Source organism: Phaseolus vulgaris, chromosome 3 (genome assembly GCF_000499845.2).
Source record: "Phaseolus vulgaris cultivar G19833 chromosome 3, P. vulgaris v2.0, whole genome shotgun sequence".
Taxonomy (NCBI): domain Eukaryota; kingdom Viridiplantae; phylum Streptophyta; class Magnoliopsida; order Fabales; family Fabaceae; genus Phaseolus; species Phaseolus vulgaris.
Genome location: NC_023757.2, coordinates 7,125,255 through 7,197,343, shown reverse-complemented (window position 1 = coordinate 7,197,343; position 72,089 = coordinate 7,125,255). Strand labels below are relative to the sequence as shown.

The 72,089-nt window shown below is 32.1% G+C and overlaps 4 protein-coding genes across 4 annotated transcripts; 2 read left to right on the top strand and 2 right to left on the bottom strand.

Annotated features, from left to right (window-relative positions):
• The first annotated feature begins 16,014 nt into the window (after positions 1 to 16,014).
• On the top strand, positions 16,015 to 20,607 carry LOC137806495 (cyclin-D1-1-like). The gene is made up of 6 exons (XM_068606647.1): positions 16,015 to 16,516; positions 16,746 to 16,832; positions 18,562 to 18,660; positions 18,813 to 19,014; positions 19,144 to 19,274; positions 19,383 to 20,607. The coding sequence occupies exons 1-6, from the start codon at positions 16,220 to 16,222 to the stop codon at positions 19,611 to 19,613; spliced, it is 1,047 nt and encodes a 348-aa protein (XP_068462748.1). The 5' UTR covers positions 16,015 to 16,219; the 3' UTR covers positions 19,614 to 20,607.
• A 20,614-nt stretch (positions 20,608 to 41,221) lies between these two features.
• On the top strand, positions 41,222 to 44,758 carry LOC137806493 (protein PLASTID REDOX INSENSITIVE 2, chloroplastic-like). The gene is made up of 3 exons (XM_068606645.1): positions 41,222 to 41,540; positions 41,627 to 41,725; positions 44,457 to 44,758. The coding sequence occupies exons 1-3, from the start codon at positions 41,313 to 41,315 to the stop codon at positions 44,646 to 44,648; spliced, it is 519 nt and encodes a 172-aa protein (XP_068462746.1). The 5' UTR covers positions 41,222 to 41,312; the 3' UTR covers positions 44,649 to 44,758.
• On the bottom strand, positions 44,743 to 46,535 carry LOC137806494 (uncharacterized). The gene is made up of 3 exons (XM_068606646.1): positions 46,077 to 46,535; positions 45,728 to 45,876; positions 44,743 to 45,091 (listed from the first exon to the last, which is right to left on the bottom strand). Exons 1-3 carry the CDS (start codon positions 46,336 to 46,338, stop codon positions 44,987 to 44,989), a joined length of 516 nt encoding a protein of 171 aa, XP_068462747.1. The 5' UTR covers positions 46,339 to 46,535; the 3' UTR covers positions 44,743 to 44,986.
• A 16,496-nt stretch (positions 46,536 to 63,031) lies between these two features.
• On the bottom strand, positions 63,032 to 65,206 carry LOC137806492 (uncharacterized). The gene is made up of 2 exons (XM_068606642.1): positions 64,648 to 65,206; positions 63,032 to 63,916 (listed from the first exon to the last, which is right to left on the bottom strand). Exons 1-2 carry the CDS (start codon positions 64,982 to 64,984, stop codon positions 63,381 to 63,383), a joined length of 873 nt encoding a protein of 290 aa, XP_068462743.1. The 5' UTR covers positions 64,985 to 65,206; the 3' UTR covers positions 63,032 to 63,380.
• Positions 65,207 to 72,089: the final 6,883 nt, after the last annotated feature.

The window sequence follows — 72,089 nt, the reverse complement described above, 5'->3', positions numbered from 1 at the left end:
TACTGGTGAGTTTCAGTTGAATCAGATCGGCGCATGTTCAATCTGGTTTAGCTTTGTTGGAGGATTGAGAAAGGATTAATCTTTAGACAACCTGTGAAGAATTCAATGGTGGAAGAACTTGGGATCAATCGCTTTTTATTTGTTATTTTAATCTCTTTTATATTTTCTGCACAACTATCTCAAACCATTTTTTTTATCTTTATTGTTATTGCTAACTTTTATTGCTTGCAGATAGATTTTAAACCCTGATCAACTGATTTTACTATTGGATTCGTTGGGAGACGATTTGGGGACATTTGTTCACAATTATACTATCATCTCTCTAGTGTTAGACAAGTCTACGCTAGAATCATATAAATTTGACAGCAAAACGACAGCTATCAGGGTTCTGTCACTCACGCATTAAATTCACATGTTGTGGGTTCTCTCACTGACACACTAAATTTACATGCAAGGGTCACAACTTCACAGGTTTCCAGGTCTCGTTTTTTATAGAGCAAAATGGGTTCTTTACACACTAAATTCACATTATGTGGGTTCTGTCACTGACACACTAAATTTACATGCAAGGGTCACAACTTCACAGGTTGTCAGGTCTCATTTTTTATAGAGCATAATGGGTTCTCTCACTCATGCACTAAATTGACATGCAAGGGTCACAAGTTCACATGTTTGTAGGTTTTCTTTATGTTCATTCAATAGTCAAAGAAGGAAAACTTTCAATTCGAAAGTTCCAAAGTGCACTGTAGCTTTAACGCACATTTAAGAAGCGTGCTTCAAAACAGTAAGATAGATTCCTTGTTCAGCAATTTTGACTCATTAAATGAAGGAAAAAAATTGAAGCATATTTTATGCAGAGACTCACATACAATTAAATAGCAACCTACACTCCCTAGCCAACCCACCTTATTGCCAAACCATGCTGGAAAAAAGAGAAATCTTATTCCCAGCTACACCTCTAGCCTACTTGTGGGCACAGTGTTGAAGGAATTCATCTTTCAGTTCTTCATTGTTGTTGAGTGTTGCTAACTCACACTGATTCATAGTCTCCATAGTACATTTTGTAAGTTCTCATCAACCACAAAATTGTATCTGTGGTATGATTTAATTTATAAAAATTGTTATAGATTTTTTATACTTATTACAATAATTATTTTCTATATAGAATTAGTAATACTTGATTAAGATAAGTTGTGAAAGTTTATACCCATATGATTTGGAAATTCACTCTTCCCCAACTACACAATGGTAGAAAATATTTTCATGGTTTTTAAAAATGCTGCAACTGCAGTGGCTGCATTTGTTTGGTTTTGAAGCTACAATGGTTGCATTTGTTTGCAGGCACTTACAGTATCAAACATTGAGAAAAAATAATTAAGTGTTGATACAGACAATGTCATCGCTTAACATGCTAGAGCACATACTTTTTCATTAATTGGGAGTTTGTTGATGCTAGACACATCAACAAGCAAAGTACATATAATGTATATGTTATTATTAGCTGACTTGACCCATGTCAGCACTTATAGTTGGGGTTCAGCTGTCTTGGCATGTCTTTATCGTGCATTAGATCATGGAATTGACTATGACCAAGACAAGATAGGAGGTTGTATGCTACTATTGTAGTGTTGGGTCTGGGAATGGATTAAAACCCTTTTCCCAATAATTGAGCCATTAACCCCTGAGGACATTGTCGCCGGACATGGTTTCCCGCTAGCAAAAAGGTATATATTGATGAAATTTCACCAACGAGTTTCAGGTCAATGACTCTTTATTGTTGAAATACTATCATTGAGTCACCAACATGCTAGCAAAGTTAGTTAAAAACTGCATCGAGCATATCCAATGAGAAGAGAACATCTAAGGCGACTTGTTATCCAAATTGAAAATCACATAAAATAAGGGAAAACACTGAATTGTCATAAAAATGTTGGAATTTCCACTATAAACATGGAAGAATTCCATGACATGAAGAGTGGACATAGTTGAATAACAATAATCCAAAAAGTATTTAGCATAAGAAAATATGTTGGATAATGCCCACAAGGTTTCAAAAGAGAGCATCACACTTCATTATTATGGGTGTGAAATGTTAAAATGAGGATAATCGAATCTCTCATAAAATGTTTAAATAAAACACAAACAACTTATATAATGGATGAGCTCCACAAAAGGATATGTGGAATACAATTTGACAGACAGACCATGGTTGTCACAGTACTTCACATAATCTATTATTAATCGTGGTTGAGTATGTAATAAGTGTATTACTTGATAAAAATATGGAAATCTCTTACACACCAACCTATAGTGACTCCACCACATCACTTCACCTTAACCATTTTGTATATGGGGAATTGACATACTAGAACCCTTCCCAACTGGCAAGGGACAATGCAATTTCCTTCTTGTGTATGTGGACTACTTTACAAAATGAATTGAAGTCAAATCCTAAGCGAAAATAATAACTCAATAAGTAAAAATTTTTGTGTGGAAGAACATTGTGTGTTACTACAACATCCACAACAAGATAATCACCAACAATAGAATACAATTAAATGAAAAAGGGTTAGCCAAATTCTACTTGGGACTCATTATTCGTCATGTAATCAACTTAATAGAACATCCACAAACAAATGAACAAGTCGAAATTGCTAACAAAGTAATCCTTTTGGAGTTCAATAAGAGATTTTGAGTCACCAAGGAAAAATAGGTTGAGGATTTGTTAGAAGTACCATGGACATATAGGTTCACACCCCAATCTACAAAAACAAGAGACACCATACAACCTCACATATAACAGCGAGGTTATGATCTTGATTGAGATAAAAGACCCCCCCCCCCCATTTCACTGTTAACTCTTTAAACTAGACCTCAATGAACAATGCATAAAAATAGAATTGGACCTTATCAACCAAATGAGAGACAAAACTAAGATCAAAGAAAAAGCATGTAAAAAAAGTAGTATGTTGATAGTGATATAAAACTCAAATCGATATCTTTTAAAAAAGAAGACTTGGTCTTGAGATAAGAAGTGATGTTGTCACATGATCTCAAATGGAAGAGTCCAAATTGATGGTTTAATGATAAAAGTGGTGGTCAATGTGTGTTTCATAGATTCAAACACTTATATGCAAAGACAATCAAAGTGTAGCTTCGTGTTCTTCTACAAGAAGTTAGACAATGGAAAAACCATTTTACCGTTATCTTTGATAAATATTTTGTAGAAACTTGCATGATCAAGAAAAGTTTGAACCTTTTGCACACAAGAGGGTTAAGGTAATTTGTTCAATGACATCTAATTTAGGGGGATTTACTTATATGTCGTTTTTAGTGATAATATGCATAAAACTATTTGTGCTCTTTTCAACCACAAAGTGACATTACTTATAATCATGAACAAACTTAGTTTCAATGCATCTATGCAACACTCTTTTTAGTCTATCCACACATGCATTAAATGAGGAACCACATATAGTAAATTCATTCATAAAGACCTATACGTAATGGTATAACAAATCTACAAAAATGTTCATCAGACACCTATGGAAAGTACAAAGTGCATTGCACAAACCAAATGATATTTCCTTATATACATAAGTACCAAATGGACATGTAAAATTGGTTTTCTCTATAAAATAACTAGAGAAGCCACCTGAAAAATAATATAATGAGATTTACTGGTCAAGTGATCCAACATTTGATCAATGAAGGGTAAAGGGAAATGGTCTTTCTTGGTTGTTTAGTTGAGCCTCTTGTAATCAATACAAATTATCCTACTATTTTGAACTATCATAAGAATAGGTTCATTCTTCTCACTTTTTACCACTATAATCTAAAACTTCGTCAGAACAACTTCCACATGACTGACTCAATGATTGTTAGCAATAAGATATATCACTCTACATTAACTGATGCAAACCTTAAAAGATTGAGAGGATCTTGTTGGAGAAGAGAAACTCCATGGGTTTTCATAGATGATTGGTGAAAGCATACACTTTCATGGAAAAACCCATTTGTTTTGTATTAGTTTCAATATAAAAACAAGAATTAGTAAAGAAATAAAAAAAATGGATTGAGAGAAAAGAATGGAGAATACGCACCACCTTTAATGAAAAATCAAAGGATAATTTCATGATGATTCATCACTTGAGAAAACTTCTCAAGATAAGAACCAAAGCAAGAAGAAAGAACTCTTGAGACTCTCAAATATGAACTCACAAAATATGTTTGTTCAATATTCAAGGGTGAGTTTACAAATGGAGGAGACTCCTTTTTATAGATGAGGAGCTCGACATAGGAGTGTAATGGACAAGAAAATGGAGTTAAATTTTTTTAATCAAGAGTTAACTTTACTAAGCATGGTTAACACATGATAATCCCTTGAAATTAGTGGTAGTTCCTTGAGTTTAGGAAGATGTAATGATTACATTTGAAAAAATAATGATAACTTGGAAATAAGTCACATTGGTGGTGCCTAATAAAGCTCCAATGGACATGAGAAGACTCTTGAAACCTTGAAAGGTCAAGTGGAAGAGTCAAATTACCACATGTGCACATGAAAGTGACATGTGGTAGTTTAGAAGCTCCAAAAGACACTTTTAACTTTCTAGAATTTTTCCAAGGTTCCCTAAGGTTCCAAACATCAATTTCTAACTTCTCTCAAGTTCCTATAAAGTTTAAGAAAATATTCATGTACAAGTCTTCTAATCACATCCTCCAAAGCTTTGAGTCTTCCTCTAGTTAACCTTCATGCTTCTTGTATTTACATTTTAGCTCCTCTTCTCTTTCTTCAATAAGCTTTTCTTCATCCTTATTTAAATCATTAACCACATTCAAAATTAGAGGATTCAACCTCCTTTGTGGTTGTCTCTTACTCTAATAGGATCTTATGCATGCACATAGAGGGACTTATCTTATGTCACCCCATTCAGTGTACAAAATACTTTTTAAGTTTTTAAGAATTAGAGAAATTCTTAAAGGGCAATTCGTCTATGATGCTTACCTTTGAGAAGAATAGCTTTTCAAGTCTCACGTAATTTCTTTCATCTCCTAGGTCTCCTATCCATTTTCTCTTTTTATTTGATGTCTTGTTCTTAAATTGTTCTTATTCATATTTTGTCTTATATTTGTGATTCCTTTATATCTTTTAATTCTACCAATTATTGTCTTTATGTTGTTATGATGTTAATCATCATCTACTCTATTAAATTTCTTGTTCTTAGTTTTTTCATTCCATAATTGTTTTTTTTTCTTCTTGTGAACTTCTTGTTGAAATCATTGGCTCAAGTTTCTCATGAACTTTCATGATTTAAAACAAATGATGAGATTCAACTTTACTTCAAAGTCTATGTTTCATATGTTAATTGTTTCATTTGCTTATATGATTGTTATCAACAGAAGACTAATGATAGTTAAAAAAAATACTCCTTCACATTAGGACATGTCCACTCACGGCCTCTTTTTAGGGGCAAGTAATCGTTGGTTCATTCCTCAACTTTGTCATGACCAAGTTTTGTGAGATCACATCCCCATTATCTCTGTATAAACATTGGCACCAGATTCCTCATGGATAGAGAAAAAAAATATCAATTCTTCCACTATTACCATCCGAGCTATACTTACTGATTAACTCGGTGTCATATGGATACATATGTTCATTCATAAAAGTCCCTGACCTCGAAAATCCCCAATTGTTTTATCGTTTCAATCTAAAGGTCACAAGGACACAACCTTTCATCTCCCGAACACCACAATCATCATTAAATGTGCACAGTTTCCAAGAACCTCTAAGAAAGGTTCTAAACTCTGTCACTTACATCCACTTGAGTTGGAGGCTAGTGTACGGTATACATGTAACATGATATCAGACAAAGAAATAAATTTTTCTTTTAAAGACTTTTTATCATATATACCCTCATCCAATTTTTTTTGGGAAGAGTGTAAAAATATTAACTTAGAGACGTCTCAAACCAACACATGTATATGATCATCTCGTACTCACAATGAACAATGATCCGTGCACATCTCAAACTACCATAGTTATACACAAATAAAAACTTAAAATTGTCCGGACATACTAAAATCAACCTAAAACAAGCCTAATAATTAACATCCCAATTACCCTTAACAAACATTTAAATCAATATCCATAGTAAATGACTAAGTTGAGATTAAGGGAGACATAAGTTAATCCTAAAGGTATGCATGTAAAAGTCCACTAAGAATAATATAAAATATGTGACAATTCAAATGTATGCATGATTTATTATTGCACATTTACTATCTCATTTATTTTTCTAACTTAGAGTGTGAAAGTGACTTTACAATGGGTCCAAAGGAGTAGGTAGTACCTAATTCCTACTCGCCTCCTTGTCTAAAAATGTCCTCCATGTTACCCAATCCTTTTAAAAGTAAATTCAATTTTATATTGGTATATTTAAAGATATAAATTTTTTAATGTTTATAACATAATGAATATTTTTCATTTTATCTTCTTTACGTGAAGTTTTAAGAACATTATTTTACTATATGACATTGAAGCAAAATATGGTCAAATTACACACGAAGTATTCTCTTAAAGCATTGTATATGGTCCATGCCCACAAGACCACGATATACTCTTGCATTGACAAAGAGAAATATTTGCAAACATTTTTGTTATACTTATTTATTTAGAAAAAAAAAAGAGATTAAGTATGCATTGAAAAATATATTTATTGTATTTTATTACTCTACTGGAAAATGTATACGACTAATACAAGGAAAATAATACACACTATATAAATGTTTCAATAATACAATATACATGTTAGATAATAATTTTCATCCATTTATTCCATATTTTTGGGCTTATTATTATGTGTATGATGTTTTTTCTAATAATAAAAGTGTGAAAACTTAAACAGCAAGATGTCTTATATCTTATATGAAAAAAATTACAAACAAAACATGATTTTGTTTCATAAAGAAAATAAATATAATTTTATTGATAAAATAAGAAAAATGGATATCTACTTTAAACTAGAAGAGTGTCATTTAGTAGTCTCAAAAATAAATAAATGTAAATTTGGTAATCATTTAAAAAGGTTATAAATACTTTTAGTTTTGGTTTGTTTTTACTGGATTTTGTTCCTGACTGACTTTGTGTTTACCATTTTTAAATTACATTCACATTTATTTTTTTTGCAATTTTGAACTAGAAGCAGGCATGTTGGTGGATTCTCTTTCTTTTCTGATGCAACAAACAAATGCAAATTAGATTGAATTTTACGCAATTTCTTCCTCCACCTCCTTAAATCTTTCAATTCCAAAATCCACAAAAAGTGTAAGATTTGTTTTTTTATTTTCAAATTGCATAATCGAAGTGTAAGATTTGATTTTTTTTATTTTTTATTTTTAAATTGTATAATCTCTAGATCTTTACAACTTTAAAAATTATATTATAAATTTTTAAATTTGGAATGTATTTTAAAATCGAGAAAATATCTTTCGAACTCTAGAATTTTGGAATAAGATTTTGTTTTCCAAATTTAACGGTTCAAAAGATATTTTTTGATTAAAAATAATTTCAAATTCTAAAATTTAGAATACAAAATTATATTCTGAATTGTAGAGTTCAAAATGTATTTTCAAACTCAAAAAATACATTTTGAACTCTTATAGAGTACGAAATACATTTTCGAACTTAGAAAATAATTTCTGAACTCTAGAATTTGAAATGCAATCCAGAAATATGGAAATAGAGTGTCAAAGAAAGAGATAAAGAAAAGGGTCAAATTATCATTTCATATCTTCTATGGAGGTGCAAGAAGAAATTTCCTGAGTGGTCTGAATGAACCCATTAGCATTCTAAATGTGGACTGGATCGCATGTTGCACTCCCTTTTATGGGCTGTTTCTTCCTGCACCTCCATATATTCTTCTCTCACATCCATAAATTTTTATATTTTCAAAAATACCCCTTTGTAATATTCTGGATTATATAATTTGGAAGTCTTTTTTCAAATTCATAATTAGCTTATGGATTACATAATCCAGAAGTTTTTTTTTCAGATGCATGATTAGTTTTCGGATTATGTAATCTGGAAGTAATTTTTAACTTACATAATCCAAAAGCCTTTTTTCAAATGCGTATTCGAATTACATAATCCGTAAGTTATTCTATGGGGTGGCACAAGAAGGATAAAAAAGTATTTTCATGTATAGGGTGTCATAAGAACCTATGGAGGAGGTGCAGGAAGAAACAAACCCTTCTATGTGCATCAATATGGGCTTGTGATATATAGTAGAAGAAACAGTAGAAGAAGCAGCTTCAACCTGAACCTCAAACTTTTGTAGCTGGAATGGAACAACTACAAGCCACCAACAATTGTTTCACTGATGCCAGCACAATCATTCCACACTCCCACTAATCAACCTAGAAATCATGTGCACATTGATTTCAACAATTGTCTCAGTGCTGCCAATAGCCACCATCTATAGAGCCCTAGCTTCTCACATGTCCCAGTCACAACATTAAAACCTGCCCCTTGCACATGCCATTCTCCAGTACATTTTCATTGCTTCTATAATACCATTTCAGGATCACACTTTAGGCAAAATACTAGGATACCCAAATATTTTCCCCTCCAAATCATGCTTTTCTGCTATTCAAATCCAATTCACACATACCCTCTTTTCTTAATCAAAACATCTCTCAAAATAACACAGATATGTTTGAAGAACAATGCAAATTATGTCAAAAACTCTATTATTTTCCTCTTGTTTTATTAGTTTTCACAAGTGCATTAATTGGCACATGCCTACATTTTTACCACCAGCTTAACCCCCATAACTTCTTTTTCATCACTAAACTCTGTCATGCTCCTCTGTCGGCTGGTGTAACACACAACTACACACTCAATTTTCGCTCCCTACTGAAGTTCCATGCCTTCCTTGTACTTTTTCATGATCTGATATATCAAACACTATATTTGTCCACACACTTTAGTTCTCTCAGACTTTTCTTTTCTAAATGGATTTATAGTATTATTGCAGCTGTCCTCTCAGCAGGAATCCTAACACAAAGTATGTGAAAATTATTGAGTGTTGGGTGGTTAACCATTTTCCACTAACACAAACCATGCTGGTTTATGCATGGTTTGTGGGGACATTGCTGTTCATGTGTAGAGAAGATATGTATTGAAGTTAGGTAGAGTTTTCCATCAAAAAAGTATAAACTATTTGATTTATTTTCTCTAGCTTGAACTTGATTGTTCCTAAGTAGATACAAGTCAAAGGGAGAAGTTAAGAAGTTGATGAATTAGTGAGCCCACTTTGGCTCTCACATTTTCCTCCAAAAGACCAACCTTGCTTAAATTTAAGGGTTGCTACCTATGAATTTCTTATCTGTGTTTATCAAGGTTGTTAGATTATATATTTAAAGTTTTGAAGGGTGGAAGAAGAAAACATAGTCATATTTAATTACTTGGGGAATGCATTATTGTGAAGTGCTTGAATTTAATTTAATGGGCATAATGAGAAATTAAGGAAAGTGTTGTGACCATGGACAAACCGATTTGTCCGTTTTTGTGGATTTTTCTAAGTTAATTTTGTCATGTATCTTTCCTTTTCCTTTCTTCTTTATACATTGAAATTTGGAGAGCATGGGGTCAGTTCATTGATTTATGCACATTATGTCATTAACTATGTGTCCACTGTGTCATTACCACAAAACAAACAAACAAAGAAAAGTTTGAAGGAGACATTCACAGCATCAAAACTTAATTGCATACATATAATATTTATGTCATTGGCTCGTTTTTAATATGATTTTTTTACATAGACACCTACAAGCCATGGATTTCTGCTTTCTTGCTTTCCTTTTCATCTCAAAAACTTTGGATTAACACTTTCAAGCTTTCTGAAAGCTACTTATCAAAAATTAAATTCTTTTTTTTTCATATACCAGAATGTAAAATAAGTTTAATAAGTGATTGTTTGGATTTTGTAGCAGATAAAGCTACAAGCTACCAGAGATTTTTGTTTGAAGTGATAATTAGAATAAGTTTTACCTGAAAATAGTATATGTACTCTTATTATTAACATCAATTATTTACCTGCATTTATTGCTATTTGTGAGAGATATTTTATTAAATTTATGTATAAACATATTTACTCAAGTCTTAAACCATTTATCTATCAGTTCACAAGTTAGTATAGTTGATGATCTAGAACACCACCTTTCACACACCCAACAAATGAAAACTGAGGCTTTTAAAGGATATAATTTAAAACAAAAACCAAGATAACATCTTAAACATAAAATAAATTTAGTAATATAAACAAATGTAAGATGTTGAAACAGATAAATGGTGCTGCTTTTACTTTTAGCAAGTTATTAATCTTATCTGGCATGAAACAGAAAGAAAAAAAAAAGTTATTATATAATAAATATTATAGGTGGAAGCTATGACTCTATAGCCACTATGAAAGATTTCTATGCACAGATATAACAATGCCAAAGTTAGAGGATTTTTGTTATAATTCAACCATTTGAGGCTGCTGGAACATCAATCATGTAAGAGACAAATCATGATGTGAGTTTGACATTCACTACCCTATAAGTCTTCTTTAAAATTATATATTTATAAGGCTCCATTGATTTATATTTCAAACATGGTTAACCTTCATAACACTATTTTGAAATCCCTCTTGTTCAAATTCACTGAGAATAGGGTATATTTAAAGAAGGGTGTCTCAATCTAGGACCACCGACCTAAGTTTAAAAGCATGATAATGGGTCCTATATACACATAATTTCTTATGAGAGAGCCTCTAACTTGGATAGAAACTAATACCAGATTCTGATGACACTTAAGTACTGTCACTCACAAGTTTCTTCTACTTGTATTTATCTAACATGAAAAACACTGTGTAAAGTAACAAATATTTCATAGGGTTGCCATAAACATGGCTTAAAAGAAAACAGTATTCAAGAAAATGATGCACCCTCTTTGCTTTTTTAGGTTATCAATTATATATCATGGTCGTGGCATGGGTTCAACCTGTTCAAGATTTCTACACTGTATTTATAATGGCCAAGTCAAATTATTCTAGAATCATTTTAAAGAAATATTCTGCATTTTGTGAATTTCAATTTTTTTGGATAACAATGCAAAATATTATATTAAAAATTAAGAAAATAAAACTCATTTTATATGTATAGAGAAAAAGAAAAAATATCAAATAATTATTGTACTATTTTATAATTTTAATTAAAAAAAATATTCTTGATACTCATCTTACAAGAAAATTATTAAATAAAAACTAATTTTAGAAAAAAATATTAATCATTATATTAGTCAAAAGTAGATATTATTTTAAAGACTAAAATAAATTATAGATATTTAAAATAAATTTTATTTTTTAATAAAATTTATAAACTAGTTTTTAAGTTGGTATATTTAATTAACAATTATTTTAAATTGTTAGTAAGAGTTGACCAAAAGTGGTTTGTTATTCCTTTATTTTGAGGTTTGGTTTGAAGGTATATAGTGCTTCAATGGTTAGGTATTAAACAGGTTGGCTTTGGTTATTTTGTATGTAAGAGTTAAGACACTCCTGAAATGTCTGTATAAGAGTTGAGACACTGCCTCTATTTATTTTATTTATTTTTTGCTGATAAAAAAATTACTATAAATTTTAGAGTTGATAGTAAAAATCTTGATAGCTACTTATATACTAATTTAAAAATCAATAGTAAAAATTATTTTAAATATTAATAATTTATATTACTTTTTAAAATTATATATAATTTAATTAATATTAGTAAAAAACTTTTAATTGTTCATTTAAATGTATGAATAAAATAATTTATATAAGAAGATAAATGGTACAAATTACAGAGCATCCATGTGCTGCTTGAAAATAGGAAGATATCTCCACCCCAGGAGTGGGCTGCAATATTAAGTCAAATTGTACTTTTTAAGTGTTTTTCAACATCTCATGAATATTGACATTGGTTTTTCTTACCAATCAAAAGTGGCTAACAAAAATGAAAATCATGATGTCATCTTGATGTGAGGTAGTGTAGTTTTTTTATTTGATCTTGTTCCACAAGTATACATTTTTTATTTTGATTAAGATGGAAGCACATAAGTTGTCATTTTTCTAGCTTTATTGATGAAACAAATTCCTTATCATAATTTAAGTATTATAATACTTACTATATTAATCATGAATAATTGGATATTTGTTCCATACTTCCTTTTCTCAAATTTCTAAACTATTTCCCCCCTTTTTTATGTTTAAGAAATCCTATTACGTGTGAGAAGAGAGAAATACCTGTGTGTTATTTTTTGTTATTCCCTTAAGAACTTCCTCATATGTATTTATCTTAGGATGATATCTACTGTGACATTTGCCTTGGGGAAAAATTTAGAATTGTGAGCATCTGCTTAGTGAAAAATCATCATTTTAAAAGGAAAAGATAAATTGTTATTTGTTTTCTTAGAAAAGTATTTTAGATAAATTTGTAAAGTATATATTTAACTATTTTAATTCTCATTTTCAATTATATTTTGTACATTTCAATAAAATTAAGAGAAATATCACATTAATATTTCTTGTCAAGTAAATAAAAAAAAATCAATTTAGTGATTGATTTTAACGACCAAAATAATTGGTTATAACGTGTTTGAAATAGCAATTGATTTGGTTTTGATCATGAAATTAGTGTAAATTAGCGATTGAATTGATTTTTATTGCTAATTTGCATTGATTTAGCGATTGAAATCAAATTGGTCGATAAATAATAATATATCACTATAAATTAGTGTTTGATTTGATTTCAATCGCTAAATTCCTGCAATCAAATTTAATTCTTATCGTTAATTTTTACCGGTTTAGAGACAAAAATTAAATGAATCGTTAAATACAAAGATATGTTTACAAATTAACAATCAATTTGATTTTGGTCGCTAAATCCTACGAATCAACGACCAAATTTGGTTTTTGCCACTAAAGTTACACAAATTTAGTAATTGAATTTCAATTGGTCGCTAAATATAAATACATGACTACAAATTAATGACCAAATTTGATTTTTGTCGCTAATTTAACTTGATTTAACCATCAAAATCAAATTGGTTGCTAAATACAAATATATCACTATAAATTAACGATCAATTTAGTCACCCAATTATAATTATTTGGTTTAATTACCTTTTTAGTCTCAACATTTAGGGTCAATATGCAATTTACTATACTGTTTCTTAAAAAAAATTATTTGGTCTTAAGATTTTTTAAAAAGTATGCAATTTGGTAATTTCTGTTAAATTTCCATCAACAACGTTAACCACTAATAACGTGGCAAGTATGAGTGGCATTGTTATGCATACATGTCTCCACATCATAGTATTGTCATCATCCTAAACCCTAAACCCTGTTCTCTCCCAACCCTAACCATCTTCCTCCGACGACCACTTCGTAACAATGGCTTATTCTTCATCATTTATCACAACCAAAAACATTTTTGATATTCATTTTTTAACCCTTCAAATTCACCTTTCATTTTTGTCTTTCTTCAATCCTCTTTCTTTGTTTCTGGTCGCAATTCTCACAAACCCTCACTCTGCGGTGGCAAAATCGTCATCGAGAGGTTGCTAAAGGAGCTTACAGGAACATTGGAGGTGTTGCAGAACATGAGGAATTTGATTTTGGGGGTATTGTGAGTATCCAAAGACTAAGCGAAAGTGAAGATTCTGATGATGCCGAGAATGAGGTCGCGACAGCGGCGCATCCCGTAACAAAGACTCTGAATAGAGGATGCACGTGTGATGGAGGAGGCGAATGCCGAGGTCCACATATAAAAATAGCAAAAGCATAATTATTGGAGAGGAGTCTGACTTATATCATAAAATTTGGAATGTAAAAGTTTTACCATTAGCATAACACTTTCTTGGGAGGATTTTACAAAATAAAGTTACCACAAAGGATAACTTGAACAACAATTGGTAGAAACAGGATGTATTATATGTGATTTGTGTATACCAACAAATGAATCTATGAACCACTTGTTTTTTAGTCGTAAAATTTTGGGGCATGTGTGGAGTTTATGTGATAATTAGGTAGGCATTTTCAATGTACACCACAATAATGCAAAGCAATACTTCCAACTCTTCAAACTTTCAGAGTTGAACAACAAACATAATATAGTTTGGAGTTGCATGTGGATGGTTGTGCCATGAGTAATATGAAATCATATGAATAAAATCATATTTAGGAATGAAAAGATGGATGCTTTAAAGGTGTTTACATTAGTCCAAGTGAGAGCATGAAATTCGATCACTAACAAACATTAAAAACTGTAAATTTCGTACTTTTACTAGTGTTTATGTCCCATATCTTGTCTTAAATCTATAAGATAATAACAAAGGTGATTGGAGCTAAAAATCTATGACGTCGTGTATGCCTAAGCTATTATTGAATGTTACACTTTAAGGCTCTAATTCATTTTTCCTTCAGGGACTGAATATTTGTAAGAGTGCTTTAAATAATTGTTATTTTTCATAAAATAAACATTTAGTAGCACATGAGAATCAACTAGAAATAACCTTTGCAACCTAGGAATGTAAGTTAAGCTAAAACATAAGGACAAAAGGGTACAAATCCTGTATTATAAAAAGTATATTAGTTGAGCTAGGATAATTAATGGTAGATATAGATTATGGTTGTGATCTTATGAAGAAACAAAATGTAGGAGAAGTATTAGAAGTATTTTTAAGGACAATTATGTTAATTGGATCATAATATTGGCGGCACTACTTGGTAATGGAGTAGTAGGTTTATAAAGAATAGTATGCTTTATTTAACCTTCAAAAAAATGAAGGTTATATAGAAAGGGACCTTCAGGAGTTATAGACAGTATGCTAAATAAAAGATTAACAATATCATGGTTGTGTTCTTAAAAGACATATCAGAGTGTTAAGAATTAAAAGTGTATTTAAATTATTCTTAATCTCAACTCTTAAATAATATTAAACTATTAAACTGCAACATCAAGTATTAAATTAAATTAAAATATTCCTTATATTTAATATATTTCGTTATGTATACCTCAAATAATTTTCACCGTCAATAAAGCATCAATAAAAACACAACTCATATATCAATAAAATAAAATATAAACAAAAAAGAAAACAAATAATAATAATAATAATAATAATAATAATAATAATAATAATAATAATATTATTATTATTATTTAAGAGGAATCTCTAATTCAAATCCCTTTCCCCGAAAACCCAATAACAAAATCTTACTTGATAAAAGAAAGTTGCATCACAAAATTAGAAAACACACTGACTAAGAAAAAGTGAAATCAAGTCTTAATAATAAAATTAAATTTTCCATTAAAAAATAAAAGAATTAAACTTAACTTTTATAGAAATGTTAGTTTATAATTTTTTATATAGTTAATAAATTAAACAAATATTTTATTAGTTATATCTGTAAACTATTTAAAATATTTTAATTCGATATCTACAACTTTTTTAATTGAGTCTTTTAAGTTATCTTAAACTATTTCCCAAACTAAATTACCAAAATTTTGCAAGATCAACCATAACTACAAATTTTTAATCTAAAGACTTAACAAAAAGTTCTAAAACTTTTGAGCAACTTACTTGAGTATGAAATCCTTTTAAAGTAAGGATCATAAAATCCAATAACCTAATTATAGATAATAATTTGACAAAGTAAATATACTTATAATATCAATAAAATTTTAAAAATTAAATTAACCGTGTTCTCAAATTTTGTAATCTTAATTTTACAAATTTCATGATAGAAAACTTATTTGTTTTGGTTAAAAAAGTGAATACATGTATTTGAAGCATCTAGTTAAATTTTTTATAATAATAATAATAATAATAATAATTTTATTGAGTAGATTAAGCTTTTAATGCAAGAAAATTAAACTTATAAAATTCCCGGCGTAGATATTTAAGGAAAAAAAAGTTGAAGGAATTTTAATATTTATTAGTGTTAGAGAAAAACAGACAGAAGCACCGCATATTTATAGTGAAACAAACAGACCCGAGCCTTGAAACCAATACAACACTATCTCTCTCTCATTCATCAACCACACTCCCTCTCGCTTTCCGTAAAATCACTTTTCCGGCGACATCTCCGGTCAGGTTCCGTTAACCTTTCCGCCAATTCCAGATGGCAACATAATGAGCGCGGAATCACCGGCAGCGCTCCTCATGTCGGTTTCCTGCATCTCCGACTACGACCTCCACTGCGACGAGGAAACCTCCGGCATCCTCTCCGGAGAGTCGCCGGAATGCTCGTCCGACATAGATTCCTCTCCCCCGCCGCCGTCTCCACCACCGTTCACGGAGGACTATTCAATCGCTAGTTTCATCGAACACGAGCGCAACTTCGTCCCCGGATTCGACTACCTCTCTAGGTTCCAATCTCGCTCCCTCGACGCCGACGCCAGAGAGGAATCCGTTGCATGGATTCTCAAGGTAAAATAAATAAACAAAACAAAATAAAACAATCGGACACGCCATTGCGCTCATATTACGCTATTGCCACTCGCCGAACTGCTCCACGCTAAAATGCACCGCTGTGTAACCGTCTTTCTGTAGTATCTTGTAGATCTGCGTAGTACGGAGTTCATGGCGGATAGACGGCGTTACTTTTCTTTTGTCTTCTTTCGAATTGACCGGTCTCTGATTGGTGCGTTTTTCGCAGGTACACGCGTTTTATGGCTTTCAACCTTTGACGGCGTACCTTGCCGTCAATTATATGGATCGGTTTATGGATTCTCGCCAGTTACCCGTGAGCTCTCATTTCTCACCAGCTTTAAAATGTCAGCTTTATAATTATTATTATTATTATTATTATTATTATTATTATTATTATTATTATTATTATTATTATTATTATTATTATTATTATTATTATTATTATTATTATTATTATTATTATTACTGAAGAGGTCTACAGTCTAATTACGTAATTAAAATAATAATTATCTATCTATTTCTATGCCAAAGGCAGTTATAAAATAGTATATTTTATATATTTTTTTATATAGTGGAAATAAGCAAATACTTATTTTTTAATATTAAAAAAAGAGTCAACACATTTAGAAAAACATATTATTCCTATTAATTTGTATCCAGTTTCTTAAAAAGGACACTCCAGTCTAACTTTTTCCAAATAAATTATCACAATGTTAAGCATAAAATAGAAAAAAGTATACACAATATAATTATAAAATTATATTTTTATTAATTATTATATATTGTTTTTATTAATTCTTATAGATTATAGATTACACATAATAATATAGATTATTATTATTAGTATTATTGTGGTGGAGGTGGGGATACTATTTTTTATTTTTACATTTTGTGGATTGTTTTCTCTTATTACGTTAAGACTAATGTATTTTAACTGTAACTCAAATGTTTCTTTATCCCGGGTTTATTGTAAATGGGTACCAAGAAAGTTTAATCAGTACATAGTAATTATGTTTGACTTTTCAGAGGTAAAAAGTACTATATGCTTTCAGCAATAATGAGATACTTTACTTTTACAATTTTTATTGAAGGTAAATTTATACTTATTGAGGAAAATGATGGTTCATGAAGTAAGTTATTGAATATACTTTGATTGTTACTATTTTTCATGATGGTTCATGTAAAGAGATAGTAATATAAGATACTGTTAACATAATTATATAAATGAATGAAAGTAATTAATTTAGTTGAATATTTTAAAATGTATTATTAATGTATCAATTTAATTTTTCTTATAAATATTTTTTAAAATCCTATTATTATAAAATATAAATATTCATAATATTTAATTAAGTATTAATTTGTATAGAAGTTATAAAAAATCTTATAAAAAAATCAATAATATTTTTTCTAACGTGAGTCTTATAATAAAAGAAAGGACTCTAAAATACCACATTAGATTAGAGTATATTAATGTATAAAATATCTACGCTATCATGCTACTTTTTCTGTCGTCATCCTGGTTACGTGCAAATGTTATATTTCTAATTAGTATGTGAATAATTTTTGAGAGATTCGGATAGCTTTATGCTCAATCTAAAAGAGTTACTATTCCAAAAGCCAATCAATTATTGATTAAACAGCGCATTTTCTTATGTACGACAAAACCTTATGCCATGCTTTTATATAAATATCTAATTTTATGCAAAAGTTTATACAGGTATCATATGAACTATTTATACGACATGTATCTATATAAAAAGAAAGAGTATGTAAATATAAACAATGTGCCCATATTCGGCAATATACACTGTTGTAGTACAGTATACAGTGGATAGTGACAGCTTGCACAGAAGATTGTAGTACTTTTATCCGCTGGTGCATGCCACGTGAGGGATACATGCTGGCATTTGAGCTAGAAAGTTTGAAAAGTATTACCACTATTAATCGAGATATTAAAAAAAACAATTATTGCGGTGATGATTGTAATGATCTTTTCGATTCACTGTTTGATACATGATCCTGTGCATACATGTCTACAGCAAACAAATGGGTGGCCTCTGCAACTTCTATCTGTTGCATGTTTGTCTTTGGCAGCAAAGATGGAGGAACCTCTTGTTCCATCTCTCTTGGACCTTCAGGTATCTATACATAATAAAATATCTTTATATATGGCCCTCGCTTTTGAAGTAGAATCAATATAATGATCAACGTACGCTAGTTCAATCTCCCGGGTTGAATCGGCATGTCAGTTCGTGTAACACTACGTAATTTCATGATGTATAAAATGCAGATAGAAGGTGCCAAGTACATGTTTGAGCCGAGAACAATTCGTAAGATGGAGCTACTTGTTCTCGGTGTATTGGATTGGAGGCTAAGATCAGTAACCCCACTTTGTTTCCTCGCTTTCTTTGCGTGCAAAGTAGATTCAACAGGAACTTTTACCACGTTTCTCATTTCCCAGGCCACGGAAATCATCGTGTCTAATATTCAAGGTATCTATTTGTATACTAGGTGATTTTTTGAATAGAGTTAAAAGTTGAAGAAATATTGGATAGTAATAAGTAAGGTTTGTATGAGTAACAAAGATTAATCAGTTTCCTATTTGATTACTTTGTCCGCAGAGGCTAGCTTTCTTGCTTACAGGCCGTCATGCATTGCTGCCGCAGCCATAGTATCTGCGGCTAAGGAAATTCCTAATTGGGCTGCCCTTAAGCCTGAGCATGCTGAGTCATGGTGCGAGGGACTAAGAAAAGTAAGCATGTAAATAGTATATTAAATTATGACGTATATTTTAAATATGTTTGAAAATGAGCAAACAAATCGAAGGGATTGCCAAAGCACGTATATCTGATTATTGCAGGAAAAAATTATAGGATGCTACCAGTTGATGCAAGAACTTGTGGTTAATAATAACCGTAGAAAACTCCCTATAGTGTTGCCGCAGCTGCGAGTAACAACTCGGACTCGAATGAGGTCAAGTGTCACATCATTCTCATCGTCATCCTCTTCTTCATCTTCCTTCTGCTTGTCTTGTAAGAGGAGGAAATTAAATAACTGTTTGTGGGTAGACGACAAAGGGAACTCCGAGTGAAGAAAAAGTTCACGAATAATAAAGAAAAGAAGAAAAAGAGATGAAATAAGGTGGGCCAGGTTGTCTAGAAACCTCAACATTTTTTAGAGGGTTTTTGCGATTAAAAAATGACTTGAGCGAGGGTGTAGATTATCATAGTATGTATCTACCGTATGTACAAGAGTTTGATGGGTTTGGAGAATTTATAATTGTTAATTTTTATTTTATGTTGGTGACTTATTAATGAGTATGCAGAATTCCCTATGGGAGAGGGATTTTGCAACATGTGGGAAAGTAACGAGAGAAGAGGAAACACTGTGAAACAGTGGTAGATGAATTTAATGTGATCTGTTCTTGGAACTTGTGAGTGGAAGAGAGAAGTAAGTTGCAGGTTGGAATTCAAAGTTTGCCTTAATTATAGGTGAAAGAGATGAAAGATGATGTGGGCAGAGGTGCAGAGTTTGAGTACTAAAGAATAGAGCAGGTATAAGAAAAGCTGACAAGTTTGAACTGTTCATGTGATGTGGGATTCATAAGTCAAGCAAGCTTTATTTCTTTGCCACCATTACTGCTTCTTCAACTTCCGCGTTACTTTGATGGGATACCCCTCTACAGGGAAGCAATTTAAGGGCAATAAGTTGAATTTTGGCTACAATTTGTAGACTTTTTTTTTCGGGTACGGGCACCTATGCAGACGGTTCTGCGGCGTGCGAATCAAGTGTGAACGTGTGATTTTCTTTTTCTTGGTTTTTCTTTGCGGGAGCTGTTGATATTTTTTTTCCTCTTTTGGCCTTGAGTTTAGGCCTAACTATACAGGACTCCATGGTCTGGGGTCCGCGCGTGTGATGGAAACACGTGTATATATAGATTTAAACCTTGAATTTTTTTATTTGTTTTCAAGGGAGTAGAACCCTCTTCACATAGGGGTCTAAAAGGGTCTTTGGGGCCATTTCCTGTGTGCTGTGTATTGGATTGATTAATAATGACTATTAATTTCATATATTTCTTTCATTTACGTTTCTTTCTATGTTCATTCTCTTCTAGTATTATTCTTGAATTAATAATGTGATTCACCTCACGGCTCTCTGACCCACAAACTAATTCTAACATGAAAGTTACATACATTACAACCATATGCATCTATATGTACAATTACAATTATTCATATTTACTTGTCTTGAAAACTATTGGGCATTGCTATCTCATGCCACATGACTCTTATTTAAGATAGTTGTAGTTATGCCATTTGTTCTTATTACTGAATGTAAAGAAACTACAAGACCCTGTCTGGAATCTAGTGAGGCAAAACTCTGAACCGGGTGGACTCGTCGGTCCCGCTGGCTCTAAAGATGACCAATAACTGATTATGACTCCTCAATTAGCAAGTGCCTGCTCGTGACTGTTTACAGACTGTGCTGTGGTATTATATATATGTATGTATATATATATATATATATATATATATTTATATCTAAGTATCTACACTTTCGTTTGTTTGGTCTGGTTTGGTTTCACAAAGTTAACAATTAAGGTTTTTTATTTTCATGTTTTAAGGTTTTTTATTTTCATGTTTTAAACATGATTTCTTGCTTACTAGGATATATACCTAAGCATATAGTGTTCGTTTGGAAACGTAGTAATGGTTGAGATAATCATGATAATATAACCTGAAAACTACTCTTTAGTACGATAGATAATCATGGAAGGACAACATAGTTTTTCCATATTTCTGTCACTACATATTTATGAACAAATATTAAATCATTTTTGGTTATGTGGAAGATGGGTAGCAACACCAACGGAGGTAGCTTTTCTACCAATAGGAAGAACCTCCGCACCTTAAAAAAGTAATTGCACTGCACAATTTCCAGTGAAGGAGAGCTTGTCATTTAGTCCCATTACCCCGACATGAGGTATATATTATTTTTGCATACATTAACATTAACACACTACAAAGGCTTTTCCCCCCGTAGTGTCTATGTAGAAAAGTAACCATGCATGTTAATTATGCAACCTATTTATCATATCATCCGTACGTTTGCATGACAACTATATAAGTATTTATTGGATGAGCATCCCATTCTCACATCACATCCATACACTGCTGTCTAGACCCATCCATGTTCATCAAACTCTCTGCATTGATGGACCATAGTGAAGAAAATTATGGCAACTTAGTGACAATCTTAGCGCATTACTTCTTTCTCCCATTGCTCTTGGAAGTTTTCTCTGCATAATTGATGGAGCCATGAAACGACAGATTTTCCTCTCTATTTGAATTATTATCATATGCCTTTTACATGGTGTATATAAAATTCATCCATCAAGTAAAATATGTATTGTCAAGAGCGTAATGCTCACTTTCCCATGTAGCATACTATTCTCTGCTTTATATCGTATAGTTCCAAATGTGGATCCCTCAACCCAACGTGTCTTTCTCCACTTGTCATTTTATTAAGACGTGCTTATTAATTAAAGCTGGTTGCTGCTTCCATCAATCAATTAATGCACTAATATTTCATTACCTCCTGACCGACACCGTGGGATGGGATTGGGATCAATTCAATTTATAATTTTAGTTATTTTATTCTTATAACCCTTCTATAATTAATGCTTTTGTTTCTTTTATCGCGTTATTGTTCATTTATTTCACATTTTTCTCTTTTCTTTCTTTATCTTATTTTTCTAAATGCAAATGAAATAAACAAACAATTGTTATGGCGATCATCGACACCTACATTTAATAAATATATTGTTTACTCCAAGTTGGGGCAAAAGTTTTGGATATCAATCAAAAGCTTGGTTTTGAATTATAAGATTAATGGGACAGGTTTTAGGACAGACACTGGGTTGGAAGGACAATAATGCTGTAATATAAATTTGATCATCAGACACAAAACTGGTCTCTTCCTAATCCCTTTTATAAAAGAAAGGCACATAAGCCAAGTTTGTATGCATGTACAGCTAACAAACCCAGCACTGGATCGACCACAAAAGAGGATATACTTAAAGCTCTATTTTTTTCCTCACAGACTACACACAGAATAGTATTATTTATTGATAACAGTTCGGTTAAAGGGTGAGCATTTTGTTTATATGAATAAATGGTGGCTAAAATTAATAAATATCCGGAGATTGGGGCATGAGGGCAGACGTGACGCCATCCCATTGGGCATAAAAAGTTAAGAATTAAATGAGAATTTTGGAATTTTGTGGTGCCATTTGGTGTCCAGCAATATCCTAAATCATGAGGTTGAAATGGTAGTACACATGGGAGTTTGGGGTACTTGATGGATTCATGAATTTGTATTGCCTATAATTCACTTATTATTATGGCATGTATGACTGCAGTAATTATATGATTCACTAAATGGTTCTTCAAGTTAAACTGTAACCAGGCACTATGCAAACCTATTAGAGGGTGCCATGTGCACTCTCGCAGCAAAGGGGACCAACCAGGCACTAAGCTGCCTTTATTTTTTGTCTTAAATGTGTACGAAGGTTCCTTTTCATTTCTTGCTTTCCCTATCTTGCACTAAAGAATAACCTTCCCCCACGAAGTTCCTTTATTTGTAAACAAAATAACCTTTAAAGCATCAAGAGTGAGGAATCCTAAGTATATAACCAAAAAGCCAAAGATACTTTCCCTCGCAATAAAATGATAGGGCTTTGGGGGGTGTTTTCTGTGGGATGTAGAATCTAGCTCTTTATCCTCTCTTTTTGTAAGGGAATTTGGAATTTCCCACTTTTGGTGTCTATATGACAAGGATAGAGAGAAGACCAGCCCCCTTAGAAAATTCATATTTTTTTGGCCTTCAAATTTATCATTTTCTCGTGGGCCTGCTCTTAAAAGTTTCATAGCGGCCCCTTAATGGGTTAAGGGTTCAAAAGTGAGAATGATAATTCTCAGATATGGTTTCTGAGGATTTGATGCTGAATACAAGACACAGCACTACTCTCAAGTCCTTGAGGCACTCATTGTCCCCATTCCATTTCAGATTTTTTATGGAAAGAATAAGAGACAGATAATAAAAGAAAAGCAAACATGAAAAAGCAACAAAAAGTGAAGCCCAGACAACAAAAATGATGCCACCTAAACTTCATATTTATACGTAAAAACTCCTTGTATTTCTCTGTCTGTCCAATAATCAATATCATGCTCACAACTCCCACCCAATGATCGCTTTGATTCTTCCTAATTAAATTAGGTCATAGCACTCATAATTAACAGCTCTCGCATGCACACATACAATCATAGACATATTCATCCATGTCCCCTTTACTGATCATTTTCAAAAGCCAAAAAATCCCCACAAAGCATAATGGAATTAATTAAACACTTGTTACGTACCCCTTAGACGATGTAGTAGCACACTGTTGTTGATTATAAGTGCATTCACAGATTCACACTTTCTCTTAATTTTATTTTTAACTATTTGATACTGTGTAAGCTTTTGATCGTCAACTTACACGCATTTGTCTCTTTGGAAAGCACAAAGAAAAAAGATGTTCAGTTATGGGGTAGATATGAGCTAGTCTCGAGGGGGAGCGTCTAATAACGTGGATGTCGTGGTGTTCTTTATTCATGCTTTGTGATAATGCCGACCATGGACCTCTATAGTGACAGAGTGGAGACAAAAGAGTCGTCTTCTTAATCATCAAAACCCTATAGAGCAACCGTGTCCATCTATCACCCCCACCCCACCACCCCTTCAACATTAACTTTGATCATTCAATTACCTATAGATATTCTATTTTCCAATGTAAACAACCTTCCTCTCTTGTCTTAGTCATTAAAAGATGCACCAAGCAATCTTTATGTGAAAGTAGCTAGCATGACATGTCCGAAACTCATCACCTTATTTCACATTCACACAACTCTACACCGTTTCCTCCTTCACTTAATAAAAGACACCCCCCTTAAGAAAAGTGATTGGGTAAGATTTGGTTTGGATGCAAGAAAGTTTAAAGTGTAGGTAAAGTTAAATATGACGTGTTGTTGGGAAAGGAAAAATGAAGTGGTACAAGTTTTACTTTGTGAAGATGCTCGCTTGCATGTATAGTTGAATAGACAGAAGAAGGAGGGGGAGTCTGTTTAGCCGAAAGCATGTTCCAAAATTATGAAGGAATAATAAAGTGTGAAGTAAAAGAGAAGAGTTAAGATATAACAGGTAATTACATAAGATTGGTTTAATTTGCATATATAGTGAATGTTGACGAATGAGATTATGTTGCTTCTTTTGGTCATTATTTAACAGTAGATTAATGTCCTTTCTCTCACACGCTCTTTCTCATCACTGCAATGCTTAGGTAAATGGAACATGAAAGCATCAAATCAGCACTTCATTGACCTACATTGGCAGCCATACGTGGAGGTGGCGATTAATTACAAGAACGTGGGGCAAAACAAAAACAGTAACAGAAACTATGTAAAGTGGTTTCACATCGATGTCACAAAAGAACCCAAGCTCCTTCCCACTAACGAAAAAATAAAAAACCTAACCTCGAGCATTGAACATATATGTCTCTTCATACTTTACAGGTCCATATGCATCTACCTAATAAAGTCTTCTTTACAATCAAGTTTCAAATTGTTTGACCTACAATCTAAAGCATGTTTTAGTAAACAAACACCTTAATAAATAGGGTTTTGCTCACCTGTCTTCTCACTATAGTTGAGGAGTTTAAAATGCTATTAAGCTTTTCTACACATTATATATAGATGTATATATTAATGGTGTTTTTTCATAAAACAAACTTTCTGTTTTGTCTTCTCAACCAGTACTTTTAAACACTGCTTAACATTTATCTAATCAACATAGTTTTTCGACCAAGTCATATATTTTACTGAAATAAGCTAAAAGAATGCTTTAAATATGTTTCTATGTAGAATGAACTGAGAAAATCATATATGATAAAACCATTTTCATAAATTTATGTAAATTTTACAAATGTTAGGAGTTAAATACACAAGTAACACCAATCCCCAGTTTGCAATCGTAAAAAAGAAGTGTTTAGAAAGGAAGAAGAAGAAATGTTTGATTAGTATATTGGCCAAAAAGTTATGCACGTTGTCTGGGTTTTTAATTTTGTGAATTGTAGCACAGTGTTCACATTACTTAATATTTTTATGGAGATTGGAGCTTGGGTTTGTTGCTTTGGAAACTTGAAGAAAAGGAAGAAAAAGTGGTGTAGTAGTAGTGCTTATCTTCATTGGGTTTTGAAATAAATTGAGTGATTGGGTTAATATTTATTGATATTGTGATACATAATAGAATGAGTTTAGAGAATAAGTGTAAAGGAAAAGAAAGCAAGAATCACATTCTGTCATCTTCAACTGCAACATTCCTTTTCCTCATTCTTTTTGGTCGGAAGTGACAACAAGATTACGTTCCCAATTTTTCATCTAATGCAAGATTAAACGTTGCTTTTCCTCCACAATTGCTTCATATTACTTTTCATTTTCTGTTTCATCATCTGCATCCGAAAAGAAAAATGATTAATTAACAACCTTGTTCTACTATATAATCTTTTTACTTTCCTCAAAATTTCAATTTTTATATGAAGTAGACAAAAATATATTTTTTTAATATCATCAATTAGATGTTGTATAATGGAGCAGATTGTCAATATATTATTTCTCTATGAAAAATTAAAACTGTTATTGACCACAACAAGAAAATCATTAAATATAAACTAATTTTAGAGACAAAAAATAATTAGTTGTTATAGTGATTAAATTAGAAACTATTTTAGAGACTAAAAAAGTTATTGGTTTATAAATTAGTTTATATTATATTGATAAATAGATTCTAAATTTGGTAGCAAAATCCTTGGTAGCTAATTAGATACCAATTTAAAAACTATTTATCAATAATATAAACTAATTTAGAAATCAATATTTTTTTAGGCTTTAAAATGGTTTCTAATTTAGTAATTATAGCAACTAATTAATTATTTTTTATTTATAAAATTAGTTTTTATTTAATGATTTTTTTGTAATAAACTATTATTTGACAACTAGATAAAAGCTGTAATTTTATCGAGATGATGCAATACAATTTCAAAATTCTTCATTTTCTAATGAGGTTTATATTCTAATAAAAGATTTTTTTAGTTATATTCTAATATTGGTTGTCACCATATCAATACTTTATCGAAAATCTTTTCTTTTCTTTTATCATGTGCTATCCAGTTGAGTCAGCCCTATTAAGAAGTTTTTAGTTCTTTTAGCACCCTTACATTTTTTAGAATATCCAAATTATTCTTGATAATTTTGGGTGATTCTAGAATAGAGGGTGTTCCATAAGCAAAAGATATTTTCGAAATAAGAAATCTAGAACACAAGAAATCATTCCAAAATATCATTTCAAGAAGACATTTTTTGACTTCCGAATGGTAAATCCGAAATTCATAAAATGTGTTCTGAAAAGTTTGTTCTAAAAACATTTTAGAAAGAGTAATTCGGAAGTCATTTTTAAAAGGGATAAAACAATTTTTTTCTGAAAATGATGAGTTGCAGGGAGAAATTTGTTTGGGTGCAGGAAGAAAGATCCCAAACTCACATTCAACACTTTAGTCAGTATTCGGCACTTTAATTGAAGCTTCATTTAGATAAATAAATTCAAATTTCTCGTTGTTTTTAGATAAAATAGTTTAGTTTTCATCATATTCAAACTTCATTTTAACCCCCTATAAAATTTTAATCTTTTTTATATTCACTTAAAGTTGAATCCCTTTCTCAAAACATTGTAGTTTTTGTATCCCAGTTTCGAGATAATAATGGAAAAAAGGACTGGTTCTAGGTGACTAAATAATTTTCATAAATTACAATAGTATATGGATTTCGTTTTTGGTATTTTATACTATGATTAGTTCACGTTAATGTGCCAACTTTTATTGGTGAGTACATCCTACATTCAAAATTCCTTTTCTTCTTTATATTTTCGATTGTGATAGTTACATGAGCCTATATGAACTACTTATTCTTAGAGCCCAAATGCAATGGATATGGATTTTATGAAGATTTTGACAAAATTTTAAAATTCCAAAAATACTCTTTATTTTGAAAATGAAAATCTAGAATTGAAAATAATACATTCTGGAAAAGTATATCCGGAAGAATTTTTTGTATTTGGAAATAAAAATCCAGAAACAAAAATCAAAAGCCCATTTTGGATAAGAGAATCCGCAATAAAAAAATAATACATTAAGTGCATTTTCGTCTTTTCCACTAGAATTGGGTGCAGTGATGTGGTGCAGGAAGCAATTGCCTCATAGGTTTTAATAGTTCAAAAATCACATTGAAGGATATTGATTCCTGAAAAAAAATAGAAAGGAGCCCTACAATTTTTATTTTGGCCTTTTCTTCCTCCACTCCCATAATTTCTAATTGCTCCCATAATGTTTAAAATGACTATCTTATTCTTTATAAAAGTGACTTGGATACTTAATATGGAAATCTTACAGAACACGATTTTCAAAATTGAATTTCTGAAACAAGATTTTCATAATAGAATTATATTTCAAAACACATTAAATGATTTTTTTTAGAAACAATTTATAAAACAAAATTTTCAAAACATACATAATCCTTTTGAAACAAACTTTTCATGAAATCATTTCAAAATATCCTTTTAGAAAAAAACTCAAAAACAACATTTCTAGAATATAAATAATAGTTTTCAATTTAAGGAATACCTTACTTATTTTAATAATATAATTCGTTATGCTGTCAAAAGTAGGGGAAAGTGTCTGATTCTTTTCCCACTAAGTTATTCGCTCGTGGGCTACCCTCTTAGCCCGTTCTAAGCTTAGATCAATACCTAATGATACATGTTCCGTCAATTTAATTTTCTCGGCTCTCTCTATCTTTTTTCTTTAAAGTTATTATGTAACTTGACATCTCAGCTAAATTGACACCTAAAATAATAACAATAATTTGTAACCACATGAAAAATATATTATTGAAAAAAAAAATAAAGAAAATACAAGAAAATATGAGGGGATTAGACAAAAATCCGTATTAACAAAAACAGTACATACGTAATCTATACCTATTAATAAAGAACCCTAAAAGACTAGATGGAAGTCTATTATACCAATGAAAATACTCTCTATAAATAAAACTTAAGTTAGCTAATTTATCACTTCGACCTCTACATGAATGCAGTGCCATAGAGATTAAATTATACATTTTATTATTGAACTTTTGCACTTTTATAAATTTTACCATTCAATTTTTAATTTTTTGAATATTGTTATAGAGTTTTCAATTTTTCAAATTTTTGCAACTGAATTTTCAAATTTTACTTTTCTACCATTTAAATGTTAATTTACTAACGATATAATAATACAATTGAAAAATAAGTTAAAATTTAGAACATTTAGACCTTATACTTTTATCTATAATCATGTCTAATTTACCTAATTTAATTTTTAATATTTTATTTAGACTGATTTTCAGATAGCGGTAAAAACATCTTTCACATCCATAAAAAGTTATATTATAATTTTTTTTTTTACATAAATATCTATTTTAAAATAAAAAATGCAATACAAATATTTAATAATAATTGTGAGAATTTTGTCCCACACTATTGTGTCTACAAAGTTTCTTAGTTTTGGAAAATTAGATATATGTATATTATGGGTCTGTGCTGAATAAATTTTTCATAAACATTTTTACGGGAAAAATAAGAAGAAAAAAATAAATTAAAATTCTTCACAAGTTAAAAGTAATTTATGTAAAAAATTAGCAAGAAAAGTTCAAAAAAGTTATTTGAGAAAATTCTGATAAATTAGACCATATATAAACTAATTTTAAATTACAAAAAAATCTATTTTTGAAAAATATTTATGAAAAGACCTTTCCAAATATACCTCATTTATTTTATTATGATACTATACAGATACTCCTAATATAATTTATATTCACTTTATTATTGTTATCATTTTTATCTGTCATTATTCTTTACCTTAGGACGATACTAACATTTTTCTATAGACCTCAAACGAATTTTAATGAGGTTGTTTTAAGTTTAATGATATTTTCTTTTCGAATATTTTTTTGTAATAAAATAACTATATTTTTTTTATTGAATAGAAAAATATTATAAGAAACATCCTTGAACTAACAACAGCAAAAAAAAAAAACCTAAAAGATGAATCGAAAGCAAAACAACAAAAATTCTAAAAAGAAGAAAAAGAAAAGGAAAACGTAATTATGAACTGGCGAATGTATTAGTTGAAGGTTTTATTTAATAGGATCATAATAAAATAATAAAATAAAATATTCGTCCTTAAATAAAAATTTGTGTTGTAAATAGTCATTATCTATATATATATTTATTAAGATTAAGATTATTTTTAAATATGCATTAAATTAAACTCTTCTTTATTCTAAAGGTGACCGTTGATAGTTTAATACTTTAACCTGATCATATCTTTCATTTAATGATATTGTTCATCATCTTCTTCTTGTTAGACGTTGAATGTAGAAACTTCTGCTTTGATCCAATTTTGCACGTTTTGAGCGTGTAGAAAATTTGGAAATGTTTCCTTTTAATTCTTAATGTAAAAGTTGAAACTAATTTTTTTCAAATGATTTTTCATTTACCTCTACAACGTTGTTCTCTTTAAATGTAGTAGATGCTGAGTTAGTAAATGTTTCATTTCTTATATGATCTTTGTGTCTCCATCACATATTCTTTCTATTAAATAGTTTCCTTATGTAACAACACTTTTCTTTAAAAGCAAAAACAAAACCTTCCCCGTGTCATTTTCTCTCTCTTTCTCTCTCTCTCTCCCTCCATATTCTCTTCTCTCCCTCTCTCTTAATTTTCTCTCCCAATCTTCATCTATTTTAGAATCTGATCGGACTACGTTGTAGTAGAGGAGTTAAGGAACATTTCTACCCGATCAGATTTTCAAATAGAATAAGTTCATTTTTGCTCTAAAGTTCCTTTGTTCTCTATTTTTCTTTAGGATTTAGTCATCAATCTTGGTGGGGTCAGTTGAGAAGTTTAATCCTCTCAACTTATTCTATTATATACTGAATTTTTGTTATGTTTGGATAACTTGCATTAGGCCCGTAAATCTTGAAGCTTATCCAGACTGTGGGGAATAATATTTTAAAAGTTGCTTGGAAAGCAAGCAATTGAGGTAAGGGAAGCTAAATTTAATTTTTAATAGCACCCTAGGATAGAAGATCTGAATGCGGAAGGAACGTGGTCCCAATATTGAATTTCTCTTGCAGGGGTGTTATTTGTTATATATATATTGTGTGTTTGTTCATATATTATTTAAAATTTATAAATATTATATTTTGATAGTTTGAGATTTAAATATTGTTTTTGACGTTGGAAAAGTTCTGGAATGACATGAATTTTTAAATGTTATGTTATTGAATGATATGTATTATATACGAATGATGTAAATTGTATGAAATTGATGTCATACATTTGGGATAATGTATGAGTTGTTGTTTGATGGTACGTTAAGTATGAAAAGACTATGTTTAACGGAGATCCTCTGGCTTCACTAATGATCTAAGTCATGTAGACTAAAATATTAGGTGGTGAGAAGCTGAGAGGGAGTTCATACACACCGGGTCCCACTGTAGACACTCGGTATTGGATGTTTGAACTTACCCTGATCCTTTCTATTGGATTCGTTGGTAATCTTTGGGTCAGGTGTTAGTCTCTGGTAGGAGCATACTTAATGAGTCTTCCAGAAGACGAAGTGGGATTGAAATGAAATCCAATGATTATGATTGAAAATAGATCCATGTGTGGTCTATATGAATGATGGAATTGGTATTGAAATTTTACATGAAATCATTTAAAGAAATGTTTATAAATTATTAGTCTAAATTGGTTCTATTTCCATGAATTATGTTGTGGATTTTCTTTGCACTAGCTTACTCTTGCTTTTCATGTTGTGTTTGAACTGCGATGACTGTACTATGTACACGAGCAGATAACCATATAGGTGCAGGAGAGCCTTAAAGGTTTCAGAGTTTTATTTTGAGTTATGGATATGTAAATATTCGTATTTCTATGAATCCTAATCATGTATTAGGAATGTTTTGAAAAACTCCAAGTTTGTATAGAAACTTGTAGAACTTTTATTGTAATAGTTATAAGTAAATTATGGGGTGTTACATTTAATGGTATCAGAGCGGTTCATCCTTAGGATAACCTGAGGGTAGTGGGTTTATTCTATTTCTCCTGCGTGTGGATTTTTGTTTACGGCTAGCCTCAAGACTTAGTTAAAAGTTTCTAATAAGATGTTTGACAAAGTTGTTTTTCTTGAAATCTTGTTTTTTTTTTCAAGTCAAGTTAATTGTTATGAATAAAGATGAAAGTATTAAGAATGAAAAAAATCTTGATAGAGTGGTGAGGGTGCACACTCATGACTAGATCAAGATTATTTTCTATCTTAATTCTAAGTAGCTAAAGTACATTTTAGAGATAAGCCTTGATTGGTTTTGTATCTATTTTGTGTGATTATTTATTTTAAGTTAATTTGTCTTAAAGAAGTAGTTGAGAATTTTTAGTAATTTATAACCTAATCTTTATGAGATAAGTTAACTTATTTTTGGCACGTAGACCACCTACTCCTCCTCCACCAGTAGATATGCCCAACTTAGCTCGGGCAATAGAGATGATGGCAACAGCCTTACAACAACAGAGTGCTACTATGGCACAACAGCATCAGGTCGCCCTTCATCAATTAGAAACTACTAGATTAGCAGCTGAAGCATCTCAACTTCATCAACAACCCCATACCTTTAGTCTGGAGGATTTTCTAAGACACAATCCACCCAAATTTAATGGCAAGGTAAATCCAGATGGAGCAGACCAGTGGGTGAGAGACATAGAAAGAATCTTTGAAACTACTCAATGCCCTGAAGAGAGAAAGTTATCTTATGTCATCTATATGCTTATTGAAGAAGTTGAGTTTTTGTGGATAAGCATGAAGCAAATGATGGAAGACAAAGGAGAAGATGCCACTTGGGAGAACTTCAAAGTAAGATTCCCGGAGGAGTATTTTCCTGATAGTGCCAGGTATGCAAAAGAAATTGAATTCATACAGTTGGAACAAGAAAATCTTTTAGTTACTGAATATGCTACTAGGTTCAAACACCTAGCTAGATTTTACACCCATACCATGACTGAGGCTAGGAGATGTAGAAAATTTGAGTTTGGGTTGAAGCAAGAGCTTAAAGAAGTGGTGATTCCTATGTCCATTAGAGATTTTCCTACTCTAGTGGAGAAAGCAAAAGTAGTGGAGAGTTTGAAAAATAGTAGCAGACTTGCTAAGCCTCAAGTGGGAGGACCTTCTAAAAGCATGCCTAAATATGAAGATAGAAAGAAACCTTATTTCAGACCTCAATCTTATAGCAACGGAAGACCCAATTCTCAATCACCACCTAGTTTCAAATGTTTTAGATGTGGTGGGCCACATGTTGTTAGATTTTGCCCTCATTCAGTGCCAAACGTTACATGTGATAGATGCCATAGATATGGTCATGCTACGAAGGACTGTGGTGCTAGACTTTTAGTCCCAAATATTACTGGAGTGCAACAGAATAATAATCATAAACCCAAAGCTACTAGTAGAGTTTTTGCCATTAGTGGAGCTAAAGCTTTGCAGTCTGATAGCCTTGTTAGAGGTATTTGTTCTATCCTTGGAACACAATTATCTATATTGTTTGATTCTGGGGCAACCCATTCTTTTATATCTTTTGATTGTGCTAAGATACTTAAGTTGTCAGTCCGAGAGTTAGAATTTGAGTTGGTGGTATCTACACCAATATAAGTTATTATAGTAACTTCTTCCATGTATGTTGAGTGTCCAGTAACTATAGATGGACAAAGATTCAAGATCAACATGATTTGTATATCTCTAAAAGATTTGGAGTTTATATTGGGAATAAATTGGTTGTTTACTAATCATATCTTTATAGATTGTGGTCGGAAGAAGTTAATTTTCCCTAAATTAGAAGGAATGCAGGTTATCTCAACTCAACAGTTTGAAAGAGAGATATAAGAAGGTGCAAAATGTTTAATGCTTTTGGCTTGTTCTATAGTTACAGATAAAGTACAAAAAGATATGTTTGTAGTTCAGGAGTTTATGGATGTATTTTCTGAAGAGATTCTTGGACTTCCACCAAAGAGAGAGATAGAGTTTGCAATTGACTTGATTCCTGAAGCAGGCCCAATGTCAATTTCTCCATACCGAATGACACCAGCAGAGTTAGCTGAATTGAAGAAACAACTAGAAGACTTATTGGAGAAGCAATTCATTCGACCTAGTGTTTCTCCATGGGGAGCTCCAGTGCTATTAGTGAAGAAGAAAGATGGTTTTTCACGTCTATGCATATATTATAGACAATTAAACAAGTTAACAATAAAGAATAAATATCCTCTCCCTAGAATTGATGATCTGATGGATGAGTTGCATGGGGCAATTGTCTTTTCTAAGATAGATTTGTGCTCAGGTTATCACCAAATTTTAGTGAAAGCAGAAGATGTTCAGAAGACTGCTTTTAGATCAAGGTATGGTCACTATAAATTTCTGGTTATGCCATTTGGTGTCACTAATGCTCCAACTATCTTCATGGGTTATATGAATCGGATATTCAGACCTTATCTTGATAAGTTTGTGGTAGTGTTCATAGATGATATCTTGATCTATTCTCGTACAAGGGAAGAACATGTAGAACATCTTAGAACTGTCCTGAACATTTTGAGAGAAAAACAGTTATATGCTAAACTTTCAAAATATGACTTCTGGATGTCAGAAATACAATTTTTAGGACATGTCATCTCTGCACAAGGAATATCAGTAGATCCTTCTAAAGTGGAGGTTGTACTTCAGTGAGAACATCTTAAAACTGTTACAAAAATTAGAAGCTTTGTCGGGTTAGAAGGATATTACAGGAGATTTATAGAAGGTTTTTCTAAAATAGTGGTTCCTTTAACCCAATTGACTAGAAAGGATCATCCTTTTGCATGGACTGAACAATGTGAGAGAAGCTTTGAAGAGTTGAAAAGAAGGTTGACTAATGCTCCTGTATTGACAATCCCTGATACCAATCAGTCTTTTGAAGTTTTTTGTGATGCTTCCTATCAGGGATTGTGTTGTGTTCTAATGCAGAATAAGAAAGTTGTTGCCTACGCTTCTCATCAGTTAAAGGTGCATGAAATAAATTATCCAACTTATGATCTAGAATTGGCAGCAATTGTCTTTGCTTTAAAAATATGGAGACATTTTTTTTATGGAGTTAGTTTTGATGTGTTCAGTGATCATAAAAGCTTGAGGTATTTGTTTGATCAGAAGGAGCTTAACATGAGGCAGAGGAGGTGGATTGAATTTTTAAAGGACTATGATTTTCTGCTAATATACCATCCCGGGAAGGAAAATGTTGTTGCAGATGCGTTGAGTCGTAAAAAAATACAAATGTCGTCGCTTATGATTAGAGAGCTAGCATTGATCGAAGATTTCAGGAGTATGAATTTGGAGGTTTCCATGTCTTCAAATTGCATTAGTTGTAATACACTTGTTATAACTAATGAATTTCTGAAGAAGGTGAAGGAGAAGCATTTGGAAGATTCAAAATTGAAGAACTTCATGGGCTTATTAATTACTGACAAAGCTAAAGACTTCTCTTTAGGAGTGGATGGTATTTTGAGATTCAAAAATAGAATATGCATACCAGAGGATAATGAACTAAAGCAAACAGTATTATCAGAAGGTCATAAAAGCAAACTCAGTTTACATCCAAGAATGACTAAGATGTATCAAGATCTCAAGAAGTCTTATTGGTGGCATGGCATGAAGAATGATGTAGCTAAGTTTGTAGTTGCTTGCTTGACTTGTCAGAAATCAAAGATTGAACATCAACGACCTGGAGGCATCTTAACTCAGTTAGACATTCCAGTGTGGAAGTGGGACAATATCTCAATGGATTTTGATACCCACTTACCACGTACTTTGCGGAAGCATGACTCTGTTTGGGCCACAGTGGACAGGCTGACAAAGACGATACACTTCCTACCTATAGACTTGAGAATCTCTATGCGGAAGTTGGCCTAGATTTACATAGATGAAATAGTCAGATTGCATGGTGTACCCTCCAGCATAGTTTCAGATAGAGATCCTAGATTCACCTCCAGATTTTGGCAAACACTTCAAGAAGCTTTGGGGACTAAACTCAAACTTAGTTCAGCATAGCATCCTCAGATTGATGGACAATCAGAGAGAACTATCCAGTCCTTAGAGGATTTGCTTAGGACTTATGTGTTAGATCATTTGGGCAATTGGGATGAAATTCTAGCATTGGTAGAGTTCACCTACAATAATAGTTACCAAGCAAGCATAGGAATGGCTCCTTTTGAGGCATTGTACGGAAGAAAGTGCAGAACACCTCTGTGCTGGTTTCAGGATGGTGAGAGTGTGTTAATTGGACCAAAATTAATACAACAAACCAATGAGAAAGTCAAAATGATTCAAGAAAGATTGAAAACATCTCTTAGCAGGCAAAAATCTTATGTAGATAAAAGAAGAAGACCTTTAGAATTCTCTGCGGGTGAGCATGTCTTTTTGAGAGTTACATCGTTCACTGGTGTAGGAAGAGCACTCAAATCCAAGAAATTGACTCCAAAGTTCATAGGACCTTATCAAATTCTCAGGAGAATAGGCCATGTGGCTTACGAAATTGCTTTGCCTCCTCCTTTAGCTAACATTCACAATATTTTCCATGTATCTCTACTAAGAAAGTATGTACCTGATCCCAGCCACATTCTAGAGTCTGATTCCATCCAGGTGAAAGAAAATCTGTCATTTGAAGTGAAGTCAATCTAAATTTTTACAAGTGAAACAATTTCGTGGAAGAAGTATTCCCATGGTGAAAGTATTGTGGGATCTCATTTCTGGAGATTCCACTTGGGAAATTGAAGAGGAGATACGAGCATCATACCCTAATCTCTTTCTTGGTAAGTTCATTTTCGAGGAAGAAAATTTTTGTAGTTGGAGATAATGTAACAACACTTTTCTTTAAAAGCATAAACAAAACCTTCCCCGTGCCATTTTTTTTTTCTCTCTCTCTCTCTCTCTCCATATTCTCTTCTCTCTCTCTCTCTCTCTCTTAATTTTCTCTCCCAATCTTCATCTATTTTAGAATTTGATCGGACTACGTTGTAGCAGAGGAGTTAAGGAACATTTCTACCCGATCAGATTTTCAAATAGAATAAGTTCATTTTTGCTCTAAAGTTCCTTTGTTCTCTATTTTTCTTTAGGATTTAGTCATCAATCTTGGTGGGGTCAGTTGAGAAGTTTAATCCTCTCAACTTATTCTATTATATACTGAATTTTTGTTTTGTTTGGATAACTTGCATTAGGCCCATAAATCTTGAAGCTTATCCAGACTGTGGGGAATAAAATTTTAAAAGTTGCTTGGAAAGCAAGCAATTGAGGTAAGGGAAGCTAAATTTAATTTTTAATAGCACCCTAGGATAGAAGATCTGAATGCGGAAGGGACGTGGTTCCAATATTGAATTTCTCTTGCAAGGGTGTTATTCGTTATATATATTGTGTGTTTGTTTATATATTATTTAAACTTTATAAATATTATATTTTAATAGTTTGAGAGTTAAATATTGTTTTTGACGTTGGAAAAGTTCTGGAATGACATGAATTTTTAAATGTTATGTTATTGAATGATATGTATTATATACGAATGATGTAAATTGTATGAAATTAATGTCATACATTTGGGATAATGTATGAGTTGTTGTTTGATGGTACGTTATGTATGAAAAGCCTATGTTTAACGAAGATCCTCTGGCTTCATTAATGATCTAAGTCATGTAGACTAAAATATTAGGTGGTGAGAAGCTGAGAGGGAGTTCATACACACCGGGTCCCACTGTAGACACTCGGTATTGGATGTTTGAACTTACCCTGATCCTTTCTATTGGATTCGTTGGTAATCTTTGGGTCAGGTGTTAGTCTCTGGTAGGGGCATACTTAATGAGTCTTCCGGAAGACGAAGTGGGATTGAAATGAAATCCAATGATTATGATTGAAAATAGATCCATGTGTGGTCTATATGAATGATGGAATTGGTATTGAAATTTTACATGAAATCATTTAAAGAAATGTTTATAAATTATTAGTCTAAATTGGTTCTATTTCCATGAATTATGTTGTGGATTTTCTTTGCACTAGCTTACCCTTGCTTTTCATGTTGTGTTTGAACTGCGATGACTGTACTATGTACACGAGTAGATAACCATACAGGTGCAGCCTTATAGGTTTCAGAGTTTTATTTTGTGCTATGGATATGTAAATATTCGTATTTCTTTGAATCCTAATCATGTATTAGGAATGTTTTGAAAAACTCCAAGTTTGTATAGAAACTTGTAGAACTTTTATTGTAATAGTTATAAGTAAATTATGGGGTGTTACATCTTAATTTAATTAATTAGAACGTTTTGACTTAGTCCATTCTAAGCTTGAGTAATTTTTGTCTACACGGTTCATCTTCGTCTTTGTATAAGATGCTTTAAAAGGAAAGTTCTGATATAAGCTTTGAATGCTTCTTCAATGCTTCATTTTGCTTGGAAACCTTTCTCCCTATGTATTTCTTTTCATCTTTTTTTTTTTTTATAGTAGTTGGCTTTGCCTTTAAACTTATTTGTGTGATTCTTACTCTATAATTAATCTTTATTTTCCTGTTAGACGCTCCCAAAGGAAACATTCTATTCATTTTCCTCAACGTCTGATTGTTCCTAAAACACTTTTAGAAACCTTTAGTTAATATTAGTGAAAATATAATTTTCATAATAAAGTATGTGTATCACTGAAAAACACTATCTTGAATTATCGAGTATTTCTATTATCAAATTACAATTAAAAAATATATTACCAAGATTTTCCAGATTAACTCAAATTAAAACATTTAAGCGTAATCAAAATTTAATTTGATTTATATTTTTTTAAATATAATTCGAAAAAATCTTTAATATATAATCAATCATATACTATATTTTTCTAAACCTTTCTAGTTTACAACAATGAATGTTCATAACCTTTCTTATATATTCAAAACCTTTCTTATATATGTAGTATGTGTTGAAATAAGGAAACCTAAGTTCAAGAAATTAAACTTAAAAGGTTTGACGGGGTAAATTGAACTTAGCAGGATTGTTTAACAAAACAACAAATTAAATTTTCAAGCAATATGCATTGTTACAAAAATTAAATCTGTTTAAATTAGAAACCACTGATTACAAATTTTCTAAAGACTTTTCAATATCATCAGAAAAAACATTGAAACAGTCATATCAGAAATACAATTGTTAAAGAATTTCAACTATTATATTGAAAACACAAATTGAACAAAAATAATCAATTTATTAAAAAAAGTTTAGTTGTTTGAAATTATAACATAGCATAAGTAAATCTGATTAAACAATTTAGAACCAGTTTTACTAAAAAAATTGTAAATTTATATGCAATGTTAAGAAACACTATATGTATTGATTTCAATAACTCAGAAGATTCAAATATCACAAAAAGATAATACAGACGAAATTAACAGATTCTTTTTCAAAAATAATCAGTTGAACATATAAGATCAATTTATTATGCAGTAAATTCAAAAGTGGAGAAAGAAAGAGACAAGAAGACATAAATTGTATACTGATTACATCTAGTTTCACCTTACACCAACGTGGTTTCCACTAAAAATACAATTTCTTTTACACAGAAATTACAAACACTGTTCTTGAACACTACAAGAACACAAACCACATCTGTAACACCCTATTACAACACCAAACACATCCAAGAAACACTATCCTGGACAAAAATTCAATACAAACAAACAATACAGTAAGAATGGAACGAATTAACCTGGACTGTAAAACAAGAAACACAAGTAGATCTCTTAATTTCACAACAACAATGAAATATCTTTGACTTCAACAAGATGATGAAATTTTTGCTTCAAAAAACCTCAAAGATTTTTCAAAAACAATTTCTCACAAGATTTTTAAAAACTCTCTCTCAAACTTAAAACTTTGAAAGTGTATGTGTAACCTTTTCCGGGTACAATGCACACTCTTTATTTTTTTATAGAAAATTAACAATGCAAATTTGTTAGAAAGGTGCAGTTTAGTAAAATCAATATGTTGAAAAACTCGAAGAAACCTGTTGAATTTACTTAAAGAAATATAATTTGCATAAAAACTAATTTTTCTCATATTGAAAAAATTCAAACTGAAAAGACTTTTTTATGTAACATATTAAAAGATGGTTTTCATTATATAAAATATATTTCAGAAAATATTAAAAAATTTAAGTATTTTTAATCAATTATCTAAAAAATAACACATTAAAAAGTGTAAATTTCCATAAATCAATTCAAAATTTAATTGAAAAACTTTTTAACCATTTAAAAAATTTGTTCTTGGGTTCATCATTATCTCTTAAAGTAAAAGATAAATCAAAGGCCCAAGACAAAAATAAAAAATAAACTACCTAGACATATATGGCAACAAATCTTCAATAAGACTTTATCAAACATAAATGTGTTACCAATATAAAATTCCAAACATAAATCTTTCTTTTTTTTCTTGTTCATTGAATATTATTTTCTTGCACTAACCAAAGAAAGATAATTTTACAAATTAAGTTTTAGAAAAAAATTCCACAAACGTCACCATATAAAACTATTGTTTGATTGTGCAACATGGATACACCGTAAAAGTTATCAAAAGTTTAAATGCCTGATTCAACAATACATTTTTATATAATTGACCTTGTTTCACAAGGTTAAATTGTTGACTCCATTAAAAAAGAATTCATTCAGGAAAGTATGAATAGACAATGAAATGAAGTACAATTAACAATTAACATCAAATTAATAAAAGAATAATAAAAGCGTAAACTAATAAAAATAAATGAATTCATACTGTAATTCCTAAAATAAATCCATGATTACAAAAAGAACTATTATGTTAAAAGATAATCTTAATAAAACAATTATGATTAAGATATGTTATAATTCTTCGTATAAAAAGAGTTGAATTTTGAGATACATAATTTACACTTTTAACTTTGACATTATTTAATATTTTTATTAAAAAATTATTTTATTATTTTAAATTTATTTATTTTTACTACAATGTTGTGAGGCAACCTATGTAGCACCGACATTGATCCGATACAGATACGTAAAATCTCTAAAATGTAGGACACGGGGACATGAATCTTTATATTATATAATTATGAATTATATAAAGTGACAATAAAGATTTATGTGTACAAGTATATTTTAAATTATTTTTTGGAGCGGAAAGATGTTTTTCATGACTTGTTCACAATGATTTGTTTCTTACTTTTATAATCATAATAACAATTTATACAATAAAGTTTGATTTTTGAAAAAATTAATGTATTTTTCATTTTTAAAATTGTGTTAGAACGTACTAGAATTGTCAGAAATATAAAAAATACTTTTTGAATTGGACACTCAACGAATACTTGTCCTAAAGGTGTCATACAAGTGTCGGACACACTATTTAAAAGGAGTCTGAACTTCATAGGAGACAACCACCAGTGTTGGACTAAGAAGACCAAGAACAGTGTAAAGATTCTCTTAAACTCCATTTTTAGCCCCTCAATTCTGGTGAAAACAAAGTTGCAATGTTGCTTTTCACTTCTTCTCCCTTAAAGATTACTTTCTCTCCTACAAAACCTTTTGCTTCAAATGCTCTTATCTTGCACCACTCTTTCCCACGCCAACTGTCAAACTCTTCTTCGTTGTGCCTCAGATTCAAGCACAAATTCACGAACTCCTTCACTTGCTCTCTCACACATTCACCCATCCACAAGTACGTGTACCCTGACCCAATTCCCGAATTTGCAGAATCCGTGAGTACATGCATTTTGCCGTCTAAATTTGCATATGCTGAAACCTCGTGCTATTTATTGATTCCATTATTTGAGCTATATTGCAGGAGAGCCAGAAGTTCAGAGTTGAACTCTTTCAGAAGCTTTCGGAGGACGTGGACGAGTTTGGGGATGACCTTGATGAGGTCGTAGCCGTTTGCGCTCAGGTCAATGTCGTTTTCCTTTTCAAAAATTTAACTTTATGGCGAAAACGTTTGTGGGTGTTGTTTCGTTCTTGGTTTTATCTAAAGTTTCATCAATTATCTTTGGTGTAAAAGAAAGAATGAAAAGAGTAAATAAAATAACTCATTGGAATGTTTAGAAGCAATTGCTAGTTTTTACGACCTCAAATAATGCAATGATTCTCTTATGCCCTGTTTGGATATTACTCCGATTTGTTGATTGTACTTGAGTGCTAGGTGTTCGGGAAAACGATTGAACCGAAATACTATTGAAGCTTAATTGTACCCTGGTTAAGTTTCAACTTTGTGAATGAGGTTTTTTGGTTCTGTAATTTAGCATTTCGATGTCATCGTTAGTCTTTTCGATCGATTTTGAACTAATTTTTCTTTGGTGGCATTGAAGCTAACAAATTGTTACAGATATCATATGCTGACGTTATTTAGTATCACCTTTTGGTTCTGCTAATTCTGATATCTCAATCGTGAGGAACCAAAAGTGTAATTAAGTTGTTCAATTATGTGTCTGACAACGTAAGCAAAACCTGTTAAATATTTGATGGAAGACCAAGGTAGAACTAAAACCACACAATTACATTGTCATAAAGATTAAAATTTAAAATTATGTAGCATTAGGACATTTTCTGCAACTTTGTAAGTTTCCTGTTGTCCATTCTTTCCATCAGTTATATGTTTAACTTATACATCAATGATTGGCTCTTTAGATTTTGGTATGATTTGATGGTTGCTTACAGCTCACTAGGTCAAGTCCTGCTGGAATTTATCTAGTCTTTCATCTTCAGACTTCATTGTATTGTAGATGTGATTTCAATTTCAAAAGCAATATATATTTTACTACTCTGATATGTCCTTTTTGATCCAAAAACTTTCAAATCTTCTTTTGTACTCATTCACATTTATCAATTGCACATAATGGATATGAACACCCGTGTGTGTAGACATACACATCAATCAAACTTTTTTCTCTCTCTCTTCTTTTCTTTTCTTCTACTTCTTTTTATCAGCTTCTAGTTTTTTATATGACCTCTTCCTGTTCCTAATTAGATTTTAATTGCATATTGATCACTCTGGATTTCCTTTTTGTTATTCAATAGCTAAAGCAGGTAATGACTATATCTAAGATCATATTAGACTGTCTATTTAAATATATTTTTGTTGGTAATAGTTGACAATTTGAGTTAGGATGTACATGTTTTCTCTAGTGTTTCACATCACTTTTCTCTACAGATTTTAGTAAAAGAAAATAATTCTATCTCTTGTTTATTAATTCTATAACACTTGAAGGAAGTGTTATTAATGCCTTTTCTCTTCATTGCATACAAAATTTCCCCATGAGTAAGAATCCTTTTGCAAAAATATAATAAATAAATACGTAAAATAAACAAATAATACCCTGCATTTTTATCTTTTTCCAGCAAAGAATTGCGCTTTGTTGTCTCTAGAGGTTTGATAATAAACTAATGAAGTTGAAACTTGAAAGATATGCATTAAACTCCCTGATAATACCCTTGTTAATTGCCACATCTAAATTTTAAGAAACATTCCTCTCATTTCATAATTTGGTGGTCACTATTCATATCTCATAAGGAATTTGTTCACCGATCTTTGTTTCAATACTCTATTCCTAGAAGCAATCAGGTCAAATGAATAAAATCAATTTGTTCCAAATTACAAGTGACTTCAATTATAGGGACCTCTTCTTTTGCCTTTTGGAGTTATTAAGTTTTAAGTTAACGCGAAATTATAAATTAAATATTCCTCACTGATTTGTCTAACAAATATTAAGTTAGCTTTACCTGTTTATACGCAATCATCATTTCGTTAATCTGGTTCAAGTCTCTCCAAGTTGGGGTTCTAATATTTTTGGCAGAATTTAAAAAAATATCCACTTGCCAGCATTTGATAGGACTTCAGTGTCAAGGATTTAAGAAATTGATTTAAGCTTGGTCCAATCATAAAATACAGTAAATCCCTTGTGAATGAAACAATACTTGATGCTAAGTTGGTAACAGCATTAACATTCCGAGTTGTGTAAGAATTCAATTGCAGTATCTGATTGAATTTTAGTTAAAAAATTAAATTGAGTTGAACTTAATTGATATTAACAAATTTATTGTAATTTTCAAGATAATTGAAATTTGAGGTTAATTTTGTTTCTAACTGAGTCTAAAACAATGTCATATATTGACAGTGAGCAATGAAAATTGAAAATGGGTTTAAGTCTTTCAACTGAAAGCCAAACACACAATTTAATTATGGATGTATCACTCTTGTGTCAATTTTTATTACCTACTAGTAGTTACGAACCCTGCTTAACTTGATGGAAATTGCTGGAGATTTTTCTGGCCAATTCCCTGTTATTGGTTATCTCAATCAAGATATAAGGGTCAGGATTCCAAAGCCTCCATGAACTTCCAAATTGTAGTTCATTTCTATTAACATCAGATTTGATGTCTGTTAGCAAACATTGGGTTTTTCAGAATCGTAGATCAGGTGTGAGGAAAAGCTTAACAGATGTGAGGTGATATGCTTTGTGTGTGTGCGGGTTTTGCATTGGATATAAAGTCTGACTTAGTTAATAAGGCACTTGCTTCAAGTTACCTGGTGCGTAAATGAGGAAAAGATTGTTTTTTTGTCTTAATTTCTCTTTGAACTTGATTAGTTACAATAATAATGTTGCCTTTTTGTTGGAACACAGATTTTTAGTGAGTTTTTGCACAAGGATTATGGAGGTCCTGGAACATTGTTGGTGGAGCCATTCACGGATATGATGGTTGCTCTAAAGAAGAAGAAATTACCAGGAGCAGCCCTGGCTGCAAGAGCATCACTATTATGGGCACAACAGTATGTTGATAAGGATTGGGATGTTTGGAACTCAACACCAAAATGACTTCTTCTTTACAGCTTTTTACTCTTAAAATGTAAAGATTTCTATTTGCTTGTAACATGTGGATGCTTCAACAAAATAAATAAATCACTTGCAGTAGATTTTGACATTCACCATTTATTTAATTTTCCTCTTCTTCTTGGAGCTATACAATCATGATGTGCCAGGAAAATGGTTATTTAGATGTTGAAGGTGTGATTGGTGATGGAAGAGAATACTGTAGTTGAAACCTTTGTTGAACTTCTTTGCCCATATATCAGGTATTCAACTAGAAGGAGCATAAAAAAAGAGGCAATCAAACAATGCTCTTGAGACACCTTACATGCACAACTTAGCACTACTCAGCTGGTAGACTCTGAGATGCTCTGTAAAGAGGGACGCCATGATTTCAGCTTAAGCACAGCATGCGTGGAATTCATTAGCTTGTATCTGTCTGCCCTAGTTGCCTGAAAATCATTATTCAGTAACATCAGTACTCCTCGACTATAAAGACAGACACACAAAATGAAGACAAAAATTGTAAATAATTAGAATCCTGCTTATGGTTTCTCTTTCTCTTAGTGCTCTTTGTTTCTGAAGAACTGCAGCATATTATTATAACATCCTTCCAATGTTGTGTCATACCAGTAGCAACTTAAGAAGATATAACACTAAGTCTTTATACAAATTTTTTCATGAGTATTTATAAGAGAAAATAAAAAAAATGAGATGAGTTTCTCCAATGTATATACAAAATAATTTGTAGAATCTTTTTGTATTTAGTTTTCTTAAAAAACCAATTTTAACTAGACAGAAAAACTTATTTACTTTTCTCCTATCTCCTTTAAGTATTTCGATAGAATTTATCTAAATAAGGCCTTGGTGCAAAGTGAATTATCAGATCCAAGTATTTATGCATATCAAAATTCTCAATTTTTTCAGAAATGTTGTAAGCTTCAGGTTGCCCTTTTTAGCTATATGACTCTCTACCAAACACAGGGTAAGTCTTCCACAGAATCAGTAGATTGAAAAACTTCGTAATATAGTATTCATCCAAAAAGAGAAAAAAAACAACAACTTGCTGATGAGTAACAGATTCACACCTGATATGTATTTCCTGTGTCCAACATCCCTCCAGTCTCACCATCTGAACTTGCCTTTTCCAGTTGCATTATTTGCATACTCTCCACTGTCTTCACACGAGGCTTATTCATCTTCGCATGTTTCTTCGCCTTCAACGCCTTCACAACCTCTGAAACCCAGAAACAGAAAAACCATTTAGAGCATTAAACTGATTAAACAAACGCATACCCTTCATATAGTACATTGACCACAACATGTGTGTTGGAAACCCAGTCAAAAATCACATCAATTTTGCTAAAAAAAAAACAACTTTTTTAACCATCAACCTCTAGAAACACAGAAGTTACTGCTACTAGCTTCACCCTATACCTTGAGTAGTGACCAGCCTGTAAGCATGGCCAAGAGTTAGAGTGTCATTTGGGCGGAGCAGCTTCACTCGGGTAAAAAGCACTGTCTTCTGGTCCTGATTCTGGCCTTCTGGCACAGCCAATGGTATGATCAAAGAGACATAATAGCCAGGATTAGTCCTCATAACCTCACTTGCACTCACTGGCCAGTACAACCTCTCTATCTTCCCAGATGGATGTTGGATCACAAGAGCTGCAGCATCCACAGCTTGGCAATTCCCCATCTCAATCAACAAAGAACCAAAAGATGAGGAATGACACCTAAAGTGAAGAATGTATGAAGAAGGAGTGTGCACTGATAAAAAACTGAAAAGGGTATTTTTCTGCACAGCTCTATCCCTGCACCTCACAGTGTTTCTCTCCAAAATAGGCTTCCCAAGTCAATTTAAAGGCAAGTTGATATTAATGGGAGGAGGAGCATAAGGAAAATTATTGTGGACTTTGGCCTTAATAATTATTATCGATGTAGTAAAATAATGTGAGACTTAATATTTTATTTATTTATATATATCTGGATATGACTGATCGGCACCGGCACGGGCCTCTGAAAAGGGTGGTAGTGCCACGTGGCAAGAGGAGAAAGCTTAGGATGTGAGAGGGTCAAGGATTTATTTAAGGTATGGTTTTTTGTTTTTAGTGTAACATTTGGACTAAAAATAACATATTTAACCGCAAAGCGTGGTTAATGACACTTTTTTTTTACTTATTTATCCTCGATTGTATTTATTCACTTACGAGGCTCGGACACTCCTCTTAAATGACGTATCAAACCTCGATACTTGTAGGATACGTATTAGTATTAGTGAAGTGTCAAACTAAAAAAATATTTCTTAAATTTTTGACAATTCTAATACGATTTTAATATTTTAAAAAGTTGAAATACATTAATTTTTTCAAGACTCAAACTTAATGTATAATTTTTTGTTATGATTATGAAAATATGAAACAAATCCTTTTGAATCAGTCATGAAAAACATCTTTCTGTTTCAAAAAGAAATCTGAAACATAATTGTGCACATAAATCTTTATTGTCAATTTATATAATTCATAATTATATAATATATAAATTTGTGTCCATGTATCTTATATTTTAGAAGTTATACATATCTTTGTATTCGTATCGTATCAGTATCCGTATATGTGCTCATAACTTACTATTATTTGTGAGGCCAGAAAAAAAAAAACATGTCTTCCTATCTCAGCTTCTCCATTCTCAAAAATCAAAATTAATCTTTTTTATCTCTTTAAATTTATTTTTAATATCTGATGTTTATTAATTGTTGAATATAACAAATAAAATTTGGAAACTTATTTAATTACTTTATACATTAATTGGTGAGGTGGTAGGGAGGGGGAAGAAGGTACCATTATTTTGCTTATAGAATATAATATATATGAGAGCACATAGATAGAGGAACTCTTGTTGATTGATTTTGAAGTTGCGTGGCTGGCACAGTACACTGTTCAAGTTCTAAAGTAGGACTATGTTCCCACTCTTTTGTCATCTACCTCTCTTTCCTTCCGTTTCATCTACTTTTTCCTTTCTAAAATTTCAGTACTTGAAATCATTCTTTAATTCTAATATCTATAAAAGGGAGTTTTCTCTCAAATATATTCTAATGAGTTACAACGTTTCTTATAAAATGATTGGTATAGACTCTGTAAGAATAAAGTTACATAATGAAATTGTTTGTAAGATAATCAACGTTAACGTTAGTAAAATAAAGTTACAAATGTAAACATTTTCTTAGCATTAAATCACAATAGACACAAGTGCTTCATCTAATGATTAGATGCAAATAACACATGTATTTTTTTTTCTCAGTTCATGAAGTTTCAATTAGAAAACACAAACATAGTTTTAAAGCTAATTTAAAAAGGGTCATCATAAGATCGTATACTATGAATGTAAACAACTAGGGCACATGATGATAAACTGCTCAAAATTGAAGAAGAGAAGTCTGAAGAATACATGAGATTATTCATACTCAAGCTCTGACTTTGACGTAGAAAAGGTAGATCTGTGTCTCATGATAATATAGAAAAAGAGGTAATATTCATCGTTTGCAAATATGATACGTCTTATGAAGGTCTTCTTAATAGCTACAACAAGGTCTATGAGCATTGAATTTAAAACAAAAAATTTAACACTTTGTTTTCATAAATAAAAAGTTCAAGTCATATCTATTTGTATCTAATGAGAAAATTTCATGTCTCATGCGAATGATATCCCTAAAAGTACAATTTTAGAGGAAAAAACTGCATTGTAAGCATTACTTTGAAAAATTTGTTGAGAGCTCAAATGATCTAAACCTCCTTTCTTCAAATGGTAGACGTGCATTAAATAAGTCTGGTGTTGGCTATGACTTAAGAGGTAAAAAAAATTTCACAAACATGTTAAGGTTGCTTCCTCTAACCATGGTAAACTTGGACATGAAAGTGTCAAATGTAAGCTCGAGAAGTAATCACCCAGAACTAATAAGAAAGGACCCAAGAAAATGTGGGTACCAAAAAAATTTTTTATTCCTAATGTAGGTACAATGAAAAGGCAACAAAAAAAAATTGACTCTAAACAATGGATGTTAGGAACACATAAATTATGAAAGGTCTAGTTTTTCTGTTGAATTACTATTTCAAACACGGTATCATGTAATCAAATAGTTAAAAATTATATCTCCTTGATATGATCAGACCTAATAAAGGCCAATGTAACGAAAAATTTGAAATTCCATCAAACTTATTGTGCTATATTCTGGTTATATGTTTTAAATGATTTCATGGAAGAAAAGTTTCGAGAAAACTTGATCGGATGGTGTTTTTTTTAAAAAAATGGGAGATTATTATATCCAAATTCAATAGACCATTTGTTTGGTTTTCATTTAGTGTGTAAACAATAATGTATAAATCATGAAAGTGTTTTTTCTTATCGACGCAAGCCTTTTCTTAGCATCAAATCATGACAAACACAAGTTTTTCCTCTAGAGATCATATGCAAATAGCATATGTGTTCTCTTTGTTCAGTCTCAAATGAAAACTTCAATTAGATGATATGAACACAACTTTAAAGTTAACATTCTTCACGAAATATTCTTTATGCTCTTGCTATATGTTTGTAGATAATGTCCTCATTTGACATTAACAAAAAGATCTTGAGAGCACACATATACATCAAAGATCTCTAAGGAGACGCACTGAAGTTGCTCCACGTTGTTAACCATCTTGCATGCGATCTTCGTCAACTTTGAAAAGGCTATCTACCTTGTAAGGTCTCTTGCTTTTGTCCAATTTGGAAAAAGCTCTATGACGAAGCGTACTTAGCCCTACTAGATTTGAAAATGTTGCTCAAAGAGAAGAACCACATTGCATTTAATTCTTCTCTAAGCTTAAACTTGGGTAGACGCAACAAGAAGAAGAAGAATTTTCTAAAAAACCTCACAACAACTACACAAGATTTCAAACTCTATATATAGAAGATCTTTTTGAAGAAAGAGAATTACCGACGACGAAAGTCTTGCTACAAGAACGTGAACAAGATCTAAAAATTCCACACCTTATAGTTGTGAGAAAGAAAATTGATCACGTTCATTAGAAATATAGAAGAGTGATAACATTTGTATACATCAACAAACACTAACCCTATTTCAAGTGAGTGAACTGGTGATCTTTTATATCACATTCTTTGTAAACATCTAGGTATTAGTCAGGAGTTATTGCATCCAAAGAATAATCGTGTTAGCTAGGAGTGGTCGAGTTTCAAAGAATACTCACGTTAGCCATGAGTGACTGAGTTCCAAAGAATACTGAGTTTCTTAACCATAAGTGATTACATTTCAAATAATACACAATGTTTAGCTAAGAGTGACTTCATTCCAAATATTACTTTGTGTTTAGCTAGGAGTGACTACAATCCAAATAATACTTATTTTTAGTCATGAGAACTTGAAGTCAAAATGATACTCATTTTTATCTTGCAACAATAGTATGCCTAGTGAAACTAAATTAGTTGATTAAGAAATTGACATAGTCTTTGTTAACAGATGAACCAGTATAAAAATACAAGGTAAATCCTTTACCCCTTATCTCTTTAGATTGTATGTTATTTAACCATAACTAATCTTTGAAAGAGAGATTTGTGAACCACACTTTAGAAAAGATTTTGTTTGACAGATCGTGTGTCAAGCCTAAAACATTGTCTAACTATGTGTTATCAGACGATACATTGAATAAAATTTTAAAAGGTTTAAAACAAAATTCAACCACTCCTTATGTTTTAACCTATTTTCACCGTCAAGATATTCTAAAGCTGACAAAAAACTTTACATTCGTTGGATTCGTGGATATGAAAAGTTATAGGTGTTGTATGGTAGGTGAAAGGATGCAAGCTAAGAGGAAAAGTGGTTTTTCTGATTGTACTGGCCAGGAGAGCTTGGGACCTCGGCCCCAAGTGCTTAGGTATGGTCAGCTCGGTTGTATAAAGTATGCCTAGCTCGGTCCCGGTCGAGTATGGGCCCAAAAGTTTATTACGAGGCCAACCTAGGTCTTTTAGTAAGTTTACGTGGAAAAGATAATTAAAAATAACAAAAGGAATAATTGAATTAGTTGAAGTATATTATTAAATGCAAGTAAAAGCGGTTAAGAATGTTTGTACCCGAAAGTTACAGGTACACGGTAAACAGATTATTGTTGAAAGATATTATTGTTGTTGGAGATTATATTCTGGATGTTGAGATTATATTCTCATTAAAGAAAATTTTTCAAGGAATATTTATAAAAGGGGTTTGAGACCCCGAGTAAAGGTACGCTTTACTGAATACTCTAGACTGAAGCAATTATATAGTTTGAATGCTCTCACTAACTTGATCGTTGGAGTGTGATCAACAGGTAGAGCCCTTTTTTCCCAGTGGAGCAGCGGGGCTCAACTCGGAGACCAACCGAAGTCAACCAGCGAGAACAGTGATAATGGAGGGATAAAGGAAAAAGAATATGTATTTCTTTTGAAGATTTTCTATTGTTGCTAAGGTTGTGTTTGTCTCATCGTTTGGTGGGATCTTCTCTAGTAATGTAGTTTGTCACTGTATCAACTAGTCCTCAGACATCTTTGACTGCTAGTAGACGTGGGGCCACGTAAGTTGTGTCCCACGAGCGGCATGGGCCAGCGCCTTGCAGACGGCACATCCAGGGTGTCGAGGAGTGGTCAGGTGTCGGTCACGTAAGCTGGATCCCACATGCGGTATGCCCAGAGGGCCTCGTAGATAGTACGCCCAGAGGGTCGAGGAGTGGTCAGGCCTCGGTCATCAGGATGTGCTGATGTGTCCTCGGACCTCGGTCAAACAGCGGAGCTGGTCCACGAGTGGTGGATTCCAGGACAACACACCAGTTATTAGTTAGGGAGAAACCTAGATCACGAGAGGCTCATGCGTGTGGTGTGGATGACGCGTTCAAGCGTAACACAAGTAAAGAGCCACTGGAAGAGATAAAGCCCGAGAGGGTTACGTTCCATGGGTAGACTGTATGCATAGCACATGAACAGCTAGGTCACTCCCAGGACGGATGACCCTAGAGATTAGGTGCACAAGTTGGTACCCAGGTGGTCATCCCGTCAGAGGTTGTACTCTAGTAAGGGAGCCTTACGCGCTAGATTGCACTAAGAGTGGGTGATAGTGGCGCTAAGGCACACCTTCATTAACCCTAATTGCGATTAGCAGAAATAGCGGAAACCCTAGAGTATATAAAGGGTAGTATCAAACCTAATAAGGTACGAACGAAGGCAGGGATAATTGGGCGTGTGATCGTCGTGGACGTACGAAGGCAATCGAGTCAACCGACAGGAACAATCACATATATCTAAGACGTATTAATTATAGAGAATTGGGCATTATGTTCAAACAATTTTTTTTAGGAACCAAAATGTGAAAGTTTTTCTGTTTTGTGAACATTGTGTGTTTGAGAAGTAGCACTTGCAAAACTTTTTTACATGGTTACACAAGATGAATGCCACCTTAAACTATGTCCATGAAGATTTTTGGAGCCAACGGAAGTTCCATCCTCAAGAGGTACATACAATGTACTTTATCTTAGTCATTGATGATTACTCAATTAACATGGGTATTCATGGTGACAGGCATTTGAGAAGTTTAAGCACTGGATACTCTTAATGTTTAACTAAATTGGGAAGTTGGTTAAGTATTTGAGGACTGGTAACAATTTGGAATTTTGTTCTAAGGAGTGTAGTGATTTTTGTAGAGATAAAGACACTGCAATAGATTTGATTGTTTCTCATACACCACAATGAAATGAAGTCATCGATGAACAAGACCTTGTTGGAAAGCATGTTGTCACACTCTAGATTGGACAAATGCTAATAGGGTGAGACTATGAATACAATGTTTTATCTAGAGAATCGTTCTCCGCGTACTACCATAGATTTTACAATCGGGAAAGTTGGTAGATTACTCACATTGAGGGGTGTATGGGCATCATGTTTATGTTGATGATGGTAAGCTTGAGCCCAAATATAGGAAGGGGTGTTTGTAGGATATGAAGTTGGAGGGAAGGGTTCCAGAGTTTTGTCCCTTCCTATGGGAAGAATGATTGTTAGTGGGGATATTTTTTTATAGTCTTTATGACCCAGAGGAAATTCAAGAAGACACTAGAGGACACAACTAGAGAGTAAGAGGGAATTCGAGAACATGTGGACATTTCATAGTATATAAATGGGTGCAAACCTCACTTTATAAGTCGGTTTTATGAAGATGAATTAGGCTTAAAGTTTACTTCTTAATATGACATCTTAAAGTTTATCCTAGCGAGAGTCTGTTAGACTTATCATGTCACCCGCTATCGACCGCTATCGGACCATCCATAATATACAGTTTCACGCACGAGTTGACAGCCTTGGCATGAAAGGGTGTTGGAGATCCAACATTGGACTAGAAATAAGGGCATTTCATAGTATATAAATGGATGCAAACTTCACCTTATAAACCAGTTTTATAAGGTTAAGTTAGGTTTAAAGTCCACTTCTTAATATCTTAAGTAAAAAAAATATAAAGCAAGGGGTATAGCTGATATTATTTTTTTATCCTTTGCCATTATAGTGCTAGGATTAATGAAGTGAAAGAGGAATTAGGAGTTTTGAATGAGTAAATTAGCTAACAATTAACAAGAAAAAATGGCTTAAAAGTGAAGTGCATATTTTCTTAGCAAAAATCTAATTTTGGTAGGCAAATGAAGGAGATAGAAATGGCAGTACCTAAATTCACTTAATGGCGTAGAAAAGCTGAGAGGATGAATTTCCTTTGGAGTAACACTTTCTCAACAAACCCCAATTCCCATAACACATTCTAAAAGTTCTAAAAGTAACCTTTTTTTTTTAATATTCAGATTAATGAGTGAGAAAATAAAATGAAATAAAGCACACGGTAAGATATACTTAGAAGTAAAGATTGAAGAAGAAATTTGATTATGGGGAGGTAGGAACTATCAAGCTCGGACACCCTCTTAACTGACGTGTCCGTGTCGGACACATGTATTGAACACTGACACTCGTACGACACATATTAATGAAGTGTTCAATTCAAAAAATATTTATTGAATTCCCCACAATTCTAGCACTGGTCTAACATAATTTTAAAAGGGAGAAATGCATTAATTTTCTAAAAACTCAAACTTATTATATAATTTTTTATTATGATTATGAAAATAAAGAACAAATCTTTTTGAACCAACCATGAAAAACGTCTTTCTGCTAAAAAAAACTGAAACACACTTAATACATATCAATCTTTATTGTCAATTTATATAATATATAGATTTGTGTCCGCGTGTCTTACATTATACGTATCTCTGTATCTATGTATGTATCGTATCAATATTCGTGTCTCTGTGCTACATAGGTAGGAACCCTAAGTTTATATTGTAGGTCTTGGGAAGACATAAGAGCTTCTTAGTCGAGTGGCATACTAGTATCATTGTATTATAAAAGTAGAACAATTGTTAGAAATATTTGCTTAAATCACATTTTTTTCCCACTGTGAAGCTATTTTGTAGGTTGATACAATTGATTATTGGGGGAAAAACATGTATGTAGGTTGCTGCAAAGAGGCTGGTAATCGATTAGAGGATATGGTAATCAAGTGCTTGATATATGCTATTATGAGCAATGGATTAATCATGCATCTCAGTCCATTACTAGCTTAATAAAGCTTTGGTGACATGTTAACGTGGACTACAATAGTGGATTACCACTCTTTTATTTTCAACATTAGTAGAAACCAAATCATGTTTATCGTTAGTGTATTCATAAAATTGAAGCACTTTTAAAAGCATTAATACGTTTTAATGTCTTAAATTGCCCGTGTTTAAAACTGAATCTCAAAGAAGTTTAAAATATATAAATTCAAAAATTATTCAAACACCTTATAATACAATGTTTATCAAAATCAAATCTTAGTTCCAAGACAACGATATGGTGATTCTATATTTAGGGTTAATCGATTACCATGCATTCAAACTATTATCTTTCCAAAAACTCAAGACCTAATAATACACTATTATGTGTTTTCAACTAACTTATAAGATATTAATTTATACATATTTAACCAAAAAAATGTTTGGTAAATCACTTTATTCATTTTCTTTAAAATAGCTAGTTTATAAATTATCATTATTTTTTTCATCTTTACCCACGTACTTTAATAAAGTTTCCCCTTCATTATTTTATGTTTTTACATTTGTCAATTAGGTTTGTATTTAGTTTTTATCAAATATTTAAGTCAATCAAGAAGTAAAGTCAACCGATTTTACCTATTAATTAGTTTTTTTATTGGAAAAAAATAAAGAATATAAAGAATATTTTATAGATGTTACAACCCTAAACAAGTTAAGTTAGGTATATATACAATTTTAAAAAATGGGAAAACCATCAAAATATTTATACATTAACAAAACCAGGCCTTCAGCCATCACATTAAACTAATTTATTTATCTTCTTTTTAAAACATATAAGCAAGGAAATAGTTACCAAGCTTCTGCCGAATTAGTAATCAATTAAGCATCATAAGTAATTGATTACGTCGAGACAGAATGGTTTGTTTGAGAACATTAAGGTGGTTTATGCGTTCACACCTTTAAGGAATCTATTACAAATTTACCAAATGAAAGTAATCAAATGTTTAATCTAATGATGATCTTCACAATCTAATTAAACACTTGGTGTAATGCTATAATCGTGTTAATTCCAATGTTGTTGGTAATTACTACTTTGCACGTGACCGGGTTCATTAACTTATTCTGTTCATTTTTTTCCACTTAAATCTTTAGGATTCGAATAAATTAATTAGCATGGAATTGCTAATAACCATTGATTAAGGACTTTTCTAGTCAAATTTTGTTAGATTATACTTGTTGTACTGTTAGGATCGAGAGGTGTAACCGAAAGAATATACTAAGAGATTATGTCGAAAAATATAAATAATAAAAAAATATATATTATCATTGTAGCAAGACTCAATTTGATAAGATCCAAAGTTAATGGGTGCGTTTAAAATAATAGGTGGTGCAAAAAGAAAGGCTCAAATAAGTTATAAGTCCAATAAAGAGATACTATAAATAGGATATCAGTCTAAAAGGTAAGTAGAGTGAATTTTATTTAATGATAATATAAATTATTTCTAACTTTGACATCAGAACGCCTTACAGGTACACACCTAATTGTGAGAGGAGAAATCAAAAGCTCTGGAGTGTCCAAACCTAAAAGTCCAATCCGAAAAATCAACCTGTGAAGTTTGTAATATTAGCTTGAGTAGAGTCTTCAGTTTTTTTGCAAAAACAATACATTTTTGCAAGAACAATACTTAATTTAATAAATGTATATTCACGAGTGGACCGATTTAAATATATATATTTTTTTATACATAACTTTTTGTTTTATGTTTTGTGTGGAGAGAGGTTGCATTATATATCTTTATTAAGCAACTCTCACACGCTCACTTTATTAGTGCTTTCATTGGTGTGTGAAATGGTTTGAACCAAATCATTGAAACCGTTTGTCATTATTATAAATTATTATCATTGAGATAAATAAATCCTTGGAGACGTACGGTTGCAATAATATTTGTTGAAAGAGAACATAGTAAGAATGAAATACGAAGAATGATACTACAACACTTTTAACATTTTCTTTTAAATAGTTAATAATGATTTGTATAAATATCATATTAGAAAAGAAAAAACAAATATGAAAGTGTATAAAGTTGACTTGGGAATCCTCATTGTTTTATGGAATAGAGTATATTTAGGCATCTCTTGCACGAGTGACGCTAAACATTGCAGGATTTTGCTTTTTATCTTCAACAATACACATATTAGGAGTTTGTTGTTTTTTTTTGGGTTCAAAATTGTTGCTACTTAGCTCTTAAGAAATAAAATGTACTTTTTCTTAGATTATATGGATTGAATTGAAGTTGTTTGATTTTTTTTTTTTATGTAAAGTGTACTGGTGGGATTGATTGGGATTGAATGAATTATGTTACTTGGTATTGGAGGTCGTCCAACTTTATAGAATTAATGCACTAAGATAAAATAAGGAGATACGTAACAAATCAAGTAATATCCTTTTAATAAATATATACATTAAATACGTCCATAAATGAGATAGTTCATTACAAACACTATAAATAAGCATGTTGTACGAGAATAAGATATGTTTTTATTAATATAGTACAAAATCTCATACATAACACTTACTTGATTCTTGGAGAACCTTTTGTAAGGTTACTCCTGATCAAAGACCCAGGAACAAATACGAGAAAGAAAACAAAAGAGGAGCGACAGAGTGACAAGTAGTAATTATTCAATCCGTAGTAGATACTATCTAGGCATGTTTTATTACATAAATTTTTTGCTAATAAATTGAATTAAAGTTATTTAAGTTTTTTTTAAAGCTTTTTTATTTGGTTTTTGTGTAATCTTGACAATTGTCGTCATTTCAATATTTAAATATAAAGGTAGAAGATTGATATATATTGAGACTATTTGATGGCGGATAGACCAGGTTTTCAGATGTATACATGTTTTGTTGGTATTCTGATTTTTTGAAAGTTATGCATATACATAACTTATTTCATTGTAGTAGAGTTAAAACATCCTTAAAATACTCCATATTTATTTTATTTTTACTGATAAAAAAAATAATTAGGTATATGTTAGAAGTTATGATAATCTATAGCTAAAAAAAATGTTGGGAGAAAGAATGAATAATTGCCCAAAAGAGGTAATCTTGATGGAGATCTCTGGTTCTTGTAAATCTTATCTATCATAAATATGTGGCTTGAAATTGTTGTCTTTGATTTAGAATTAAACATGTAGCATGTGACTTTGACTCAAATATTAAATGAAGAATGAGGAATTGTATAGAAATTTTAGTTTTGTATCTCTTGGAGATTGCATTTTAAATATTTTCCACTTTAATTTCAAACATTGGCACCAAACATTGGACTCAAAGGGGGTGTGAATGATTATTGCTTATTTTGTTGTTTGTGAAGATCAAGATCTCACACTTTCTTCCTCCACATGATTCCACTGTAATGGTCAAACAAATTAATTTATATAGCTTTCCTTCACTTATTGTCAGAACTCAAAACTTCTAACTATTTAAACTATTTCAATTAAAATTTAGTACATTCAATTTATTCATCAACTGTCAATTCAGATAGGCATAATCAAATGTCTATTTTAAAAAAAAAAATAAGTACTTATATATTGAAGCTTATGATTATGAATAAAGGAGCAGGGTTTTTCTTTGTACATGTTTTTTACAGAAATTAAATATTTTCTTTTTAAATAAAATAAAAAGTAAATGGTGAAAAATAAAGAGATCAAGATAATAAAGTTAACGATGAAGATAAAAATAAGAATAAGAGTAAAGAGAGAAAATAAATAAATCAAACTCTGAGAAAAAGTAGTTGTTTGAAAAATTGGCACACAAATTGAAATGATGTGATGTGACAAAATATAATGCGAAAATATGGACACCTCTCATGAAAATAACTTCAAAAATACTCTTATCTTAGTAAATCTAAATCATATCATCAACTCTTAAAATTATTTACATATTAATTCTTTAAGAAACCTATATGATTTATTGCAATCTCCACTCACAATTATAATTAATCAATCAATCAAAAATATAGATCATGAGTTTTGAAAGATACATGATTCAAATCAATCTATTTCTAGCATCAAAATCAATCTATTCCTAGCATTAACCAATTAGGTGATCTTTCCAACATTTTACGTTTAAAAGTGTTTTTGAATTTCAATCAAATCTCAGTTAATCAAACAAAAAAAAAAGTGATCAAACTAATAATACAAAGGTTAAATATAGATATCAACAATATAATTGAAATAAATCTTTGATAAATTCAAAATCAAGTGTTTACATGAGTTTGGATATCATTAAATTCAACCTTAACAAAAAGAAAAAAAAATTAGCAAATAATTTTCTCATTATAGAGTAATTTTCAATGAAAGAAAGTTAATGTGATGAATTTTTTGAGAGATTTTTTTTATTGTTGCTTTAAGAGTTCTAAATCTATTATATTTGTCAAAATTTTAGTAGAATTTATTTTTGTATATTTATTTATAAAAGAAATTATTAGGTCCAAGTATAAGATATTTATGGACTTCTTATTGTAGTAGTCTTTCACTTAAGTGACCAATATATCTAGTTTAAGCTAGGTTGAAGTGAATTTGCTTAAGAGAAAAAAAACTATAAATATAAGAAACTATTATTCTTTATATATATTTCTTAGATTGTGTTTGCTTAAGTAAAAAAATATATGTTTAAAGTGAATCTTATTTTAAGTTGGTTGATCAAGTCTTCTTACTTAACCTAATTTTAATTGATTTATTTCAATTTCAACAAAATATAATTTATTAGTAAAAAAATTTCAAAATAAAATATTTTTAAACAAGTCCAAAATCTTAAATATATGATGAATAATTATTATACAAAATATGATTATCACGTATGGTTCTTTTTCTTTCATTTTCTCTATCTTAAACTTCATATTTCACTCTCATCTTGTTAGGGCAAAAGTCCAACATCCTAGAACTGTGACTAGGTGTTGAAAAAAGTTAAGTGTAAAACATTGTCATACTTCGTCTATAAGACGATAGCGTTGTTCAAACAACATATCATGTAAGATACAAGTGTTGTGTCTGATAAACAATACAACACTCTGCAATCTTGTTTTGCGTCTATCATACAATTAATATGTTCAAACGATAAGCGGTAGAAATAAGCTAACCTCATTCCTCACAAAAACATATATGTTTGTTTTATGCTATAAGAAATGTTTGTTACTTTTGTTTGTCAAAGAGATTCGTTATAGATGCAAGCTAAAGTCAACGTCAAGATCTCTTTAAGTTCGAACTAAAGTTAATTTTCTTCTACCATTTCCTAACACTAACATTGACAATTATGGAAATGTTATTTGATTTGTACGACTTTAAACAATTAAGCAAATGTGCACTCCCCAAGAAGAGATAAGCACATCCAACTATTGAGAATATTACGTAAAACAAGAAAGGAGCATTTAATGCTACATGAAGTGTATTTAATGCATCTTACTTAAGTAATCTCGTCAGATGTAAAAGGATATCTAAAAGAGCTAAAACTTCTCAACGGTAAAAAATAAATTCATAATGGCTACGTTCTTCCAAACCTATATAAAGTAATTCAAGAAGAACAAAAAAACAAAGAGACTAAGTTATATTGAAACACTACTAAAAATTTTGCACCAACAAAGCTTCATAGAAAAACAATGTTCATGTTCTATCAGCATAGAAGAAAGTGTACAAGTTTCATATGCGTCGACAGGGGATAATCCTCTCTAATGAGTAAACTGTGTGATATGTTAATCACCACTTGTACAACTTCTGTTTCTTAGCAAGGAGTGACTATTTGACAAACAATAGTCAATTATTAACTAGGAGTGCCTATTGTTCAAAGAATACTCACTTAAACACATACACGTAACTGAATTGGGTCTACCTTTACTACATCAAGTTTCGCTTCCTTTGAAGTTTGAGAATTTTTCATTTTAGACAACAATTTACTTAATTAACATATTACCTACTACCTCATTACAGTTTTATGTCTCATATATTACTCTGTACAAAAACACTTCTAACTATTTTTTTTTTAAAGTCTTTGGTTGTGCTTGTTTTCCTTTTCTTATACCATATAGTAAACACAAACTAGAATTTTGTTCACAAAATTGCGTCTTTCTCGACTACTCTAATTCCCATAAAGGTTATCTACATCTCTCTAAATATGACCTAATTTACATCTCTAAAGATGTCATTTTTAATGAAATCAGATTTCCTTATGTTGATATGTTTTCACAGTCTCCTTCTATTAAGTCTGTTAGCAATTTATTTTTTTAATTTGAGTCCTAATTTTTCTCCTCCCACAAAATTCTTTATTACACGTACTTAGTCTAACCATATTGTTCCTTTTGTTGTTTCTACGAAGTTTGAGTCTTTACTTAGGACTCTTCTTAAAAATCATCCTATGCAACTCGTTTCAAATATGCTATTACGAATCCAAGAATTCATCATTCATTGTTGTTAACCAATATTGAACCTAGTAGTGTTTTCGAGGCCTTGAAAAATACGAATTGGATTGTTGCTATGAAACAAGAGTATGAAGAACTTATCAAAATTCCACTTGGGATTTGGTTTCTCTTCCCCCTGAAAGAAAAATTGTTGGTTGCAAGTGGGTATTTCGGGTTAAAGAAAACTTTGATGGTAGTATTAACAAATACAAATCCAAGTTAGCTTCCAAAGGATTCAATCAAGTTCAAGGGTTTGACTTTCATGAAACTTTGTCTTTGATTATCAAACCGATTATTATTTGGGATATCCTTACAATTGTTTTAACTAATGGATGAGATTTGTTTCATATGGATGTTAATAATGTCTTCTTTAATGAAAATATTGATGAAACTATCTATATGATAGAACCTCCGAGATTTGAGGTTACTCACAAAAATCTGGCTTGCAACTTGGATATCTATGATCTTAAACAAACACTTGGATAGGTTTGACAAGCTTAAAACTATTGTTTTGCAACTTGACTTTTATTCGAGCAAGGTTGATCCTTCTATGCTTGTCTACCAACATAATCCTCAAATTGTTTACATATTAGTATATGTTGATGACATCATCATTACGAGTACATCTGCTTTTCTCATTCAACAAATCTTTCATAGTTTGAACTCTATTTTCTCTCTTAAGCAACTATGTAGACTAAACTACTTTTTAGGAGTAGAAATTTAGTATCAACCAAATAAGTTTTTGGTGATGACTCAAAACAAGTATATTAGAGATCTTTTGTATAAAACCGAGATAATTGAAGCTCAAACTATTTCTAATCCTATGGTTTCTTTTAGTAAGTTGTTCAAAAATTGGATCAAACATTTTTTTAAACCCTACTCTTTATAAATGAGTTGTTGGAGCATTGTAGTATGCTACTCTTACTAGACTAGATACCAACTATGTTGTTAATAAAATATGCTAGTTTAAGTCAAATCAGTTGGAAGCTCATTGGACTGCTATTAAAAGGATTTTTTAGTATCTTAAGGGTACCATTTTCTTATGGTCTTCATAAGCAACCTACTTATGTTTCCAAGCTCATTTCTATTATCGCCTTGTGTGTTACTGATTGGACTTCTGATGTTGATGATAGAAAGTCAACTTCCAGATCAACAATTTTTATGGGTCCCTAATCTTATTTCATGATGGTCTCATAAACAACGTGTTATTGCTCGTTCCAACAATGAAGTTGATGATAGTCTTATGCTGAAATTTTATGGATTCAAAATCTATTGAAGTAACTGTCCATTTCTTTCTCTACTCCTATTATGTTGTGTGACAATCAGAAAGTGTTGTTGTCATAACTCATAATCCAGTGTTTCACTCTAGAACCAAGCACAGAGAAATTGATGATTTTTGTGTTTAGGACCAAGTGTTGTCCAAAAAACTTGTTTATCATGTTCCTAGTTTGGATCATTGGGTTGATTTTCTTACCAAGCATTTTTCTCCTACTTGATTTCAACTTCTTAGGCGCAAACTCAATGTGAATGATTTTGTTCATAAAAGTCCCTCACCTTGAGTTTGAGGGGGTTATTAGTATAATGTGGTTGATTGTTTTTAACAAAATACTTTGCTTTTTGTTGCTTTCTGTTTTTTCTCTATTTCTGTTGTTTGGGTCATCTATGTGCCTTGTTTTGTTTGAACTGTATATAAAACTTTATTCTTAAGTCTATATATTGGTTTTCTTTCACTATACTCAAACACTTATGAACGCAATAATATTTAGTCTCTTTCTCTCTATCTTTTACATATCAAATTCTATCTGGATTCACCAATTTGGAACGCATTTTGAATGATATAAATTAGGCATTCCAAAATGTTATACGTTGGACTTGCTCTAGAAAGATTGTTCGAGAAAGTTTCCAGAATAATCATTCCGAAGCACTACTTTCATTATTCTCAAATGTTCTATCCATAAATCAAAATTGAATTTCTTGAAACCCCAATTCAAAAGGAGTAATATTTTTTTTCAATAAATAAGATCTAAAATGTGTGTTCTAGAAACCTTTATTCTAAAATTAATGACTCAAATATATGTAGCAACCATTAAAAGAAACGAAAACAACATTTATCTTCCTTTCTTTACATGAATTAAAAATGGAATCTTAATATATTCAAATGATTTTCTTCGTTATAAATACAATTTTCTATGATTTTGTTAGTTATATTATTAGTAATATAATTGACAAGTTATCTATATTTTGAACATAAATAGAAGAGTCATTTAAATAGAAAAAATACTACACAATGAAAAACTGAGTTCAATTTAGTGATGGGTATTTAATGTCTTACTATTAAGATGAGAGTGTAAACAAAAAGGAAACCTTAATTTACTCTGAACATGAAAAAAAGGTGAAAACACAATCTTAGGAAGAAAGAAATTTGATATACCACAAGATCCTAAGCAAAGAAAGATCAACCATTTTTTAGTTTGAAAATGAGATAGTTTATAAGTGTAGAAGGGTGGTATGATGATACCTGATTATGAATAAGCAAGTTAAGATGTTGAAGGAATGTATAGTTTTAAATAGCAAATCCTCTCAAAAACAAGTACAAAAATAGATCAAAACAGCATTTATAAGAAAGGGGCAAAAACACAGAACATTTAGTTTGCCCTCGGGGTTGCCCATTCAACTCTAAGTATGAGATTGTCGTAGCCATACCCATTGAGTTTGCCTATAGCTCTTTGCGCATCTTCTCTGTTCACAAAGTTAACAAAGCCAAAGCCCCTGCTCATGCTTGTCTTCTGATCAATGGCAACATAAACTCTGCTTACAGGACCAAAAGAACGGAACAGCTCCAGCAAATCGGGCTCTCTTGTGTCTTCAGAAAGGTTGGTTACCCTCACAGAGTTCTCATCGTTTCTGCGCCGCATATCAGATCCACTACTCCTCTCAGCCCCCGCCCTCATACCAGGTGGCACATAGGCTCCCTTGGTTGCACCAGCTGCTGCCGCTGCACCATCTGATGTTGCAGGCTTATCCACGAATCCCTCAGATGGTGGGGCCAGATCCTTGTATGGACATCTTGAGGTCCAGTGATCACCCTTCTTCCCGCAAGTCCTACACACCATCAGAACAGCACCTTTCTGGAATTGAGCCAACGGGTCTCCACCAGTCTTCGGCTCCTCCGTTTTGGACCCTGTTAACAATCACACAAACACAGTAATCAATCCTATTATTCTCCTCTATAACACTCCTATAATTACTTAGAACACACTGACCTCAACTTCACGTCTTCACTATCATGCATAAACAGAGGTTTTTAAAAACACAGTAATTTAGAGACTTTTCTCACTTTGTTATTTTGGTTTTAAAACTATTTCCCTCTAATTCTTCTTTTTATTACAGTTTTCACCAATCAATTTCTCATTAAAATCTACTGGGTTTTGAAATTTGTTCTAGACACATAAGTGTCCTAAAACCAAAAAACAGAATCGACTGAGAGAGATATTTTCTTTTCCTGTTTAGTTTCATGATATTCAACCTCTCCCACAATTCAACAATCAACTTCGAACAATGTTATTTAGTTACATTCGAAAACTAAAACCATTTTTTTGAAAATAGGAATCGAACACACCCAACCTCTCTAAAATAAAGTGTGCAAGTGTCACTATCGCAAAACCATATTGAAAGTCCAAAAAAATGCCACAAATAGAGCCATATCATGATGTATCTGAAGGTTATCCAGAATTGTGAACAGAAAGAAGTAACTCAATGTAATTGCAGAATATGTATTTTCTCCAATAGCTTATTACCACAGACATTACCATTCAGCACAGACACTACCACAGTGCAATTAAGAAAGAAAACAGAGAAATTGTGATGAAAATGGTAATAAAAGATAGATTCCGCAGAGAAGAGAAGCGTTACCGAGAGGCTTGGGGCGTTCGAGGAGGATCTCTTCCGTGGAGACCATGGTGAGGCGTGCGCCGACGTCTTCGTGGACGGCGTCGCCGAACTTGGGCCAGGAGCGTCGTTCGACGGCGCGTTTGCTGAGACGCGCGTTGGCAAGCTTGCGGGTGCGCGTGGTGGTGATGATCTTGACCTTGTTGCCATCCTCGTCGAACTTGTACTCGATGACCTTCTTTATGCCGTTGTCGTCGGGCCCTATGACCTGCCGCGGCGGAAGGAGGAAGTCGAGATCCTCGGCGTCGTCCTCCTCCAGCTCGCCCCACCGCAGCTTGGTTGGTTCCCCTTGATGCGCCATTTCTGCAATCCCAAACCCTTCCTCCTTCTCTCTTCTCTTAAATTATATTCTCTCTGTTCGCTTCTCTGATCCCTTACACAGTCCCTGCAAGCGAGCAACGGCCACAACCAGAGAAAGAAAGAACCACCGGGGATTGTAAAATGTCAAATGAAAACCTGGTTTTGTGTTTAGGTCTCTTTCGGGTCTTGGGCTTCCAGATAAGGGCCCAGATTTCCAATTAAATAAGCCCAATAGCTTCCCATCACAAATCTTTTATAATTATAATACATTTCAAAACATTAATTACAATATTTAAACATAAATCAAAATATTTATGAATAAGATATTAAACATTCAAAAAAATAAGGCTAGAATATTCATCGTATCACATTTTATTAGGAATAATTTTATGAGAAAACTATTATAATAATCTATACTTTATTTTTTTCAAAGTAAATTTACAATTTTTTATTTATTTATTGTTTTATAAATACTAACAAGTAATTGGTTTGATTAAATATAAAGGAAAATTATATTATTGATTATTTCTAATTCTTAGATTAAATTAACATGTTCTTTTTCAAATTAATCTTCAAATTTAGCAAAGAAAAGATGTTGTTCACAAGTCTTGTCTAATAGTAGATAATGAATTCGAATAATAGAATTTTAGAGAGTAAGAAGAACATAAGGAATATTTTACTACATATATAATAACAATTAACTCTAGAGTTTTGACAAAATCCTAAGAACCATTTTTCTATCATGCAAGAAGATGAAAATGTAGTAACAATGATCAAACATAGAAGAAGTACACTATTGTGGATTTTGAGACCATAGACCATGACAATATGCCACCTCTTGGATGGAAAAGAAGATAAAGATTGTGCTAAAATCATTATATCAATAATCTTAAAAAATGATATTTTATTGATCAACCAGTCTTGGACTAATTATGATGAAAAAAGTGAACAATTTCAATAAATAGTCATAAAGCAAAATCAAAAGAAAAAAAAAATAAAATCTTCAAGATTTCCAACACAAAACTTTATTTAGGTTTGTTGCTTTCTTAAAATCTTCATGATTTCTCTATCGTCATAGTTTTTCGTCAACTCCGCGAGTGGTTCATAGCCAAAGAATATATGACCGATCCTACGGGTCCTCGGGAGTGTATCCGCAAAATGCAATTGGCAAGTTTTCAAGGACGTTGTATAACAAACAACACAATCCTTCAATCTTCTATATTTTCCTTAGATTCATGCTAAGATATTTGTTCAATACTTTAAATCTCCTAGAAAGGTTTTCTAGTGGTGGTGACTCTATAAATACTGTAATTTAATAAAGGAGGATCAAGCGAAGAATATCATCTAAATAGTAATAAACTAGCTTATTGGAAAGAGAGTGACATACCAAGTCACTACTTCTTATCTAAAACATTGGTGCCCATTTTGGGGTAAGGTAAAACTTTTCTCACCCATTTTCATTAATCATGCTACTCTAAAGAAACTAGATGAGGAGTCCCAAACAAATGGCCCAAATCGACATGGAACATCCCAGCTCTCTAGAAAATCCTTCACATGAACCAGGATTTAGTACGAGAGAATGACAAAACAAGAAAACAAGTAGAGACAGATCAACATGAAATGGAGGCTCTTTGACGACAAACAGAAAAGATCAACTGAGCGGAAAATCCTTCGCTAAGAAGCGAAGAAGTCCCAACGTTAATTGGAAGATGCCTTGAGAGCACATGAAGATATGTAGAAGGCTAATGCCAAGCTGCACTAGACACTACGCCACAAATGCCTAGTCAACGAAGAGTCAACTTGAATTATATTCCAGTATCGTCTGACACTCATCATTTCTCCCCGTACCCCCTCACAACATTATGTCCAAAGATACAAATTTCAAGGGGTTACCTGACCTTGAGAACATCTCCGCATTTTCCACGCTTAAATGAAGATCTTCGACAAGTTAGACGTCGTTTGGTGCACGATGTTTTTCGGAACTCTTTAGGAATTGCACTGCAATGGTTCAACAACATCCCCGACAAGATTATTACCTCTTTCTTGAAGTTTTCCTAAATGTTCTTTGACCAATTCACGTCTAATGCAGTGAAGCCTCCAAAAGCCACAAATCTCTTTGATATTCGCCAAAAAGAAAATGAGACCCTTAAAGAATACCTCAGTCATTTTTGTGACATAGTGGTGTGCATTCACCTGTATAATGAAGAGATGTTCATATATGCTTTCGTCAAAGAACTTTGAGGAATTTGTTTAGTGAATCATTAATCTATAACTGAGTTGAAAATATGATTAAGATTCAAGCACGAAAATTGTCTCATATCGAGGTTGAGGAAGTTATGAAGAAAAAGAAAAGCCAAAGAAGAGTGCTTCCAACTCCTAGTGAAACCTAGATAACTTTACAGGATTGGAATCAAAGGAGAGACGAGGCATATCGTATGGGGTCACCAGTTGAGAGAATATTTGCACCTTACATCGCCTAGAGGAGAAGTCACCCTTGTCCCCCTCTATCCACATTAAGAAAAGAGATATTGGCTGATAATTACTTCGGTACTCACATTCAACCAGGCGGGTGCTCGACCTAAATCGTGTAGAATGGTGTCTTTCATAGGACTCATGATCACAACACAAATGCTTGTTATGATTTGACTAACCAGTTGGTCAGTCTAACAAATGAAGGACATTTGTATTGATATGAGGAGGCAATGAAAAAGCCTATATCAACACAAAGAAGGGAGGTGTCGGCCGATGCGTCTATTTATCATTGGCCCTTGGGCGATGAACATGAAAAACCCATCATGGGTGACTTCAACATTATCTTAGAAGGTTTTGCAGGAGGAGGTGCGACTGGCTCAAGACGCAAACCATGCTCGAGCCATTTTGTCATTGGACGCGAGTGACATTTCATAGGACTCATGATCACAACACAGACGCATCTTAAAGTCAGGTTCCTTTCATCACTTTAAAAGGTAGTAACTATAAAGGATAATCAAAGAATGGTCAAAAAATGTTATGTGAATAACACGCACACATGACATATAACCTATTAATTCACCATCTCATTCGGTTGTCTAAATATAATTTGAAGTACGAGCTACGAGGAATTATAAAAAGCGCAAGTTTTGGTCAACTTTATTGTTGAGTTGATCCCACCTCTGAAAAGCTCAGGACCACAAGTAACGAGGTGGATCTTATCAATAGATGGGTCTTCCAACTGCAAAAGAAGTGGAGTCATGGTTATCCTAGAAGGATCGATGGAGTACTTGTAGAGTAGTCTCTACAATTCTCATTCAAAACCAACAATAATCAAGCATAGTGTGAGTCATTGATAGTATGGATGTTGTTGGCCAAGGAGATGGGATTCAAAGGACTTATGATAAGAAGCGATTCACAATTGGTAACCGCGCAAGTGTCAGGGGAGTTCTAAGTCCAAGATCCCTATTTCGCGTAGTACTCGAGGTATGTACTGTAAAACAAGTTGAATATAAAAATAGATTGAATATATAGATAATCGTACAATGAACCGTCTAGCAACACATGAAAGTGTAAAAGCAAGAATATAAATAACAGAAAAGTAAAGACACGAAAATAAAAGGCAATATAAATGAGAAACAAAATAAATGAAACAAAATTTAGTAAAGCGTAATTGTCAAACCGTCTAGTCTGCAATCACTTGCTAGACCTTCTAATGGTTGCTTTATAGAAAATGAAATGAATTTAATGACAGATTCTTCAAACAACGATTAAACCTTCTAGTAAGCAATCACTTACTAGACTGTTTAATGTGTATACGAAGAAATAACAAAAAAGGGAAAAATAAGCAAAAACGTAAATGAAAAAGGAATTAAATGGAAGAATCTTTGATTGCGAGAAAAGTAAATGACAGAAATCTTCTTAAATTACGAGAAATGTAAATTGCAGAAAACTATATGATTGAAAAATTAAATTGTAGTAAATGTAAATTGTTGGAACATAAAACAAGACATTACGGAAAATGTAAATGACATTAAATTAAAATGCAATTGAGACAAAAAGAACATGTAAACTAAAATTATAAAGTGCATAAATGAAAATGATCAAGAATTAAAATGAATTGAAAACGAGAAAAGCAAAATTTAGAATTGGAATGACAAATAGGGAACAAAAATCATGGTTAGTAACCTTCATATTCAATTTGCAAGAAGAGACCCAAATTTGGAATCCTTATTACTGAAGAAATCACAACCAATCGGTTTGTATGTTGTTAAAAAAACTACTTTCAATTGAAAATAAACTTCCTAAAAAGATTGAGGAAGTAAAATACTAATAGAGAATGTCGTCTCACATTATTTTTATTTCACTATTATCCATCTCCAAAACCAAATTCAACTTCGAAAAAGGATTACAAAATATAGAATGTAAAGATGGAGAAAAGCGTAGAATAAAATGAAGAACTTTTTATTAGAACAGAAACGTCAAAAACAAAAAACGAATAACAGAAAAGTAAACTAATCTACTTGACTAAACTTTAATTATTTTTAATCAAGCCTTCTAACAACCCTTATACTTGAATTCCTTAATAATTTTATCTTAATTGAATGAATTGAAACAGGGATATATAAAATTTTAATTTTTCAATTGTAGACAATTAATTATTTTCTTTTTAAAATTATTTTTTTATGCGGACTAGCTCGCTGGCTTGTAGGCTCGCAGGCTACCTCTTATATGGGGCAGGCCATTGTAATGAACCTACATTCCTTGTGTGGGCGGGCCAACCTGACCAACATTTTAAGAGTCAAACGCATGACGCCTATGAGGAGCAGGCCAACCCACATTACCACCCCTATTTATAATAATCCATTATAGAAAGAAACTTAGTTTATGATTATGTATACAATTTATTCCTATATTCTCGAAAACTCTCCAATAATATCTTCTATCCCTCACATAACACTTATAAATTTATCAAACTTGAGAAGACATCTCAAGCTTACAATTTTCAAACTAAAACAAATTGCATAAGGATATTACTTGAATTATAAAGAAGACATCTCAACAATTTTCTCCAATTGTTTTTACTATGATTCATTATTTCTTCTTAAAACTTAGTTTCATAGTAATGATAATCTAATACAACTTTTACTATAAACATTTGATGATTGAAGATGTTTTTTTTTTTTTTACTTTTAAATTATTTTTAAAAACTAAATTAACCGGTTAGTACTGATAGTAGATTGTATTGTTTATCAAAACACCTATACTATTTTGAAGATTTTTTTTCTCAATTTGGTGTAATTTAAAATGTAAATTTTCAAAAAGAGTAAAAGTTTCTTTTATTTTTATAATAGGTAAGTTGTGCACCACATATACGAGATTTTACAACCAAAATCATGCTTAAGATTAACAAATTTAATGGCTGAAAAAATTATCAAAAAGAAGTCGTGTACCTTCTCATTTTTGTTTCTTTTTGTTTTTGGAATTAAATTTGTTTCATTATTACCTATATTTTAAATGATGGAATAATTAGTGAATGGATAACATAATTGTAATAATGGAATAATTTAAGAAAGATTGAATTTTTTAGTGTAAAATTAATTTAATTAAAAAAGATTTTAAAAATTTAAATATAACCGTAGATTAATTTAATTAAAAATGATTTTAAAATTATTAAATAAAAATCAATTTTAGAGATAAAAGAGAATTAGTCATTGACTAAATTGAATATTATTTTAGAGACTAAAAAGATTATTGGTATATAAAATAGTTTTTATTATTAATAAAAAATTTAAATTAATTTCTAAATTGATATATGTGTTCTCGAACTAGGTTGGGGCTGGGAGAACTATTGTCTTCGGGTGTCACTCGGTCGGTCGTGTCTCACTTCCTCCTTCGGTCCTTCTCGCTGAACGACTCCTCAGGCTGGTGGGGTACCTGCAAATGGCACTCCAACGCTCAAGTCAGTGGGGTATCGTATTCGGCTGGTTAGAATACTGTAGATAATGACGTACCTTCTTCCTTGGAATGCGTGATATTTATATTACCTTGATGGGCCCTTGCTGTTGGGCCGGATTAGGGGGTTGTTTAGCGATTAGGGTTGGATTAGGTCGTTTCCTAACCGTGGTTGACCTTTGTTAATTGGGTCAACGGTTTGACTTGAGCACCTTATGTCGGTCGGCCACATATGACACGTGGTCGACCTCGTACCTTAAAGTAGGGTCTTAATGCTTGGATTGACCGGGTCCATGGACCGGTCGGTCATCCCGGTACAGTTGCCTCCCAAGCTCGAGAGATGGTACAGCCGAAGAGTCTGAAGAGTGGGCCCCGGGCGGATTGTGTAATGATGAGTGAAGTGATGTTTGGGGGCGCCTGAGCGATTGACGTGACACGCATTAATGGGGGGTTTTTCTGGGCGCCAAGCGATGCGAACCGTTGGATCAAGCGAATCAACGGTTGAGGTTCTTGCGACGTTTGGGATTCCGAGGTCCTCCCGGGCTATAAATAGGGGCTGGGAATAGTGGTTTTCTCACGTGTTAACTTTGTTTGAGCTCCGACACCTCGAATCGATCCGACCGATCTCTGTTGCCTTCTTCGTTCGTCCAAAGGTTAGTCATGTCTGCTCCTTCTGAGTCTCCCCCCGCTTGTTCGTCGTCATCTTCCCCTTCTTCCTCTTCTTCTTCTTCTTCTTCTTCCTCCGGCCAAGCCGTTCCGGTCGGAGATGTGGGAAGTGTCCCTTCCCCGGGGTTGGTTCGGGAGGACGCTGGTAACGTGTCAGACCGTTCGGCCCCTTTTAAGGGGCCGCGACCCCACGCGAGCCCGGCTTGGGTAGATCCTTGGGTGTGCGAGGTGTCGTCCCTCTTTTATACCGACGCCTCCGTTGCCGAGTTCTTGAACGAGGTTCCTGTTTTGAAGGCTTCGGCCGAGGAATCTCTATTGGCGTTCGGTCCTTGTTCTTTGGGGGACTGTGTTTATAGGGAGCGGTCGTCTGATGAGCCTCCCTTTTTCTTCATGTATAGTTGTCTCTTTGCGGACCTTCACATATCTCTCCCTTTTGATGTCTTTACGGCCGGGGTCCTTAGGGAGCTCAATGTGGCTCCGACCCAGCTTCATCCCAACTCTTGGGCGTCCATGCA

Excerpts from the sequence above, each read along its gene's own strand:
- LOC137806494 (XM_068606646.1), bottom strand. The coding sequence starts at position 46,338 with ATGGGGAATTGCCAAGCTGTGGATGCTGCAGCTCTTGTGATCCAACAT. Across the intron at positions 45,877-46,076 it reads CAGGCTGGTCACTACTCAAG|AGGTTGTGAAGGCGTTGAAG; the intron begins GTATAGGGTGAA and ends TCTGGGTTTCAG. Across the intron at positions 45,092-45,727 it reads ACACAGGAAATACATATCAG|GCAACTAGGGCAGACAGATA; the intron begins GTGTGAATCTGT and ends AATGATTTTCAG.
- LOC137806493 (XM_068606645.1), top strand. The coding sequence starts at position 41,313 with ATGTTGCTTTTCACTTCTTCTCCCTTAAAGATTACTTTCTCTCCTACA. Across the intron at positions 41,541-41,626 it reads TTCCCGAATTTGCAGAATCC|GAGAGCCAGAAGTTCAGAGT; the intron begins GTGAGTACATGC and ends GCTATATTGCAG. Across the intron at positions 41,726-44,456 it reads TCGTAGCCGTTTGCGCTCAG|ATTTTTAGTGAGTTTTTGCA; the intron begins GTCAATGTCGTT and ends GTTGGAACACAG.
- LOC137806492 (XM_068606642.1), bottom strand. The coding sequence starts at position 64,984 with ATGGCGCATCAAGGGGAACCAACCAAGCTGCGGTGGGGCGAGCTGGAG. Across the intron at positions 63,917-64,647 it reads CGAACGCCCCAAGCCTCTCG|GGTCCAAAACGGAGGAGCCG; the intron begins GTAACGCTTCTC and ends GATTGTTAACAG.
- LOC137806495 (XM_068606647.1), top strand. The coding sequence starts at position 16,220 with ATGAGCGCGGAATCACCGGCAGCGCTCCTCATGTCGGTTTCCTGCATC. Across the intron at positions 16,517-16,745 it reads CCGTTGCATGGATTCTCAAG|GTACACGCGTTTTATGGCTT; the intron begins GTAAAATAAATA and ends CGTTTTTCGCAG. Across the intron at positions 19,015-19,143 it reads CATCGTGTCTAATATTCAAG|AGGCTAGCTTTCTTGCTTAC; the intron begins GTATCTATTTGT and ends CTTTGTCCGCAG.